This window comes from Bicyclus anynana, chromosome 6 (assembly GCF_947172395.1).
Source record: "Bicyclus anynana chromosome 6, ilBicAnyn1.1, whole genome shotgun sequence".
Taxonomy (NCBI): domain Eukaryota; kingdom Metazoa; phylum Arthropoda; class Insecta; order Lepidoptera; family Nymphalidae; genus Bicyclus; species Bicyclus anynana.
Genome location: NC_069088.1, coordinates 17,761,267 through 17,833,355, shown reverse-complemented (window position 1 = coordinate 17,833,355; position 72,089 = coordinate 17,761,267). Strand labels below are relative to the sequence as shown.

At 37.8% G+C, this 72,089-nt stretch overlaps 5 protein-coding genes across 7 annotated transcripts; 2 read left to right on the top strand and 3 right to left on the bottom strand.

Annotated features, from left to right (window-relative positions):
• Positions 1–655: 655 nt before the first annotated feature.
• Positions 656–9,186, bottom strand: LOC112050239 (agrin-like). Its single transcript, XM_052882207.1, has 3 exons — positions 9,162–9,186; positions 8,268–8,415; positions 656–4,555 (listed from the first exon to the last, which is right to left on the bottom strand). Exons 1-3 carry the CDS (start codon positions 9,184–9,186, stop codon positions 934–936), a joined length of 3,795 nt encoding a protein of 1,264 aa, XP_052738167.1. The 3' UTR covers positions 656–933.
• Positions 9,187–14,812: 5,626 nt separating this feature from the next.
• Positions 14,813–21,573, top strand: LOC112050222 (glycine N-methyltransferase). Its single transcript, XM_024088437.2, has 6 exons — positions 14,813–14,958; positions 15,693–15,907; positions 17,347–17,474; positions 18,018–18,277; positions 19,703–19,818; positions 20,631–21,573. The coding sequence occupies exons 2-6, from the start codon at positions 15,699–15,701 to the stop codon at positions 20,797–20,799; spliced, it is 882 nt and encodes a 293-aa protein (XP_023944205.1). The 5' UTR covers positions 14,813–14,958; positions 15,693–15,698; the 3' UTR covers positions 20,800–21,573.
• Positions 21,574–21,725: 152 nt separating this feature from the next.
• LOC112050223 (protein transport protein Sec61 subunit gamma) lies at positions 21,726–24,323 on the bottom strand. The gene is made up of 3 exons (XM_024088438.2): positions 24,160–24,323; positions 23,966–24,063; positions 21,726–22,409 (listed from the first exon to the last, which is right to left on the bottom strand). The coding sequence occupies exons 2-3, from the start codon at positions 24,057–24,059 to the stop codon at positions 22,297–22,299; spliced, it is 207 nt and encodes a 68-aa protein (XP_023944206.1). The 5' UTR covers positions 24,060–24,063; positions 24,160–24,323; the 3' UTR covers positions 21,726–22,296.
• Positions 24,324–24,627: 304 nt separating this feature from the next.
• On the top strand, positions 24,628–40,947 carry LOC112050232 (exocyst complex component 7). Of its 2 annotated transcripts, XM_024088450.2 has the most exons (17): positions 24,628–24,858; positions 25,247–25,412; positions 26,292–26,419; positions 26,593–26,667; positions 27,158–27,275; positions 27,585–27,793; positions 28,533–28,597; positions 28,744–28,844; positions 29,563–29,739; positions 30,306–30,487; positions 34,730–34,868; positions 35,433–35,528; positions 36,050–36,156; positions 36,731–36,837; positions 37,207–37,300; positions 39,127–39,321; positions 40,743–40,947. In XM_024088450.2, exons 1-17 carry the CDS (start codon positions 24,811–24,813, stop codon positions 40,782–40,784), a joined length of 2,049 nt encoding a protein of 682 aa, XP_023944218.2. In that variant the 5' UTR covers positions 24,628–24,810; the 3' UTR covers positions 40,785–40,947. The 2 variants fall into 2 exon arrangements, with proteins under 2 accessions (XP_023944218.2, XP_052738141.1); XM_052882181.1 differs by lacking the exon at positions 25,247–25,412.
• LOC112050231 (uncharacterized) lies at positions 40,938–58,852 on the bottom strand. 2 transcript variants are annotated; one of them, XM_052882179.1, is made up of 17 exons: positions 58,812–58,836; positions 58,635–58,744; positions 58,301–58,466; positions 56,762–56,953; positions 55,877–56,125; positions 54,812–54,932; positions 54,334–54,504; positions 53,480–53,594; positions 52,926–53,071; positions 51,990–52,169; positions 51,257–51,366; positions 50,463–50,598; positions 49,935–50,101; positions 49,036–49,187; positions 48,338–48,443; positions 45,564–45,608; positions 40,938–41,027 (listed from the first exon to the last, which is right to left on the bottom strand). In XM_052882179.1, exons 2-17 carry the CDS (start codon positions 58,658–58,660, stop codon positions 40,980–40,982), a joined length of 2,130 nt encoding a protein of 709 aa, XP_052738139.1. In that variant the 5' UTR covers positions 58,661–58,744; positions 58,812–58,836; the 3' UTR covers positions 40,938–40,979. The 2 variants fall into 2 exon arrangements, with proteins under 2 accessions (XP_052738139.1, XP_023944217.2); XM_024088449.2 differs by lacking the exon at positions 45,564–45,608 and having other exon boundaries at positions 58,635–58,852.
• Between the last annotated feature and the right edge of the window lie 13,237 nt (positions 58,853–72,089).

The following is a 72,089-nucleotide window of genomic DNA, read 5'->3' as shown; positions in this document are numbered from 1 at the left end:
TATATTTTTTGCACTATCCCGTATTTAATTACATTTTCCTTTATCCAAAGGTTGTCTGGCAGATATTGCTATAAGTGTTGGATGTAGGGGTTGCTTGGTAATCCACAATAACGATAAGCGTATTCGGTTGACCTTGCGGAGTGAGAAATAAGAGTCCTTATTATTCACCGCCTTTGCACATACTTTTTTTTAATGTTTTCTTTTGTTATTCTTTGATCCGTCATTTGACTATTTGTAAAGATTTCACCACCGGTTCGAAAGGCAGGTTCTGCTGAGAAGAAGCGGCAAGAAACTCGACAGTTGCTCTTTTTTTTAAAAAACATACAATATTATAATTTACAATAATTGATGACAAAAAGTGTGAAAGTACCTACGCAAAAAAAACAAGCCTAGCTGTGTCAACATCGGTAAACTGTCTTATTTTTCTGACTGCAAATGCAGCTGAGCTGAGTTTATCCGACAATTTTTCTATATGAGCACCCCACTGAAGCTTACAATCCAAGGTCACTCCCAGGAAAACTGTGGAATTCTCCATTTCCAGTGTTTCAACATCGATAGACTTATCTAATTTTATAACATTTGGTAATGAAAACTCAACACATTTAGTTTTCTTTCCATTTAAAAGTAAATTGTCAACAGTATGCGATATGGCACGGTTTTCATCGTCCGTCTTCGTGATGCGATGCCTCACAGGCTAACAACTGAATCAACGTGTAGGTTATGCGTGATTTATATTACTATCCTACTGACTTCTTATTTTAATCTGCTTTCATTAACTATTTGTTGCCCATAAAAGTAAAAAGCGAGAAATAATATAGCTGTATTGATTAAATAATTTATTGAAACTCCATAAATAACAAACTTTATTGAAAATCCAAAACAAAACCAATTACATTCTTGACATCGAGAAAAATAAAATGTCTAGCTTTCCTGTTACTGGTCACATTCTCCTTTTCTAACTAATTTGACTTTTTTTTCACCAGTTCTGTTTTTGCACTCTAATGTACATTTGTTGGGATAAGTTACACCGTCGCTGCCGCATACTGGTTCATAAACATCCTCGCAAATGCAAAGATTACATTCACCTTCATAATCAACGCATATTTCTGGTCCTCTGTTATTTATACTTTCTTCATTAGCGCAGTCTAGAACACACTCATTGGGATACGTCTCTCCGTCTGAACCACAAACTGGCAAGTAAATGAAAGAACAATCACAAAATACTTCACATTTCCCTTTTTTAGTTATGTTCAAAGGAGGTAATCCATTTCCGGATCTTCTGTCATTTTCGCATTTCAATAGACATTTGTTGGAATAGGTATTCCCATCACTAGCGCATATTGGTTTGTATTCTTCAGTACACGTGCAAGGGGCGCCACATTCTCCAAGACGGTCAACTACGATAGGTTCGCGACCATCCTGCGCCCGCTGTCTATTAACACATCCCAACGTACAGTCATTACTATACGTATTACCATCTTTGCCACAGACAGGCTGATAAATTGCAGGGCATATACAGAGATCCTCAAAGCATTCGCCTTGGCTCTTGACACCAATTGCCTTGCCAGTATTTCTAAGGCTTTCTCTACTTGCAATGTTGAGGAAACAGTCATTCGAATAAGTGACGTTATCAGTCCCGCATACAGGGGCATAAATAAGTGGACAAACATCAATTGTGCGACACTCGCCATCATATGACACCGTTAGAAGCGGTTGGCAAGTTAACTCACGTTCTGAGTTTTCGCAATTTACCTCACAGGCGCTATCGTATGTGTTACCATCACTACCGCATACAGGTTGGTAGTCAAAATATAATGGGCATATGCAAGCTGGTAAGCACTCTCCTGCATATTTTACGGTTATGGGATCTATGATATCATTTTCTTTATTGGCATTGTTGAGGAAACATTCATTTGTGTAGGTGTTGTCATCTGATCCACATACTGGACGGTAATTTCTAGAACAAATAACATTTGCCGGACACTCACCTCGACTTACTATATTAATAGGCGCTAGTTTTTTACGGTTAGGTTCTTTGTTTTTGCAGTTCAGTTGGCACGTGTTTCCGTATGTTACACCATCATCTCCACACACTGGTGCATAGAGAAGTATGCATAAGCAGGGATCAGCACATTGACTTTCATACGCTATTGTTAAAGGTAGTTGGCCATTATTTGTTCTCCCTGCATTTTTAATATCAAACAGGCATTGATTTGGATATGTAATGTTATCACTGCCACATACAGGTTCATATACTCCTGGATAAGTACAGGAAGGTGGGCATGCTACATTACCTATGGAAGTAACTGGGGGTTCGTCTTTCTGTTCGCGCTTTTTACTCTCGCAAATTAACTGACATTCGTTAGGGTACGTGTTGCCATCGTTTCCACATACTGGACTTATCACTGCAGGACAAATACAACCGTCGAGACATTCACCTTTACTTGATACTGTGATTGGTGTTTCATTTTTTTTGAGATTTTTATTTTTGCATTCTAATTCGCATTTATTTGCGTATGTAATGCCATCACTGCCACATACGGGATCATAAATGCGGGTACACGCGCATGAAGGTGGTAGACATTCGCCTTGATATTTGATTGTAATTGGGTCACTTTGTTTTCTGACGTTTTCTTTGCTAGCTGCTTCTAGTAAACACTCATTTGAATAGGTTTTTCCGTCTGAACCACACACGGGGCTATAAATAAGAGGACAAAATACAGGTTCTGCGCATTTACCTACACTATCTACTTCAATAACTGATTGTCCATTGCGTTTGCGTTCAGCATTTGTGCACCCCAGTTCGCATTTATTGCCATAAGTTTTACCATCTTTACCGCACACTGGTGCATATATTTGTAAGCATATACAAGGTTTCGGACATTCACCTTTAGTCGATGTATACGGTAGAAGTCCATTTCTTTCACGTTCTTTATTTACACAGTCTAATTCACATTGGCTAGTGTAGGTTTTATTGTCGCTACCACATACTGGTTGGTATACAAAATATTGTGGACATGTGCAAGGAGCTGGACATTCGCCTTGGCTTTTAATTATGATTGGGTCACCGTTTCTTTTAACATTTTCTGCGCTAGCAGCTTTAAGAAAACATTCATTTGAATATGTAACATTATTTGTACCACATACAGGGGCATATATTAAAGTGCATACCACAGGTGCAGGGGGGCATTCTCCTTGACTAACGACTTTGACTTTGTCTTTACTTACTTTGTTTTTGCAATCAAGTTCGCACTGGTTGCCATATGTTTTTCCGTCATCGCCGCAAACCGGCTTATAAATCGCAGTGCATACACAACCACAGTTACCTTCAGTGAACGTCAGTTTTTCTTGGCTTGGCCTGTTTTTATTTTCACATTCAAATCGACATTTGTTAGAATACGTTTTTCCATCACTACCACATACTGGTTTGTAAATATGTGAGCAAATACAAGGCTTAGGGCATTCTCCTTGTCTAGAAAGTTTGACATTACCGTTATTTTCTTTATTCTTGCACTCTAGTTGGCACTTGCTGCTGTAGGTCTGACCGTCATCACCACACACTGGTGCATATATCAAAGGGCAAATGCAAGGTTCAGGGCATTTTCCCACTTTACTGGTTAGTGCATCATTTTTCTTTTTTGCGCACTTAAACTGACATTCATTTGAATATGTTTTTCCATCACTACCACAGACTGGTTTGTAAATATCCAGGCATATACAAGGCTGAGGGCATTCTCCTTGACTAACAACTTGTACATTACCGTTACTTTCTTTATTCTTGCACTCCAGTTGACACTGGCTGCTATATGTCTTACCATCGTTGCCGCATACTGGTGCATATATCAAAGTGCAAATGCACGGTTCAAGGCATTTTCCCTCTTTGCTGGTTAGTATATCATCTGTTATCCTATTTTTTTTTGCGCACTCAAACTCACATTCATTCGGATATGTTTTTCCGTCACTACCACAAACTGGTTTGTAAATTTCTCGACAGTTACAACATTCTCCATTATATTTTATTGAAATATTCGGTTCGCCAGTTCCATTTCTTCTTGTATTTTCACAATTAAACATGCACGTGTTTCCATAAGTTTGATTGTCAGTGCCGCATACTGGTCTATATTCCTTTGTACAGATACAAACTCCTTTTGTGGGACATTTTCCTCTTCTTGCTATAGTTATTGGGTCTAGACCATCGATAGCGCGTTCCTTGTTCTTACACTTTAAATTACATTCGTTAGAGTAAGTTTGGCCATCATTGCCGCATACTGGTGCGTACTCCTCCGTACACATACATGGTTCTCTGCATTGCCCAGGATAGTCTATGATTATCGGTTTTCTTCCAATTTTCTTGTAATAATCTCTGGTACAGTTGAATAAGCAATCGTTGGCATATGTCACGTTATCGGAGCCGCAGACTGGGCTCAGTATCCTGGGACACGGACATGACGGCGCAGGCGCTACTGAATTCGCTATTATGTTATGCGTACACCACACGATGAACACTAAACTTCCTGTAAATGCATGAAAATATTGTACATGATTAAGTATTACTCTACTGATATATACTGCCTTGTTGGACAAGTTAGCCTATGTGATTTCTGAACACGAGATCCTGGGTCGAGATATAAGTATGAGTCCGAGTTTTTCTTTCTTCTAAGTATTTTCAAAAGAATTGGAAATTTTGTGTTGTTATACCCCCGTGCCTCGGAGGGCTCGTTATACTATCGGTTCCAGTTATTATCATTAACATCTTACAGTGGTTCTTGATGAAAAACAGTTACAAATATAATATAACAGTTTCATTATAAGCCCGCCATCCCGTATGGGAGCAGCGTGGTGGGTCTAAGCTTCATATCCCCTTTTCTATAAATAGGTAGGTCTAGCCCTGTAGAGGGCCATTGAAACTGGTTAATAATGTTTATTATTATTACTGATATAAACTTTTGTTCATTGTATTGGAAAAAATCTCTAGAACCATTTCAAATGAGGACATCAAACGCCTGTACGTATAAGTTTATACAGTAAAAAAATAATATTAAAGTAAATAAAACTAAAATACAAACATACTGTAAAAATAAAACTAAAAGGAGAATATTAATTATGTGAAATATTCTTTTCTAAATTAAAGGTAACAATAAAATTACCAAATAACATTTCATGTTTTATAAATGAAATATTTATTATTTAATTGAATTCATTACCTACTAGTTTCTGCATTGTACAGCCATATGTCACAAAGGTGGATGAATGATGTACTGCATTCAAATAAAGTAATAAATTCAATATATACCGAGTTTTGTTTGTAAATGTGAAATTAAGCGAAGACGCAGACAAAAGAAAATAATGGCGATAGTGACAAAAGGTGCGCGGCAATTAATTTAAAAACATTTGCTTGATAATACATACGATGAATACTTGTATTTATTCCGACTCTGTTTGTTTTATACCGATACACATTTATAGTTCATTTTTTAATTAATAAATTTTCGAGAAATTAAACAAATATACCTACCACAGTAATCTTCTAAATAGTTCCAAAATTCAGATATACATATTATGAAATGTTTTAGAGTTTAATACTCCCAGATAAATAGCAGAAACTGATACGTCTACACTCTACATTTAATTCTTCTGCGAAATAATACAAACATTGTGTATATGCTGGTGATTACCATTTATTTAATTTCACAGACAATTCTTTTTATCTTTCTAACTGTGTAGTTTTGTTAACGTCTATTTGCCTTATCGTCCAGCAATTCAATGTGTTTGACACGTTTTTTTGTTTTTTCCTTTTTGTTATACCATTGTCGTGATACTTTTGGAAGAGGAGCCCATGATGCTAAATGGAGATTTACTTGAGCGTCGCGGAAAGATAGTAGATTTCGTAGAGGAATAATGAAATATATTAATAATATCCTACTAATATTATAAACGCGAAAGTTTGTATGGATATTTGGAAGTATGTTTGGATGTTTGTTACTCTTTAACGCCGCTACTTCTGAAGCGACTTGGCTGAAATTTGGAATGTAAATAGATTTTACTCTGGATTAACATAAAAGCTACTTTTTATCCCGAAAAAATCCGTGGTTTCCCTAGATTTGCGAAAACTGATAATTTTGATGATATGAATGTTTGTTACTCTTTCACGCTTCGACTACTGAACCGAATATTGAAATAAAATTTGGTATTAAAATATATTATAGCCTGGATTAACTCATAGGCTACTTTTTATCCCGGAAATATCCATGGTTCCCGAGGGATTTGTGAAAAACTGAATTCCACGCGGACGAAGTCGCGGGCGTCCGTTAGTAATAAATGTTTTATTGTGTCTACGAATTATTAATCAATTTTTATTAGGTACATGATACATCGACTTTCGGATCTGCTGAAACCAACCACGCTCTTGATTCTAGAATAGAAAGATAACGGATATTTTTGCAACACTGTAAACGTCTCTTTGGATAACCTAATTTCATCTGGTTTAGTTAATCTGAAGTTTTTTAGGTGTGGTAAGTAGGTACACACTAAAATTATGGGGAACATATTATATTTTCTTGAGGTGCTTAACATGCAAACTTACCCTCTTTTATACGTATTTATTTTTCTGTGTTCGAGTAAATCATAAAATCCCTACTACGGCTCTCTTACTATATGCGGTGTAGAATAACCATAATATTCTACTAAGTATGTAATAGTATGGTTTGCATGTCTTTGTTCAGGTGGTCGAAACTTTGGACGATCGTCATTTATTGATACAGCTACTGTTCACTATAATTTTTGCTCTATTGTTAAAACACGTGTTGTCTGTATAAAAATATATGAATTGTCTTTGAAAATTGAATATATATGTTTATGCGATTACCAACTAAAGATTAATAAAGAGTACGAAAGAAACAATAAGATTTGCAAACAAATAATTATACAAAGTTTGAGGACCTTATAATAGAAAACCTTTTATCCTTGCCGTGTCCGACAGTGATGTAAATTATCATCCTACTCCTAACAATTTAGCCCGCTTATATCTTTATATCGCATCATCACTTACCAAAAGGTAAGATTGTAGTCAGTAAAGAATAAAAACAATTTAAATGCATATATTTATAACTAGCGGACACCCGCGACTTCGTCCGCTTGAAACCCTACTACAACCCTACCCTACTCCTAGCTACCCTACCATACAGGGGATGAGTAGGGACTCAACCCTACCCCTACCACGCGACGGATGCTTAAAAAATGAAGTAACTTCTCCCGTTTTCCCAACATTTTCCTTCACTGCTCTGCTCCTATTGATCGTAGCGTGATGAAAAGTATACTATAACCTGCCCAGGAATATGAAGCATAATTGTACCAAGTTTCGTTAAAATCCGTCGAGTAGTTTTTGTTTCTTTATCAAACATACAGACAGACAAAAATTTTACTGATTACATTTTTGACATCATACTGATGTCAAAAATGTAATCAGTAAAATGATCACTAATCACCCGCTTATAGTTATTTTGAATATATATTTTATGTACAGAATTGACCTCTCTACACCTGCTTTCGGGGTGAAAATTTATTTTCAGAACATGGTTTGGCTTGTAACAAACTGAAAGAGTTTAAACGGACTTTGATGTCACAAGCCTCTCCCTATGGCTCAAATTAACGAAATACAAAACGTTTCTTCTGTTGTGCTGACGTTCCTTTAAACACAAGGTGGCTGCACAAACGCTGCCACCGTTACTCTAAAAAATACTAAGCAAGAAGGCATAAACCCTTTGCTGTTGCTGTTTTGCTATTTACTAGTAAATTTAAAAAAAATCCAATAATTGTTTTGCAAACAAGGCTCGCTATTTCAACTCTTCGTTAGTAGTGATAGCTTGGCAAATTCGTTCGTAGCACTCCCGATGGACCGCGCGGGCCGGGAGGGGGGTACCGATGACTTCATACCCGCGCAGTTCTTCCATCTGCCCCCCGCGCGCTCGACTTCACACCTGGGCAGTCCGTCCGTCCCGTCGCCCGCATATCATGGGAGTGTCACCAACGCTCACCAAGCTATAGTAACAAGACCAGACATCATTGTCTTTCATAAGTTTTATATTCGTGTATTTAGGTACGTTTGTTCAAATGGCATTGGCAGTGGCATTCATTTGATGACGTCGTCAGACTGATGCGCCAACACATGGTGCACTCATGGTACCTCTCTCTCTCAATAGTCGTTCCTTCATTGCTGAAGATCGTGGTCCTGGTAAGATCCCAGCCTCCTGCGGGTCCACGCCTTCCACCGGCTTCTGTTGGTGGCTATCGCTGCTATCGTGTAGAACTTCGTCCATTTATCCTCCTTCAGCTGGTCAGCCCATCGTGTTGGTGAGCGGCCCCTCGTTCTTTTCCCGTCAGTGATGCCTTTTATTAGTGATTTCTCCAAGCTGCAGTCTGCACGCCGTATAATGTGTCCGAAATACCCCAGTATGCGTTGATAACATAAGGAGGAAAGGCTAACCCTGATTCCGAGCTGTGATAGGCGTTTGTGCGCTTGGCAGTCCAAGGTATTCTTAACATGCGTCTCCAGCACCACATCTCGAAAGCGTCTATTCTCTGCCTTTTCGCGCTTTTATGGTCCAAGTTTCTACTCACAACTACAAGGCACTACAACTTGGTGTTGTTTGATATGCCTCTATTCTTCCAGATTTTGTTCAGTCGGGTCATGGCACTTTTCGCCATCGCAATGCGTCTCTTTCTTTCTGGCATACTGCTGCCATCACTGCAAATTTGAGATCCAAGATATACATAATCCTTCACGATATCTACTGATGGTATGATGTTAGTAGTAAGTAATTTCCCCGCTCTGTCAACTATTATAAGTTTTGTCTTGTTTTTGTTTATATATTTATTAATATATAAAAATATTTATATATATAAATATTTATAATATTTATATAAATAAATATTTAAGCTATATTATTGTGCCATATAAAAGAAGTAAGACTCTAAGTACTTCCACCGTTCTTCATTTGCTACTGAATGCATCGCTGTAAGTTTCTGCTAAATAACTGTCATATGAGACGTAGTTCTTATTTGAAGAACGAATAGGCAAACCTATAGGTATCATCATTTCTTTGTCTTTTCACTACAGATTATTTGTCATCTTCTTCCTTTCATTCTTTCATTCGTCAACTAACCATCTATTCCTCTTTTATTAGACATTCCTACAGTTATTCTTGGCAATCATGAAAATATCCTTAGGTATATAGTAAGTCTGAGAAAGCTACTACAACTGAAAAGTCGCTTTTCCTCCAATTCTAATGAATTTGTCGGCGAGTGAGTTATTTGATCGGTTAGCAAAATGTACGTTTATTATTATTGCTATAATATTAGAAACAGGTTTTCGTGTAATTGGGTTTTAATTATTTACTGTTTAAATAAGTAAGACTGTGAAAGATTTCCACCATGTCGGACGTGGCGGCGCTCGATAAGGATTTGAAGCTTATCATTATTTGACAGAGTGGTTGGCTAAGCATTACGGTTTTTTGAAAACATGTTTCGATGTCGCACAACACTAAATAATTTAACAATGCGTTTCTGTTTTGCTGACGTTATTTTCATCATCATCATCATTATCAGCCGATAGACGTCTACTGCTGGACATAGGCCTCTTGCATGGACTCCCAAACAAAACGGTCTCGAGTCGAGCATCTAGCGGCTCCCTGCAACCCGCTTGATGTCTTCGGTCCACCTAGTCGATCAACACTGCGCTTTCCGGTACGGGGTCGCCATTCCAGCACCTTGGGACCCCAACGTCCATCGGCTCTTCGAACTATGTGGCCTGCCCATTGCCACTTCAGCTTTGAGACTCGCTGAGCTATGTCAGTGACTTTGCTTCGTCTGCGGATCTCCTCATTTATGATTCGATCACGCAGAGAAACCCCAAGCATTGCTCGCTCCATCGCCCACTGAGTGACTTTGAGCCTTCTAATAAGGCCCATAGTTAGCGACCAAGTCTCGGATCGACGTTATTTTAGTTTACACTTAATATAAAGGTTACCTATCTACAGCATCGCAAGCCAAACTACCTTTCGAAAGAAGAACAACTAGGTATATGTTACATATGTATTATATATGTCTATGATAGGTATACACAAAATAAGTAAAATATTTGTGCATACTGCCAACAGATTTGATTATTGGAAACGGCATAAGGGTCATAACTCACTAGAGCAGCCCGTCAGCCGTTCAGCTCGTCTCGCACAGACGACGCTGTTCGTGTTATAACAATCGTCACCGCAGATCTTGCGTGCTTTGCTCTGATGAGCTTTTCAATATGCATAAACATGATTCATGTTTCCATGGAGCACAGTTTAACTTGCGATCTGCGATGGCCTTATAAGGAAGATTGCTTATTTTAGTTTTGACTTTTGTGGTTTAAACAAATACCCAATTATTATTTACTATTGCTTTGTTTCACTGTAGTCCTTGTTCATGAATGAATGAATCATTTAATCAATGACAACCCATGACTATGACATTAAATAACGATGCAGTCTTTTTTTTATGCAATATAGGCCAGCGCTTGACTACAATGAAGCCTGATGGAAAGCATTAATGCGGTCTAAGTTGGAGCGCGCTTACCTCTAAGTAAGCTAGATGATGACGACGGTAGAGACCTATTCACTCTTGCTTTGAAGGTGTTCAAATTATAAGTGTCAGGAAACACAGACGCCGGAAGGGCATTCCAAATTTTTGCTGTACGAATTAGAAATCGTTTCGTACGATTTGACTGGACGTCCACAATTTAAGGATGTCACCGTTTACGACGTCTTTTAGTCAAGACTAGCGGACGCCCGCGACTTCGTCCGCGTGAAAGTCGTTGTAAACTTTCAACTACCCCTATCCTACCCTACCCTACCTCTACCCTACCCTATCCCAACCCTACCCCTACCCTACCACTACCCTACCCATTAAGCCTGCACTTCTTTATTTATTCCCCCCCCCCCCGCGAGTCGCATCGAGCGCGGCAACCGTTACACAAAAATAATCCATATAGCATGAATTAGTATTCACGCTGGCACGCATGGCTTAGCGTATTTCTTGTATAACTTTGGTGTTTCTTTACCGATTTTTATGATTTTTTTTTTTTATTGAATAGGTAATAATGTTAACTTTTTTAGTTAGGGATGAGTGATGAGTGTTATAAACATAAGAGTAGACAAATATAATTAGAAAGCTCCGAACTGCTAAGCTATCGGGAGTTACAGGTGTTATTGTGAGTCAACCATAAAAGATACACATATATATGCTGTTGTGTTTTTATAGATAATTTTAAGGAGGACATTTCCGTCATACATGATTTCCATGTAGCTTTAACCATTAAGGCTGTACACGCGACGGAAGCTTAAAAAATTGAGTAACTTCTCCCGTTTTCTCAACATTTCTCTTCACTGCTCTGCTCCTATTGATCGTAGCGTTATGAAAAGTATACTATAAGCTGCCCAGGAGTATGAAGAATAATTGTACCAAGTTTCGTTAAAATCCGTCCAGTAGTTTTTGTTTCTATAAAGAACATACAGACAGACAGACAGACAGACAAAAATTTTATTGATTGCATTTTTGGCATCAGTATCGATCACTAATCACCCCCTGATAGTTATTTTGGAAATATATTTCATGTACAGAATTGACCTCTCTACAGATTTATTATAAGTATAGATATAGATATAGATTGAAGCAGGTTTATGACTACCATAGATTTAAAAGTAGGTATAGAATGAGTAGGTTACCTACTTGGTTGAGTAGGTGCCTACTTAGATTAGTTTATTGTAGGTACCTAAGAACTCAATCTTTATAGCAAAGTATTCATATCTTTACCTTTTGAGGCACACTTTATAAATCACAAAAATCGTACAGCTAGGTATTTCGGTATGTTGTAATTACAAGTATTTTTATTCAGATAATTTATCTCTTTAGATAAATCTTTCGATCGCGGGTCACGTTCGTGTCAGCGAATGATACCGTCCATTGAACGACAATCGTTAGAGAAAAACAAACCGATTGAAACCGGACCGATGATAACGCACGGCACTGATTCGTAGGTTCCTATCACATAATACATACATAATTAAATACCATGTTTATGCAAATAAATATTATTATTAAGAAGTAAACACATTACGCGTCGAGCGACGAACTGCGGGAGGCTGAGATCGATTGGATATAAAAAGCCAAATACACAGTTATTTCTTTATTGTGCCAAAGATAAAGCGGACAGGCGCTGCTTTAAAGAGGTCCAGTAGTGGAGGCATAATGGGTGGTGATAATGATGATGTTGATGAAATATTTATACATCATAAGATAACGCCTCGGTCCCGTAGAGGTAGGACCTGTACTTTTAATCGCGTGTAGTACATAATGTTTTCTGTGATAGCGCAGCAGTTGATTTCCGAGATGTCATAAAAATTGCATCCGAAGGTACTACCTAAGTAAGTAGGTTTATCAACGTATGTACCTATGGTGTTCACCAGACACCGTCTACCTAATGTAAATAAATTCAGTTATTATCAAAGTAATAGTCAGAGCTAACTGTTCTGTAACTTGATATGCCTACTAACATGATAGTGCATATTTTTATCGCATGACAAAGCTATGTGTGACAATTAGTAAGTAAACAAGTTTGTTAGGAAATAATCTGAAGATTCTGAAGCTAAAGTAACAAGAAATAGAAAGATTTGGAAAAAAGAAATTTTGCAAGCTCGTACTCAAAGATTTTATAAAAGTGACTAATTATCTTAATCATTAGTGTTGCTACCGACGATCGACTTCAGCCGTCGGTAGCAGCTGCCTCTCGTGTAAATGAACCCTAACCATCAGGTAAGATTGTAGTCAAGGGCTAACTTATAAAGAATAAAAGAAAAAAAAAGTAAATAGAAAATTATGCATGTATGCGCTCAGTGGAGTAGCTAAGTTTGGATCACTTTTTACGGTGATTTTGTAGGCACGTATCATATCTAGGTAATACCTAGTAGAAAATCTTTGCTCGTAGTTCCATGAAATGCTTGTAGCATGGGCGGAGCGAGGTACGGGCAGTAACTCTAAAATGAAGGACTTTCTACAAAAACTTTCAACCCCTATTTCACCCCTTCTTATTTTATTTTCGCAATAATAAGTATTCTATAACCTTCTGCGTATTATGGTCTTAAACCAAGCCAAGTTTCATTTTAATTCATTCTGTAGTTTGAGCGTGACGGTCAGACAGACAGACAAAATATAGAAAAAAAATAATTTTGGCTTCATTATAGATTATTTAATGCCCACCAACAAACATTTTCAAAATATCTTCATATGTACAGAATTTGACCTATTACAGTTTTATACCCATGACAGATACCCATGTTGGGAACCAACCGCAGGACCTCTCACATAATATAAAACCGCACCGCACAAGCCTCAACCACATACTGATTACTGTGCCTCAACTGTTTCAGATGACGTACAACAGAGAAATTATTGCTCATCAAGCAATCAAACTGAATTAATATTGAAAACCTGTGGTGCGATTCTGCTAATTTACACTCTTCAATCAAATAATCGCCTTTAACATGTCTTACTCGAATTTGTATGGGATCCCAAAATTTAAATATGACAACGAAGTTTCCTTGGAAACGAAGGATTGACACGCTGTAACTTTACAGAATGCGGGGGGAGGATAATATTATGATTGCCATTTTCTTGAAGTCATTAGCTTTCTTGAACTTGACTGTGACTGGAGCCAGTCAGACGATCGACCCGTCACTCGTCACCCGTAAACTCGACGCAATGTTACATCACTCCAGTAAAAACAAGATATCAACACTCAAGCATCCGGAATGATGAATTGGCACTCACATACAAAATAATCGTTGCACAAGTTTGTTTGTATTTTGTTTTTCAGTGTTAAGTAGATAATATATATATGTATACCTAGCGCTAAAATAGTTGTACTAAGTAAGTAGGTACCTACCTAGGTAACAGGCATTAATTGGCCTGAAAATTCAGTGTTTGTTTTTATGTGATGATTTTTTCAACTTGATGATGATGTATCAATGGTATGGGCCCCCGGGACTACAGGACCCCTTACTTGTAAAAGAAAAAAACACTAAAATGCAAACCACAATTTTACGTAATCTGTTGTTTCCCGAAAAAAAAAATGTAAGTAAATAACTGCCTAAAGGTTTCACTTCAAAAATGGCAAAAGTAAAAATGAGCAATCTCATTTTTCTCCGGTTTAGCATGCGTACAAAAACTGAAAACATCCTACACAGGTTAAGTCTCTCATTTTTACTTTAAGTAAGCATTTTTGTTTTTTTTTGTGAGAAATCCTTACTCTATATTTGAGCCCCCAACTTCGATACAGGGCCCCTCCAAGGCACGCTACGCTACTGTACTGTATTTGCATTAAACATTCCACCTCGTGTTTTGCTTTAGCGATATATCTGAATAGAACAGACCTACAGCAACTATGAATGTGGGAAATCTCTTTCAAGAGCGAAGGAAATTTAACAGTTGATCTTTTCAAATATATTACTGAAATGTCCCAAAGCTGCTCTAACAGGATCTTACCAAATTTGGCTAGGCAGGGAGAACAACACGAGCAGAGGAGGAGAGTGTTGATCGATCGTCAAGGAATTCCTTAACCCTACATCCTGTAGTCACAAGTCCGGGACTCTGCTCGGTGTTTTTCTCTCTACCACGCGATGGACCCGACACCTGCTTGGTAAATTCATGGAATGCTAAGATACTCGTATCTCATTATAAGTCAGCCTATAGAAGAAAGCAGAGTCATCGTTCATGAAGAGTTCTTCACGTTTGTAATAAAGATCAAACAAAGTCACGCTAAAACACTTGTCGCCTGTACAGTTTCAATGCACGGAGGCACGGCGCGAGCTGTCACTCATTGTATTCAGAGACCGGCAGCCTTTCACGAGAGACGCCTGCATAGTACCTATTGTAAGTGCTTTCCTAAATACGAAAGGATTATTGATTACTTAATAAATATTGTGATATAAAAAAAATTAAATGTCTACGAATAATAGGGAACCTAGAAAATAACGATTTAAACTATGTAGGTACTTACTTATAGTAAAATCTTTAATCTAGATTAGATGAATGTTGTAAATTTTAAACGTTTTCCTGTTTGAACAATTATCTAAGGTTGATTTATTATTTTGCCTTTCATTTAATTACTAAGTAGGTAGGTAATTTTATTGATTTAGTAGATTTTTAAAAAATAACGGTTGTTTTTTTTTAAAAAAAAATTTAACTCTACATGTACCTTGATACCTAGTCATTTACTCGATAAAGTAGTTAGATATTTGGAAATAGGTGGCAAGTAGCAAGATATTTTCCTTCTCCTGGGAATTTTCTTGGTAGGAAACTAAATTTATATTTACTTATTGTCACTTACCTACTCTTAAAAACACTCAACAAGACCATTTCTTGGACAGTAGATATAGGTATGAAAAAGGCTTTTACTGGTACTACTTCCCAGATTATTGACTAGTCTTCCGAATTAGAACAATGGGGCAAACAATAATCCGAGGCACTCTGCTCAAGATAGACTCCGTATTAACGAAACCCAAACAAAACAGGATAGGTTTACACATTACTTTAGGCATACGAACATACCTACCTACTCCTGCTTTGTAGTCTGTGTAAAAATTAGTTTCCTCATTACATTTCAGTAAACAATGTCAGCGGACAAAGTGTTCCACTCCCGCTCGCAAGGCATCCCGTCCGAGGGTGTGAAGGACCAGTACGCGGACGGCAAGGCGGCGAGGGTGTGGAAGAAGTACATAGGGGATAGCAACCAGAGGACGAAGAACTACAGAGACTTCCTCTCCGGCCTGCTGAGGAAACATGGCTGCGAGCGCGTACTGGACGTGGCCTGTGGAACTGGGTATGTTGCTGGGTATGGTAGGTACTTTATAGAATTCTCTATCACACGGTAAAGGGAACAGTGTTGGTAGCGACAGGGGCCAAAAGCGGCTAGATTTCAGAGGCGGCCAATTCATGATAAAAATATTTAGGTTGAAAATGTTCCCCTTAAAAAGTTCTAAACAAGGTATCTATCAAGGTTAACTTACTGTAATCTGGTAAAATGCATTATTTGCGAAGATTTTTTCATCGCGGTCGTCGGCTAGTCTATAGTATGACGTCTGCTGATATAGGGGCGGCTAGTACCTACTTAGGGGCCTAGAGCGGCCAAGACTACATATCCGTCACTACATGCAAGATTAGGTCGGAAACGCGCTCATGTCTAAGTCAAAAGCTCACGAAATAAAATTCTAAAAAAGGTTTTGGATATCCACAGAAAGCGCAGCAGTATTTGTTGTCAGCTTTCGCAGTTTTAGTTGTATTAGAGCCAAAGCTCGCGGAAGTTCTATCGCTTTGTAACTAACAGACCTATTCTCACCTAAGCTCACCTATTTGTGTTCTAGGGACTTTAAAAGTGCCCAGTAAATCGCAGTGGTCATTCGAAAAGGGTAGTTGATCATTATAAACACATAGAGACGTTATTTCACAATTTTTGCGTCGGCTGCAATTTCAATGTGTGACATCAATAAGACCCTGACTGGTATTACGCGTCATCGTACTGATATGAAAAATTACTTGGATGTCTTTGTCGTTGGGTAACAGACCGGACGTAAACCAATGTAGAAAGTATTAAATCGTTTATCGATTCTGTTCTGATGAACCCCAGCCCATACCTAATTTGTATGTAACTATTTTCGTGGGCTTTTAACGATCCTGGCGCAGTTAAGGAACTGCGCCAGGATCGTTAAAAGCCCACGAAAATAATTACATACTCGTACAGGGATAGTAGAAAGCTGCAACATTGCTGCATGATTGACTTCATAGTTTCGGGATAGGTACATTTGATTTTATTATAGATCACAACTATGCGATAATCACTTTTCATCAAAGGTTAAAGGCTAGGTTTATGACGGCGTTTGCTATTTATTATTTTAAATCAAATCTCATATCATTAGCAAATAGCAACACTATGATAAGGAGATGAGTTGATGACCTCACATCTTGTTTATATGACACAATATGCTCTAAGTATCTGAAAATCTGGTGGTTACGCAGCAAAGACAAATACTTAATAGGTGAATAGTATTGTTGTAAATAACATTGAAAAGATTTGCATTTGCTGTGGATGCTTGCCTTGTTAGGTATTTATCGAAAAGGCCACCTAGAGAATGAACATTACTGCCAAATCTTAGCTACTTACTGATAGTTGAAAGAGAAAAGATTTAGGTACCTTTGATTTATTCTTTAACGGTTTTCAAATATTGGATTAGGAACTTACATTAAAGAGAAATGTTGTTACAGAATAGACTCCATGATGCTCCTGGACGAGGGATTCAAGGTGGTATCAGTGGATGCGTCCGACAAGATGCTGAAACACGCGCTGAAGGCGCGCTGGGAAAAGAGGAAAGATCCGCGTTATGACGAGTGGGGTAAGCGTAAGCCAGCGTTTTTCGGATTTGCTTATAACTAACTACGCCATAAAAACAATGCATTAAAAAAGGACTTTCACTTTTTTTACCTACTTAACTACTAATTTTTCAATTTAGGACCTCAATCATCATTAAAATCGTTTGCGTAATTAGAAAAATAAGAAAACCCCTCTATAATGGGGAAAATAATTTAGCTATAGCTAATAATTATAAGCCCTTGTGACGCCTATAATCCAGGATTGTTATCTTTCTGATCAGATCTTGGTCTTATGATGTGTAGAGAGCTTGGCAATTACCGAATCCAACGCAAATATTTGCTTTCTTACGGAAGCTAAATGGAAGTAAAACTTACATTAGTGCTACAATAGCGTCTTATTATTTTAAGAGATATATTATAGAGTCATATTGCAGATTTACGATAGAAATACATGGTTCATTTCTATGGGCTCTACCAGGAATAAAGTTACTGGTACTTACCTAAAATATTTTACTATTTCTTTCTTTTGATACCTAACATTCTAAATATTTGTATGCGACTTTCAGTGATCGAAGAAGCGAGTTGGGAAACCCTACCACAGGACGTGCAAGCGTTCCTCCCCGGCGAGTCGTTCGACGCCGTCATATGCCTCGGGAACTCGTTCGCCCATTTACTGGACGAGTACGAAGACCAGCGGACACAGAAGATGTGCTTGCGGAACTTTGCCAAAGTTCTGAAGCCAGGAGGACTGCTGCTGATAGACCACAGGAACTACGACGCCATGATCGACAGTGGCGCCACTCCTGGACACTCCATTTATTATAATGTAAGTTTCAAATTATCATCAAGTTATCTTAGGGTTCATTTACACGAGCAGCATTTGCCGTCGACTGCAGTTGCTGCTCGTGTAAATAAATCCTTTTTTTTATATTATTATTTACAAATTAGCCCTTGAATACAATCTCACCTGATGGTAAATGATGATGCAGTCTAAGATGGAAGCGGGCTAATTTGTTAGGAGAAGGATGAAAATCCACACCCCTTTTAGTTTCTACACGATGTCGTACCGGAAATCTTTGGGAAATCGCTAAATCGCTTGGCGGTACGTCTTTGTCGGTGCTAACCGGTAACTAACCGCAGCCGAAGCCAGACCAATTTAAGAAAATAATAACCCTTTATACAAGGGGTGTGTAGATACTTCATTCAACTAAGGATAGGTATCTAATTATACTTAAATTAGTAAATTGTTACCTAGGATATTGTTACTAACAACACTAAGAAAATATTCATTCCTCATGTGCTTACATTATTTAATGTTATCGTGTTGTTGACACAAGTCGAAATTACGAGCGATGTAATAGCTCAATCAGTGCTATCACAATATTTATTATATCCGCGGCTCGTATCACTAATATCAAACTATTTAATAAACTTTAGAGTGACCCCGCTAAAGGTCTTGTTTAATGACGTGGAATGATGATTGCTTAAATCGACAGTTTTGTTTTTGCGACATACGTACGAATTGACGACATCTGCTGATAGACGGTTTCAGTTTCAAAAATTCTCTAACAAAAAACAATCTAAATAACTACTAGGTCGATACCTACTGCTAAAATTAGGAAGTACCCCCTTGCAACGGATAGAAACCCCCCCACCCCCAAATTTATGAGAACCTCAACCCACCCTCCATACCCTCCATACCCGATGAAACCCGTGAAAGAAAATTAAAGGTGTTTTCCATTTAGTAAAATGGAAAGTGCATTATCTTGAAGGACCAAAGTGTATGGAGCGTTTCCAAGGGATATTAACGAACACATTTCACGTGCCTACCTCAACTATTGCCTACCCACCAAAACCTTGCAGGCAAACTATAAGACTTCTCGGAAAGTATAGCTGTGTTGTTGCCACGCGCACGTAGTTTATAAAGTAAGTAGGTATGCTACAATCAAGACGCGTGAGGCGACAAGGGAGAGAGGCACGCGCGGGGCAATGCCTTGCCGCTGATACCAAAAATTTTGCATTGCGCATCTTCATGCAGGATGTTCAGAAACGTCTTAGCGTGCGGGCCACAAGAAGCGAGCAGCGACGATTGTAGCGTGTGGCGGCCACCGGCGTCAACCGTGTGTGGCGAGTCTATGTAAAATGTATGAAAATTACAGGAAATATGCCGGTAACGGCGTTTTGTGGTTGTGGCCGGTGGCCCGTATGCGGGAGCCCTAAAGTGTTTATGATTATTATTTCATGATTCTAGTGCCGGTACCCAGTCGACATCAAGACGTCGGTGCTGGTGGTGCGCGGCAAGCCCGAGCTCGTGGCGCTGGACTACTGCATCGACGCCGCCGAAGACGAACTCAACACTGAGAAGAGGTATGCTCTAAAATGCTACCAAATATGTTTAATAGCATAGGATAAGTAGGACTTAACTAGGTTTCTGGCATTTAATCAAATTCAGCATCTTATCTATCTATCATCCTGGGACAAGGACTGCGCGGGGATAATGTCATGCGCGCGGGGCGTCGCTACCCCTCTCTCAGACCGCGCGGACTATCTGGAGTGTTACGAATGTCTTCAAACGTGGTCATTCACGCATGCTAGGCCTACCATACCTACAGATGTTGACTCAAACCTACCTACCCTACGGTTCACGAGGGTGGGTACCAGGTACCTATGAGTCTTGTGTCGGACTATAAAGTACTATACTTTTCTTTTTTCTAAGTTTAAGCTAAAATTCTCAGTGCGGAGTTAGAAACTTGGTCAGTGTTACTTGCATGCTCACAGTACACCCCATGCATCGGAGAGCACGTTAAGCCGTCGGTCTCGTCAAGGTCATTATCGCTAAAATCTGAGTACCTATTCGTTAAATGATTTAACATTTTCACCCTAAGATATCCCGCATTGGATCAGCGTGGTAAGTGTAACCTCCATAGCCCCTTATCTGTAACTAGCTTTCATCCGCGTTGTTCCCGTTCCCGTAGGAGTACCGGGATAATATATATAAGCCTTCCTCGATAAATGGGCTATCTAACACTGAAAGAATTTTTCAAATCGGACCAGTAGTTCCTGAGATTAGCGCGTTCAATCAAACGAACAAACAAAAGGTTTATATATTAGTATAGAAGTATAGATATAAGGGTCCTGGCTCGGTAGTAGGCCGTAAAAAATATATGGTTTGTTTGCAGCGAGTTTCGGTTGTGCTATTACCCGCACAAGCTCGACAGCTTCACGCGCATGCTCGAAGAGGCGTTCGACGGGCGCGCGACGCACCGCATCTTCGCCGACTTCCAGCCGCTGGCGCAGGTCCGCGAGCCTGCCTACTACATACACGTCATGCAGAAGGCCATGGATTGACCCCGACCTTCTCATACCAAAATATTCTAGCCTAAACATCATCATCTCAGCCAATGAAGGTACACTGATAGACGGACTATTTACCCGCTTACATTATTATCCTGAACATAATTTTATCTTATGAAGCTTTAGGTCTAGACAGACCTAAACTTCTATTACCAAAATATTGTAGCCTATATGGCTAATATAGCAAGCGCGCCCCGACTTACGACTGCATTAATGCTTTCCATCGGGCTTAATTGTAGTCAAGCTACATTACCTACATAAAAAAAATACATCAACATCATCTCAGCCGATTGAAGTCCACTGCCAGACCAACCGTTCTCCCTCTATCTTCCTTATTAGTCTAACCGCCAGTCCCATTAATCAATCGCCAATGCACTTTCCTATGCGAGGTCTCCATTCAGGGGCGTAGCTATTGCCGTATCCAATATCCATGATAAGACTACAGGAGCCCCAAAATTAGATAAATGTAATCCACATCACATCTGGTGCTTCCCGGAAAAAATCATATAAAAAATTGCATGTAGTTTCACTTTATAGATGACAAAAGTCAATAAAAGCAGTCCTTTTTTTCCTGGGTTCCTTGTTTGAGACATGGCTGTGTCAATAACTTTTATAGAATCTCATGTCTGATTAAATCAGATTACTTCAGAAAAAATATTAGAAAATATTGTGCATGTACAACCAGGTGTATATTGTGAATAAGCAATGTTATGTTATTACTTGTTATAAATTGTTAGAAATATAAAATAAATATATTTTATCAAGTTATTATGTATTTTTATTGCACCTCAGTAACACCTCAATTAGGATAGATAAAAATATACCCATGGTACGAAAGTACAGCTAATCATTATTAATAAATGTAATAAATATGCATTACGGCATAATATTTTAAAGGGCACAATAAACTAAAACAACTGTTAGAAAATGAAATAATTTATTCTAATAAAATGTATGTAATGATAATAATCTGATAGTATGAGAATTAACTTAACACCAGTCAACACCTGAGAGCTTAACATACACAGACCACAGCTTAGTTATCATACAGTTTGAAAAGTATCATGTTCAATAACTGGTTTAGACAGAAACTCTACACAGTTGACTTTGGCCTTGCTGAGCAATCAATCATAATTTGTAATAATTCAATCTAAATACATTACATCCTTAACACATAAATTGGAGCTGCATTTATGCACAACATAAGCAATATTATAGCAACTGTGTTTTAAAATATGTACATGACGACATTATTATAGAGGCATGCCAGGCTGCTTACTGCAACATCTGATACATAAAAATTAAACATGTTTAGTTACTCTTTTAAACTAACTTTAAGCACAAAGTTTATGCTACAAATGGATACAACAAAAACACTATAAATGGAATATTTGTCAAATGAACCATGAATGAATTAATTTATAGGAATGGGTAAATACTGTATGGTTGCTAAGCTGTGGCAAAAGTTCCTATGCACTAAACTAGCCTAATCTACGAGCCCACAATGATGTTGTTGATGGGAATATGGATGAGCTTCACAAAGAATCCAATGAAGCCCATGATGCAGAAGCCTATTGCTGTAGCTATGGCAATTTTCTGGAATTCTGAAAATAAAAGAAAAACACCATTTTTAATCCTATTTAACAAGACCTTGGGCACCCTTAACTAGGTGGATTGATAACCTCTGGAAAGTGACTGCCTAGCTGCAATTGAATCCAGAATGTCAAGAATTATGTGTGCTGGTGCTGCTTGAAAAAGGTCCATGTTCAACATTGGACACATAGTGAGTAGTGGCTTTTGTAAATAAAGAAGTAAAAAATAATGTGTTTCCTTTGTCATTGATGGACCAAGCAGATGGCTCACTTCATGGTAAGTGAAAAAACAACACATTTGCGTGTGGACACTCTGTAGAATTTATTAGTCTTACAAAATTCAGAAGTTGGGAATTACACTGCTAGTTATCAACCCATATTCAGCTTACTGCTGAGGTCGAGTCTCCTCTCAGAATTTGAGGGGACAGGCCAATAGTCCACCACGCTGGCCCAATGAGGATTGGCAGCCTTCACACATACACACAGATTTAAAAAATTAAATATCATGTGTCTCAAATGGTGAAGGAAATCATGAGGAAACCCACATACATAATACCTGCATATATAATTTGCTTGTGTGAAGTCTGCCAATTACACTGTGCTTTGAGTATATTAATACAGTAGTTAGTCAATATCACTAAATTCAAGCAATAATGGTTAATCAACAAATTAATTTAGTAAGACTCAATAGTTCCACAATTAAGACCAGACCAGACCATAATCAAATCCAAAAGATTAGATTTGATTGGGTTTGATTTGCACATTGGGAATGTTTAATATGGCTTATTTGCTTTTTCTTCAAAAAATGACAAAAAAGAACTAAATATGAATAGTTGCTAAGCTAAAAAACCATCTAAAAAGTTGTTACCTTGAATAGCTATAAGGCAAGTGTGACCACCAAAGACTGCCATCACTTTACCAAAATTATGACCATAAAAGAAACATTATATTCTCCTCTCATAAAAGAGTGGGACTAACTGATTACTTTAACTAACTAACTAGATAGTCTGTGTCATCTATATCTCAATTTATAAATGTGAAAGGTCATTCATCATGAAATCTCAAAACCTCTTGACATACAAAGATGAAATTTGGCAGAGGTAGTTTACAGTTTACAGTTAGTAGTGTTTTTAAATAGCATGGGTACGGTGACAGCTGCCTTATGTCGTTCATAATACGTGCTATTGTCGTGAATCGCGGCAAACTTTTAATAGTGAAATGAACTGTCACCATACCCATCATTTCTGAAAAACACTATAGACATCCACTAAGGGCGGATTTTGCAAGAGGGACGGATTAAGGAGGTCTAAGGGAAGACAAAGTCGGCGTCCACTCGTTAATCAATAATAGTGAAACATTCCTGGATTATCAAATCTTTTAAACTTGTACTAATTTTAATACAAGTTTAAATGGTTTAATATTCAAAGCATGTGTCATTTTGAAAAAGTATGTATTAATGTAATCTTAGTCAATAGCTTTCAATTCAATAACTATTAATACGCTGTACAAAATGTGAAAACACAGTTCTGATATGGTAGGTAGATCATAATTTCTCACGAATTTCTTACCTTTTCTATCGGGTTTTGTACATCTTCTTACTAATCTGATGGAATCTTTTGCGAATTGTTTGCCTGGCTCTACAAATTTTGCGATTTGATCCATTTTTCTACAACAAACGTACACAAGTTAGATTTCAATAAGTTTTGCTATAATTAACAAATGTAACTTTTACACAATTTAACAGACATCTGAATATGCTTACAATAACTTATTTGTTCCCTTAAATTAGCACTAAAATATGTAGATCAAGTAGTTTCTTGCGAATTAATTTTTACAATTTTTACAAGTGAGAGTCAGTAAACGATCGTGGAAGTTGGAACACAAATTGACAAGTCAAAGCCGTAGACGTCAGCCACGTTTCGACGTCGAACGTCACGTCACCAATTTCATTTCGGATACACATACAACTATTTTTCACCGATTGTCTTTCAATGTGTACCATAGCGTACATTATATACAACAGCGCATCATACAAATAATTTAATAGTTAAAATAATATTAAATTCATAATAAATAAAAAACTTTTTGATATATTTTAAACGTATTTTCTACTATTCTTTGATTTTCATCTATATATTTAATCTATGATGTCAGTGTGACAGTGTCAGGTGTCACAGTGACAACTGACAGCTATATTTGACGTTTGAATTTTGAAATTACGAATTGTTGTGTTGTTTAATGTTTTAAATTTTCATTTCTAGCGTAAACGATTTTTAGTTTTTACTTTCTAGATTTTGTCTTTTTACATATAATTATTGTTTAAATTATGTACGATAATTGCTAATCAATAAATAAACCAAACTAATGTTTTACATATTTTTATAAAAATATTCATATTATCTTACTCGCAAAGATGTACGCAGTGGAGAAGAAATTCGAAATTGAAATGAAGTTGAAAAGGGTACTTTCTTATCAATAATACAAATATAATATTCTTTTATTTTAATATAATTTAACGAGTATAATTAATATAATTTAAAGAACATTTCTTTTGGATAAAATAAGGTAATACGCTAAGGGGCGTTGCTCAATGTATTTACGGTATGAGTTAATTATTATAGGTACTCATAGAACGTGAAATTTGGAGTCAAATTTACTATTAACCTATATATATATAAAAATTAATCCATATATCAGAAAATAGGTCATGCCATCACACATACCTATTTTCACTTTATAGTGACTGTCACTAATTGTTATTTGTCTCCTATGATAGTAGGATTGCCTCTGTCCAGATTTCTCTGATCTTAACTGAACTTAGTTATGGATTTATCTATTGATGTAAGCAGGAGATGACTAACATACAAGAGCTGAAAGCAGCAGCCAATCGCAGCTCCACCTTGGCCAGTGATGTGTGCAATGTGCTGGGGGCCTGTGAGCAAAGGCTGCAGCAGTTGGAGACGGCTGTGCTGCCTCTGTACGGAGACACTGCCCGTCTACAGCAGATACATCACAGTAAGATACACTAGGGCAGTGTTCTGCAAACTTTTCGTTAACATACTTCAATGATTGAATAAAATAAAATCAAGAAATGAAGGTACTTTATGAAAAACTACAGTTTATTTAAGAACTTAAGTGTTTTTCATAAATCATGGGTATGTAGACAGGTGCCGGTATGATGATTATAATACATACTATTATTGTTAATCTAGGCAAACTTTCAAGAGTGAAATGAACTGTCACCTGCACCATCCTACATGAAACTGAGGTATTGATTGCTTAACCTGTCCTCCTCCACTGGCAGACTCAAATGTATTGTTACACCAAGGTCCAAGGCCTCAAGGGCTGAGTGGTTAATGGATTACTGACTTGAATATTAGTTAGGTATTGAATTAAATTTTATATTTATTTTATATAAATTTAGAGAAAGCATTAAAATGTTAGCTCATAATATCATTGTGGACTGACCAAATAGGTATTATTTTTTTCTGCAGCACACCAATTATCATATATACACTAATATAGCAACATCATAAGTCACTTTTCTGTATCTGATACCCACAAACAGAGTGGGAAGTGAAGGGGGTAAAGAAAACAAATGCCTGTTTTTGAGCAAATAGAGTATGCATTATAATGATCATAAGCTCCATTTTTATTCACACTTATGGCCAGTTTCACCACCTTTTGATAAGTGTATGATTGTTTTTTGTCTTTGTCAATACTTATGGTTAGATTATCCAACACTTAGGAGGTGATGAAACTGTCCTATACTTTATTTCATTCATGATAAAGCTATGACAATTATGCCCATCAAACATAATCAGATATATTTTTGATATCCCTAAACTTTGGAATACTATTTATTCACATTTGAATTGTGATGTTTGTCAACAGATATGGAGCGTACAGTGACAGCTCTAGACCATGTAATAAACTACTACATGGTGTCCAGAGAGTTGTCAGACCTCATACAGGCCGGCCCACACACGGGGTCCACTGAGTCACTCAACATGTACTTAGAGGTGAACCATATTATATACTAACAATATTCAATAATGGTTATCTTTGACTTTACTGATCAAGTTACACTAAGCTGCTAATTATTGAGTATTAATGTCATTATGTGTGAACATTATGTACTGTAAAATTAGAGTGTTCAAAACAATGTTTAAATGTTTTTTGTTCTATTTCTCAGGCACTGGACAAGTTGGCGGAAGCACAAAATTATTTTAACAAAAATAACCCTCAAAGTGTGGAGTTAGAAAATATTGTAAGTGTTAAAGATTAAAAAGATATTGAATATTATATTTATTTATATTTTGGTTAATTCAGATCAATTTAGAAATCATATCAAAGTAGATAAATTATCAGTTTATCAAGTTAGATACATTTTGACTCTGGCTAGTTTCCACCCTGTGTGAGATATTGATACCAAGATAGTGTATTGTTAAACTGAATGTTAACATTTTATTATTAGTAATACTAGCTGACGCCCATGACTTCTTCCGCGAGAAAATCTGTGTAGGCTTTCAACCCTTTTTTAATTATTTATATAAACCATACAGATAATCATAGCTAACTTACCAAATTCCAAGAGTATAAATGAGATTTTTAATTGTTAATCATAGATATAGCATCTATTTTTAATAATAAACAATTAAAAATCTGGCAATGTAAAAATCAATTTAGTTTACTAATCACAAGTTAGGTACCTGCTTGTGTAATAATTGGAATGAATGAATGAATGAAACGTGTCACAGAACCAGTTGTACAATGCGGGAGTGCTGAAGCTGGAGAGTGCGTTTGAAGAGCTCCTCAGTCGCAACACCCGTCCGCTGTCTCCCACCGCACTCATGGATATGATCGCTTTGGAGGAAGGTATATATACTTTCGAATTATAATTGCATCACTAAAAGACCACATGAAATAAATGAATTTGTTTTTACCCGACTGCGTCAGAAGGAGGGTAATGTTTTGCGTGCGTATAGGTGTATGTATGTCCATTTCTTTGGCACGCCCTACAGCCGAAACGGCTTGACGGTTTTTGACATAGAGGTGTCATTTGTCAGAACTTTATGTAGATATTGTGATACTTGTTTTGCTCTTTTTAGTTCATCCCGCTTAAGCAGTCGGGTTTTTTGTTTTTATAATAATGTGTTGACACAACGCTTGCACCGCCGTGCGCAGACTCGAGCGCGGACAGCGTGAGCGTGAGCGGCAGCAGCTCGTCCAGCGGCGGCGCGGAGGCCATGCGCGCGGCGGCGGCCTGGCTCAGCGCCGCCGGCCGCGCGCCCGCCGCGCCGCTCGTGGCCGTGCGCGCGCCCGCCGCGCTCGCCTCGCTGCAGGCCTTCCGGGACTACCTGCGCTCGCGCTCCATGGCCGCCTCGCCGCTCATGGTACGTCACGGCACTCACATTAAAATAAATAAATAAATATACTTAAACAATACACATCACTATCTAGCCCCAAAGTAAGCATACAGAGTAGCTTGTGTAATGGGTACTAAGATAGTTGATATTATAATATTCATATACATTTATATACTACATATAAATACTTATATAATGTATAAATACACACAGACACTGGAAAACACCCATGCTCATCACACAAATCTTTTCCAGTTGTGGGAATCGAACCCACGACCGTGGATGCAGAAAGCAGGGTCACTACCCACTGCGCCACGCGGCCACATTGACACTGACACTGATACGACACTGGCGCATTGACAATCCGAAGCAAATGAATGTCCCTGGCAGAACTCTAACATGCGACCAACGACTATCTCGTAAAGTGAAAAAGACAATATGGCTGTTAGCCAAAAGATGAGAGCGATAGAGCGGTACTTCTGGTTGCACCGCTATTAGGCTGACAGAGAGACAAATGTCGCCGGTGACGACTTTGATATGGCTCACGTGGTGTTTAGTGGAAGAGTTGTTGTCTCTAACAGAGCAATATTTCACAGAAAAATTCAAGGAACACATCCTATAAGGGTATTGTCCGTGAAGTTCTAGCAAAGTTATAAAATTTACATTCACCAGCAACCGTTTATTATATTCCGTACAATATTTTGTTTGATTGATTTAATGCCCACATTTATTTAGATTTGTTACTACGGTCTTCCTTGTATTACAGAGAACTAAGAACATGCTGAACCGCGCAGACAGCACACAACGGAGAACTAGCAAAATACAAAAAGTGTGAGTGCTATTTTTTTTTTAATATTTCATTGAACATTACAAAATTACTGAATTCATTTTTGATGCAGTTACCTTAACCTTCTCTTAGCTACATAGTGTTTACTACTACTACTCGCTTTTACTGATAACATTGTAATTGTAATCAGGTTGGAGAAGCGCGCCATAAACATAATGATGAAGGCGTCCCAGACCCTGGAGCAGTCCACGGGGCTGGCCATCGGGCCGCGCCGCTCCATCAGCGACGCGTGTGAGTACTACACCGCTGACATACTCGTGGCCCCCTCTCTTACAGTAAACATATTATGATGAAGGCGTCACAGACCCTGACTTGGAGTTGTGAATGTGTTACGAAAATTATAATCGGACTTTTAAGATGCATGCTATCATCTACAGGTATAATAAAACAGTGTTTGTTGTTTTCAACTACTAGTAGGTGGCGTTCGCAGAGAACTTTGAAAATCCCTTTTTGCAATTTCAAGAACCTGTTGTGATGCAGTTATTGCTGAGGCTAGCGCTTTATTTTTCATTTTTGATAGAAGTTTAACTTTAGTCGAGTGGTCCAAAGCACACTCATCTTTGTGTTGAAAATTATTATTTAATTAGTGGACCCGATCAAGATTCGCTTCAACTCATTCCCCATTCTCATCCCTATCCTATTCTACTCCCACCCCACACCTACCGTATTCTACCCCTAACTAACCAAGCTACCTCTACTCTATACTTAGCCTACTCCTACCTTCAAATTGCCTTTTAAGTATTACTATGAATCGTATGTAAGGGAGTATAGAAAATATGTTAGGGTGGACAACTCTTATCACTTAGGGCTTTGAAAAATAGATAGTAACCTTCAGACTTGCTGAATATGCAAAAAAAATTTCATGACCATTGGTCAAGTCGTTTCAATCAATTCTAATATATGACATGAGAATTTCATATATTAGATATTCGGAATCCATATTGAACAGATTCCGAAGAGTGCACGGAGGCGGTGGACGAGCGCGAGGCGGAGGCGTGCGGCAGCCTGGCGGCGGCGCTGTGTCGGCTGGCGCGCCGCGAGCAGCGCCACGCGCTCGGCCTGGTGCCGCTGCCGCGCCTGCCCGCGCTGCTGGCCGCCATCATGAAGGACTGCCTCGCGCTGCTGGGTGACTTGCTTTTCAATAAAACTTCTCTTGGCATGCTTAGGCTGGTGAATGCGTTACAAAAAGTGTAACGTTCTGTAAATTCTTGAAACAGTTTTACTTCAGTCGTGTTTATAGCACACTCCTTTGTTTTCATATACAGAAGGAAAAATCTTTATGGACACTTAGCTGAGTTAGGTAACGCTGGACTTTTACTGGCTAAAACCGCTGCAGTCGCCCTGTTATCCTGGGTCTTTTAGCCTAATATGACAACCATTCTTGTCTATTTCTGTCTTTCTCTTTTTATATTTCTTTCTTCCTACTGGGTGCTGGCGCAAGTTACAAGTAGCGACAAAATCTAGCGCTGACCGGTATTGAGTCTAAAACCAAAGTATTATGTGAGGATGAAGGGTGAGCTTGCGCCGTACCACGTATTGATAAGACACCTGCGATCTTCCAGTTCGTGCGCGTAACAGTATTGATGCGCAGCGATCACCTCCACGTGTCGTTCAGCGCTAGACTTACTCGCCGCTGCTCGTAACTCGGACCAGTCGGTCAGTCCACTGCGCTGTAACAGTGTGCCCCCGCAGCGTCGGAGGTGGAGCGCGTGTGCACGCGCTGCAGGAAGGCGGCGGCGCGCTGCGGCGCGGGCGCGGCGGCGGTGTGGTCGCTGCACGCGCGCCTGCAGCGCCTGCAGCCCGACATGCAGCGCGCGCTGCACCCTGCCTCCCCTGCGCCTTACGCCGCGCTGCTCAACACGTGCCAGCACCACGTGCGTACACACTTCCCATCCGCACATACACAAACACTTCAAGCAACACTGTTGTGCCCCTTTATAATTTTCTTTTTTTATATGCTATATCGGAAATATCGGAAAGAATCGTTGCAGGAGTAAGAAATTTCAAAATGGTGGCCTTTTTTTTTAAATTTTGAGTTCAGAATCTGTTTTCGCCATTCATGCAATGCCTAGATATCGATTTCGAAATAAATCGGTGCAGGAATAAGAATTTTGAAAATGGCGGCCTAGTTTAAATTTATACTTTAAAATCAGTTTTCGCCATTCATGCAATGCTCAAATATCAATTTTGAACGAAATCGGTGCAAGTTCTTCATTAGTGCTGCGCTCTTATTGATCTTAGCGCGATAAATAAAGCACTGAAAGAATTTTTCAAATCGGACAAGTAGTTCCTTAGATTAGCGCGTTCAAGCAAACTAACAAACTATTCAGCTTTATAATATTAGTGTAGATAGTGTATACATTTGTTTATTTATAATGGTTCTTAATAATGAAAAACTCATCTACTTCATTCGACTTTTTTATTTCTATATTACACCAGTAAAAGTAATTTTATATTGTAGGTAATCAAAAACGATTTCAACTCGTATTTTAACTCGTAAACACAAGGGAGGATTCCCTTAAAAGTTATTTTGTCACACACTAAAGATGTCAGTTTTGAAATAACCACATCATGGATTAATCGTTTTACACACAACCAACGACTTAGTCCTTTAAAAAAATCTTGAAATTTAATATCAAACAGCATTCAACTGCCAAGTTCTACAGTTTAAAATCAAGTACATATGGTTTAAAATAAAGTATATTCTAACATCAAGTATAGTTTAACATCAAGTATGGTACAACATCTCGAATGGGAAAACATCAAGTATGCATTACAACACTCGTAACATCAAGTATTGTGTAATATCTAGTCTATCTATACTAATATTATAAAGAGGTAAAGTTTGTAAGTTTGTAAGTTTGTAACAATTTTTTGAAATGGGGTAATCTTCGGAACTACTGGACCGATTTTAAAAATTCTTTCACCAGTAGAATGCTACGTTATCGGGGAGTGCTATAGGCTATATTTTATATTTCTATCATATATAACTACTGAGATATCGCGGGTTTTCTCTTACAGGTCAGACCGAAAAACTTACTTATTCGCATGCGCTGCCTCAACCATTGCGCATAACTGAAATAAATGTATGGAGGCTTTTTGAACCTTTAAAAGTTCTACAAAAAAGTCCGCGACACCATATATCTATCTTTTATATTTTAGCAGATATAGTACCTTTAGTACTTTAATAAATTATTTAAATTTTAAACTAAGGTTTACGTCATTATTTACACAACTAAACTTAAATCCTTATCAAAATAAATGATTTAATAATCACAAGGATATTATAGAGATAAGATTTGCCCTTTATAGTATGTTAATTAGTTATATAGTTTCGGAGATAATACAAAAATTCTGAAAGTCGCAGAAATGCCGCTATATGACGCCCCGCGGTTTCAATTACGTGGTTCCCGTTCCCATATGAATATGAGGACCAAACATAGCCTATGACACTCGCAAATAATGTAGCTTTCTATTGGTAAAAGAATTTTCCAAATCGGTCCAGTAGATCCAGAGATTACCCCCGACAACCACACAAACTTTACCTCTTTATAGTATTAGCATAGAAGTCGCTTGGGAAATTATAGTCTTTTGGTCATTGCACCACGCACAAAAGGCTGGACCAATTTTGCTGAGGGTAGGGATAGGATAGAGGTAGGAAAGGGGTAGGATAGAGGTAGGGTAGGGGTAATTTAGGGAAAGTGTAGGGTGGGGTAGGGTAGGGTACGGATAAGGTAGGGGTAGTGTAGGGTAGGGGCAAGGTAGAGGTAGGGGAAGGATATGGAACGTATAGGGTAGGGGAGGAGTAGGATAGGGGTAGGGTAGGGGTAGGGTAGGGTTAGGGTAGGGATAAGGTAGGGGTAGGGAAGGGTTAGGGTTAGCGGTAGGGTCGGAGTAAGGTAGGGGTAGGGTAGGGGTAGATTAGGGGTAGGGTAGGATAGGGTATGGATAGGTTACGGGTAGGGTTAGGGTAGGGTAAGGTGGGGGGAAGGAAGGGTAAGCATTAGCGGTAGGGTAGGAGTAAGGTAGGGGTAGGGTAGGGTAGGGTAGGGTAGGGTAGGGTAGGGTAGGGTAGGGTTGGGTAGGTTTACGAGCAGGGTAAGGTAGAGGTAGAGAAGTTTACATCAATTTTTACGCGGACGAAGTCGCGGGCGTCCGCTAGTATAGTATAAAATCAAGTATTGTGTATGTAGAAAGTATATTGAACACAGTTACAGGATTGAAAGTAAAAGAAATCAATAACAAATACGAGTATATATTATATCATGAGAGTTAGTGTAGTGTGTTAGGTGGCAGAGACTCTGAATGAATTTAATACCATGCTCAACAAACTCAGAAGTTTCTTCGCAGTGCCTGAAGAGGAAAGTCTTCGAACAGTGCGTGTTGCCAGTGATGACCTATGGACACCTTACCATTTACAAAAGTACGCTTAAGACCTAGTAATTGTACAGTTTCCTCACTTACTAACTAGACCTTGGTCTAGCAATGCTCTAATAATATAAGAATCGTTCTTAGAACTAGCTTTAACAGCAGCAGTACACATTATAAATTGCTGTAGGTGTACGGTAATTATAGTTTGATACCACGCTTGAACAATTTTGATATTTGTATTATTTTATTTTATCATAAAGGTGCATTTTTAAACCAAAAGGCATCCTCAAGAATTGGAAATGACCTTCAGAAACCGTAAAAGCTGTCTTGGCTTTATCAGCTTCATTCAGCAAGATTTGATGAAACCCAGATGCTAAGTCTAGAGTAGAAAAGTATTTACTGTTACCGAGTTGGTCTAGGATTGCTGTGATTTGAGGTATGGGATAAGTGCCGCCTATCGTGACATCATTTAGTTTGTAGTCTATTACAACTCGCCACTTTCGTGTATTATCGGCATCTAGTTTTTTGGGACTACTCATATTGGTGACGACCATGGGGAGTTTGATGGTTCTATGATGTCTTTATGGATCTCTGGGAAACGATAGGTATTTGTATGGATTGGTGTTCCTGACATTGTCTTTATCTCATGTTTCAGAGCGTCAGTGTGTGTTAGATTTTCACCTGGAAGATGAAATAGTTTCAAAAGAGCTTCCTCTTTTTCGTTGTTTAAGTGAGAAATACGCAAGTGTTCGAGCACCTTTTTGCTTCGGGTAAAAGAGTCACGTGAGGTGTTAACGTGGTTTATAGGAATATGAGGATATTTATTGAGTTCAGATGGGTCGATAGGAATCAGCGTTAAGTTAAGGTCTGATTTTAAAATTACAGGTTCTTTCGAAGTATTTATTACTGATATGTTTATCCTATTATTTATTTTCACACGGATTACACTATTTGCTATTAAGAGACTTTCCGAAATTTTCTGATCTAGTATTATTCCTTCTCTTACTTCAGGGTTACGAACTGAGCATTCGATTATAAATTATGACCTTGGAGGGATGAGATATGATGGTTCATGAAAATGTAATTTTAGAAACCATTTGCCGATGTGAAGAGAGTTATCAGAGTAGTCAATGTTTCTATAAAATAACACATTACATACAACTTTGAGAAGCGCAATGACCAAGAGTTACTCACATGAATGCAGACAAAACGAGAATTATCATTTATTAGTACACGGTGTGCGGGTCGTTTCACGGAGGTCACTGTTTGTTGCTAACCGGCGGTATACCGGTCGGCTGCACCTGAGAGGGCCGGCTACTGCACGAGCAGTGCGCAGCAAAGGGCATTTGGAAAGGCACAGGATCTCGCAGGAATTTCACTCACAAACACATGTACGCAATTTGTTTCACAGGTTTTCACTTACAGGATTTTTTTCTCTACAACACGATATACGGATACGAAGACGATACCGGGGACATTACAAGAAATTATTTTACGCTGCCACCAAATGTTAAGTCTTTTTTTTTAAAGAAATAATACACGAATTAATTTAAAGCCACCGTCTGGTATGGAAACAGGAATGAGACTTATTCTGTTCAGGGCGATAGGCTAGTTCGGTGATGAAAAGCTTAATTGGTGAAAGGTGAGCAGGAAGGGGTGCAAAGAATACTTATGACAGGAATCATGAATAAAAATTTGGTTATTAGAAAAATTCATTTAGGTTAAGAGAACGTTGTTGTCGGCAGTGCGTGCGGTCGCTGGAGGAGTGGGTGGAGGGGGTGCGCAGCGACGGCGCGGCGGGCGCGGTGGACGGCACCGTGCACCAACTGGCGGCCGCCGCGCTCGCCTACTGCCACGCGCTCTCCGCGCACATGCAGAACATCGGTACGTGTGCGCATAACTATATCAGTAGGTGTACGTACACCACACTAAAACTTACGCGCCACAACTCGTGCAGAAGAGTTATGTTATAGCACCGAACAGGAAATATCACTTATTTATTGCGATGGGATGAAAGAAAACGATATTTCCGGTTCAGCTGCTATGCCTGTTTCTCTTCACGAGGTATGTCGTAGCGCGTTTTCAATATTGAAGTAGGTGTTACTTTGCGGAAGTCCAATAAGCTTTATTAATATCTTAAAACTAACACATAATCTTAAATGACACGAGTAAAAAAATATTTTAGTTTGCTATTATCCGCAAAAAATAGACCAATCTCGGCAATTGGGAGACCCAGATGCAAAGAACATAACTTAACGTAGAGGAAACATCTTAATATACATAGAATACCTACTCTAGTGTCGAAATAAAATAGATATGCGTTGATTTTTTTTCTGTGTGATCATCTGGGTTATTGCTTTGATTCTGTTCGCGGATAGTATCAAAAATTTCCAGTCACCATATTATGTAGTCAGCTCGCTGTTAAGACCATTCCATGTGTCGGCGCAGGCCCCGCGCTGGCCACGGAGGCGTCGTATGCGCGCGCTGCGTCGCAGCTGACGGGCGGGCAGGACCGGAACGCTCTCATGCTGGCTCTGTACATGCGTGAGTATATGTCATTACAACGAACACGAAATGATGGATATTTATGCTTTTTTTGTAGTTTTTTTCTCTTCTATTTGAATTTATTTTGAGATATAAGCAAAAAACCAAACCCCTTATTTATTTTTAGTTAAATGTATATAGCTTGCAATTTTTGCGAGCGGCCCTATAATTTTTTCCAAAACTATCTACATGCGATTTCGAATTAAATGACACCTCAAGCACAGTTTTAGGAGGAGAAAAATAATGATCTAAAATGCACTCGTTAATTAGAGTAATATACTCATAAATCAGTACGCTTAGGACGCACGCTAACAGATATTTCGTGACGATCTATATTTTCGAGCAATACCAATGACGAAAAAAAAATATCAAGATGTATTTGACTGGACCCATTAAAAAAATATTTCTATAATTTTTAATGTAACAACTTTTTGATGTTTTTGTAATACTTATCTATTTACTTGCATCTAAAGCTAACAGATGTATTAAATAATTAACTTTGAATATTCTCAACATTGCAGGCAAAGTGTTGGCGCAGTTAAACCTTTCGTTGAGGACCAAAAGCGAGCAGTATCCAGACGCGCTGAAAGCGATTTTCCTGCTCAACAATACTCTGTACTTGCTTCAGGTATGTTTAATTAATCAATCAATATATTTATTTGCAGATACAAGGTAGTAGCTTGTTGGTGCTTTAAACGGCTACCTATTTATTAGGATTTATTTGTTTTTCTTTAAGGATTGTTTTATCATACTGAAGTATGATAAAACAATCCTTGAACAACTGTTCTCAGGGCATGCAAGTAACATCCTACAAAGTGCAATTGTGTGTCCATAAGCAGTAATAGCAAATCCATATACTGATTATTTCATACTATCATAACATACACACTCTATGAATGTTTAGACTGAGAAACATGTTCGACTACAGATTATTATTTCCTAGGTTCAAGTTTTGGCCAGCTAGCATCCATCATTAAAAAAATATTGTTCGTATTGCGACACATTTCAGCAACACATGAATAATTAAAATGTTAAAATAAACGTAAATTCTAATAATAAATACATTTTCGTTGTGTATATTTCGCCCTTTTTTTAGTGCATATTTTAGCTAAATGCAATCTCTAGTGATCATTTAGTTTTACACTTTTATTCGATACAACAACTAATACCCCCAGTATACAAGCTATGCTTGTTGTGCGTAGGGTCTGCAGCGCAGCGGTCTGCTCGACGTGCTGATGTTGGCGGAGCCGGAGTGCGAGGCGAGCTACCGGGACATGATCCAGGACTATAAAAACGCTTATGTGCAAAGGTAACTTGTACTTTAAGAAAGCTGCTACTCACCCCAACTAACCAATGGACTGGGAGCTCTTAACCCACAACACATAAACCAGATATAAGTCCTGAAAACGACTTTTACGATCCGATTAATTTCTTGTCCCTCAGCCCGTGTTCCTAACCTTAAATTAAAATGCCGTAACAACAGATAACTCTTCCTTGCAACAAATTTTATGATGACCTTTTTTGTTCAAATGCCTTGATTTTGATTGATTAGGAAAACATGTGAAAAAAAAGTGCGGCCAAGCCAAGCCAGGGAATAATTTCGAACATTGTCAGTGGATACCGTTTATTAAGATCTCTTTGATTGGAGACTTCTATATTGTGTTTGCTTTATTTTCAGCTGGAACAAGTTGCTATCTCATTTACAGCTGGACGAGCCGCTGCCAGCGAAGCTGCGTGACAAGGATCGTCAGATGTTGAAGGATAAGTTTTCGGTAAGTTTTCAAATGAAATCACTTAATAAAAAAAATAAATACGCTGTGAAAGTACGCAAAATAAACAAGCCTAGCTGTATCAACTTCAGTAAACTGTCTTATTTTTGCAAATGCAGCTGAAAAACGAATATCTCCTGTAAAACGAATAACCTATAGCCCTTTGAAAAGCATTGTTACAGCCGACTTTGATAAAGAGAGGATATGTAAATTGGAAGGCAATTACCAACTAGGATAAGGTGGACCATTTGGTTGATATATTTAATAAAATAATTTCAAGTATGTTTGATAAGTATGCTCTACAAAAAAAATTCATTTTCAAAAGCCAATATAGTCCATTAAGAACTAGTAACGTACGACTTATTATGAAACTACGTGATGAGGCACATGCAGAATAAAAAGCTCTTAAGACTCGTAGATAGCAAAAAAAATACAATTTAAAAGCTCTATCCTATTTCATTATGGTTAGCGAAAAAAAAAGCATACTACGACTTTCATATTAATGCTCATGTATGTAATTCATCTTACCTCTGTGAAAATATCAAGATGTTCTTAAAATTGTGTAAAACATGTTTCTGGAACACTTGCGGTCTTCCTGATTAATTTGATGACCCAGATAAAATTAATGATCATTTCTTAAACATCCCTGGAGATAATACGATTGATCCGGCCTTTTTAGGTGATTTTGAGACATAAAAGTTTTCAACCACTAGTAGCTTTCAGATCGAGAGCGTATATGAAATGTAGCTAAAATTATTCTAGAGATTAAATCTAATGCATTGGGCGTCGACTAAGTTAACATGGCTATGATCATACTTACACTACCCGCTACTCTTAAATTTATCACAGCTATAGTTAAGAGTAATACATTACCAAGTCATAAAGTATTGCGAAACAAACAACATTTTACCACTCTTTCAATCTGGTTTTAGAAAAAAATATTCTGCTTTATCAAATGTCATTGATAATATACTTACCTACTTATCAAGATGCCAGTAAGCGAAGTATGCTAGCTTTACAGGACTTTTCTCGCGCGTTTGATTCAATTATTATAACTCTTTTGCTTGATAAACTTTCACATTACGGTTTCTCGTTTACCACAGTCTTATGGTTTGCTAGTTACCTTCAAAACGCAAGAAGGTAGCGAATTACTGTCGACAGTAGTTGAACCGAGGAGACTGAGTAAAAGTAAGTAAAAGTAAACAGAGGAGTACTCCAAGGGTCTCTACTGGGACCTTTATTATTTATTTTATATTCGGCTGATATAATTGCTTAACTGTTTAGAAAATTGTCAATATCGCTTATACGCAGATGACCTACAAATATATGTTCCTGTGGATCGAAAAGACGTCAATTCCGATGTTGGCAAATTAAACGTAATCTTTGCTAATGTTTCATAATGGTGCAAATATAACGCGTTCATTCATAACCCCTTTTAAATCGAAATTCATGGTCTTAGGGCCAAAAAGATATACCTACTAGATCAACAACCTACACCAATGTGTAAGCCTAGGCTGTTGATTTAAATCGAACATGATCGAGGGAGTATATATCGAACATGTCAATGATACTGGGAAACTAGGATTACGTATCGATGAGAACTTGCGCTTTGAGAACCACTTAATTGATTTTGCCCTGAATTGAAATCTTATTTTTTAGTTCGTTATTTGTCGACTATTGGTGCGGTGGGACCAGACCTGCCGTTGTTTTGTTGTTTGGCCTTGACGTGCTCGTTCTGCGGTCGGACGCGTTTGGCTAGAGACAACACCGATTCCTACCTTGACACCTTGGGCTGATACATCGGTGACCCACACATCGTCTTTGTTCAGAGTTTCAACCGCGAGTGGGAGGAGACGACGCGCGCGCAGCGCAGCTACAGCGTGCCCGACGCGGAGCTGCGCGAGGCGCTCAAGCGCGACAACAAGCAGGCCATCCTGCCGCCCTACAGCAGCCTGCACGAGCGCGCGCTCGCCACGCCCTTCGCCAAGCACCCCGAAAAATACGTCAAGTACACGCCGCTGCAGGTACGTCGTCGTTACATCGTCACATCAACCCATTGACTATTTAGACTATGGACCTGTTTCGCACCCAAAATCACCAACAAAAGAGTCTGTCGTTTTTTGAGGGGGACGAAGTTAACTCACAAATCGAAAATATTTAACACCATTAAATATATTGTGTCCATACACTTAACACAACTATTTTGACTCGCAATACACACACGCGTAATTCTAACAAACACATCGCTTAGACTATCTACGGAATATATACATAGAATATTCGATTATTGATCGATTTTTTGCTGTTCCGTCAAATGAATCGATTGTTTTTAGAAATTATTTTTAACTTACAAAAACGTTACTCCATTTTTTACAAAACTACAACTTTTTGGCCGTTTTTTATGCCATTCAGCTACACAAACCGGCATTATAGGGAACTCATTACACGACGAAAACGATTACAACAATCAAACATCGATTCCATAGCTACAGTTTTTATAAACGCGTTAGATCATTGATTTTTGATATTCCACAGGGGTAACAGTTAGCGAAACAGGTCCTCTTATCGTCGAAGCATCAACCGTTACCCTCGAATGTCTCGTAAACAAAACGGCTGTAAGATCTGTCGTGCTGTATGGATCAGAATGTTGAGCGGTAAAAGGGACGGATAGTATATTGAGATGGATGTGTGGTGCGACAAGAATGGATAAAAAGGAATGTGTCTATAAGAGGAAGTCCTAAAGTGACGTCAGTGACTGAAAAAATGAGGAATAAAAGGTTAGCTTAGTATGGACATGCGGAGGGATGAAAGTCATATTACCAGAAGATTGTTGAAATGTTAAGTGAAAGGACAAGAGAGGAAGGCCAAAGAAGAGATAGTTAAGAGTGCGTAAAAGAGGACATTTATGCAAAGGGAGTGTGTGATGATGAGTTGATTAGTAATAGGCGCGAATGGAGGAGATTGTTTTCACCATTTAGCCCGCATTCGTACGAGAGTTTTTTTAACGGATGTTAAGAAAGCATTCAAATACAACAATTAATGTATATTTCCCAAGTATATGTTTACACGACAGAGTTTTTAAAACACGAAGCTTTTTTTCGAGCAGTGTTGCATTTTCAATTTTGGGCGTTGGTAATAGACCTTCATTTAACTTCATACTATATTCGAACGCTTTTTAACGTTAAACAATCTCTCGTGCGAATGAGGGCTTAGCAGTGGAAATTATTCGCGTCTTAAATTGTAACAGACATTAAAAATTAAGGGCTTTCCTACAAACTTTCTATTGCACCCCTGGTTCTATTTATATTATCATGACAAAGTCAAATTGATATCTTTACAAAATTAGCGAAAATCGGTTCAGCTGTTAAAAGGTAATAGACAAATATATTTAAATGTTTTTAGCTGTTAAAAGGTAACAGACAAATATATTTATGTTTTTTTTTAGATTGCTGCTCAGTTGGACGGGTACTTCGACGAGGCTGCGTAAAACAACACAGTCAGTGTTGACATACATTTAACTTTATTACTGTCTAAATATAGTGAAAAATATATTTATTGTAATATTATTTAACTCAATTATTTAGTTAAGTATACTACTATAATAAGGTGCTTAAATATGTTATGAACAAATAAAAGACAATTTTGTTATTTTTGATGAGTATTTATTGTCATGAAACACCAGTCATTCAAAGACTTGCACTTTATTATTCTTCTTCTTTCTCTTTGGCCACTGAAACAAAAACTAAAGGTAATAGACAAGATGAACTAAGCTTCTACACAACATTGAAACATCGATAACATTCGCTGATGCAAAAATAATATTTTCAAAACAAAACCATAACATTCGCTAATGCACAAATAATATTTAAAAATAAAAAACATTATCCCCATAGACAAGGCGCTGGGAGGTATTGAGTGTGCATAATTTGAGGACCGCATTCTGTTTAGATTTAAACACAGCAAAACATGCAGATTACGATTTTGCAAGTTGCCAGGTTTGTTGGACCATTCTTGTGTTATATAACTATCCCCTTTGGTCTCGAGTGTATGGACTGAACAATTGCTTTGTATCAGTTTTATTGCTTTTTTATTTAAAAATATCCAATTATTTATCATGACATTATCACACTAATAGCTAGTCTATTAAAAAACACAAGAAAGTTAGAAACCAGCATGTTTTTAATGTATCACTCCGAAACTACTAGATGATTTCTAATAAAACTTGGCACGATTGCGATTCTCGAGTTATGCACACTTAATACCTTACAGCGACTGGTCTGCCACACACGTATTATAATTTTGTCAATAAAGTAGGGTAAGGTAAGTATTACTGCCCTATTCGTTAATACTTATTTGTTGTCTGCGATAAGTTTCGTAATCTGGGTAAACTATCATCAGAACTGATAGAAATATGGAAACTGTCACATCGAATGACCGCATTCGCCGGTGACATTGTTTAATGACTATATTCAAAACTATTCGGTTTGGAGTATTGTATTGGTATGAATGTCCATATTCATTACATCTCCCATCTTGAATGAAACTTCGATTCTAGTTTATCACCTGTGCATTAATATTCTTGCAGTACAACTAACGTCAATACGATTAGGCCTTCTTATTGGACAAATTATTGCGTGTGCGGGGGACATAAGATAAAAAGCTGGTTAAAAATTTTAATTCGAAATGCAACAATCGTGCTTTTTTTTAAAGAATATTTACCATATTTTTAAATATGACTAATACCCGTCCAACTAGTCGAGAAAGACTGTATTAGGAGTGGGTACGACAATAGACCAACGGGGCGGGGATCGAACCACCTGCCCTCGGTGATGAGTCCGACCACCATTACCGTTGAGCTATTGAGGCTATGATGTATAGTGCTGTCTCATTCTTAACATTTTTTGCCACTATTGACGGAACAAAAACGCCCATGAATAAATTAAATTGGTGTATTTGGTTTAGATTCAGTAACCACGGATTTTGTAAGTTTTCCCTATATATGAGTGCGATGCGCCTATCCGCGTTCCTGCTTTAGATTGCATAGTTTTTGATTTGATGCTATATCTAATCTTATAATAGTGGCAATTAAATGCAAAATTATATTAGTTTACTTAGGGTTTAGTTTACAAGTACATTTGAAATGTCAAGTTCGTGAAGACTTTTAAGAAAACTATGTTGTACAGTGATGAGTAGTTGTCACGTTGAATCTCATCTGATGTAAAGTGGTGATGCAATCTACGGTGGTAACATAATCAGAGCAGAGCAGATACAAGGCAGAAGGGGCATGGGAAAAACAAAACACTTAAGAGGCTGAAAAACCTGCGCCAGTATTTTTAAAAGCACCATTCAGGGGCTCCAGTATCCAAGATTTAACAAAATGATCGCCCACCCTCGAGTGGTGGCACTTTAAGAAGTAGACAAGTTCTTTCTGTAAGGTATGTACCGAAATGCTTGGTTACACGTCTCTTCTGGTATGGTGATAACTAACCACGTCCAACAACATCATTAGACCAGAGTCAATTAAAAATATAAAATCCTTAAATAACCTGTTGGGAGTTGAACCCAGAACCTGTTATAAATCAAGACTAATCTTTACGCAGAAATACCTCAAGGTTTGAGTATAAGAGTTCTTAAATTGAAAGAAATTTATACAAGGGATCCGTCAAGATCTTCGCAGACTTGTCTTGATGCTATAGAATTTATTATAGACGATCTTGCCATAGAAGTAATCTACAGTTTTTTTGAAGAAAGAAAATAAATTAATTAAAATTTGCTGAAAATTTGTTTTTAAATGCGTAATTTGACCGTTTGATAATATGTTCATTGAATTTCCAACATCATCCTTAAGGGGAGTTCCCTCGAGATAGTAAAAATTAACAAATCGCGGACGAAGTCGCGGGCATCAGTCGAATATAATTTTAATTTATTAGCAAATACAGTTTGTGTAACATATTGACAATAATTGTGACATGTATTATTATATTGAATTCATATTGTAAATACGACTTATTCAGAATATGCAATATGCATCCAATATTTTATTCAAGGAATAGCTATAATCTCTCTACATCATAGTATTAGAGATATTTTAATGTCATCCATAAGCGGGATTCGAACCCTCTCGAAATAAACATAGACAAAAATTGTGACATGTATTATTTTGGATTCATATTGTAAACATGACTTATTCAGACTATGTATCCAATATTGTATTCAAAGAATAGATATAATCTCTACATCATAGGATAAGAGATAAATATTATTGAGGTCTGTTAAGCGGGATTCGAACCCTCTCTTCCGGTGATTTTCATATTTTTTATAAAACAAACATAATATCCATACAACAATTGTCATTGAGATGTTATTACCTCTAAATCTCATTAATAAACGATTATTATTTAACATCTATGGTCATTGGCAGACTTCAGGGCATTAGCCGCCACTCTCCTATAAGAGGATGATTTGGTATGTGGTTGTGCACCAAAGTGGTTCGGCGGGTTTATATATTTAACTTTAACCACTGGACGAACGAGTCACCAGTCAAAATATGATTTTTTTATATTTATAAATATTTAGATTATGAATTAACAACAACTTTGTGTAAAAGCTAAAAAATATTGCAAAAGACCAGAAGAATTTTCTACACATGACCGTCAAACTTCAGTTGGAAGAAGGCACCTAATGTTGATGATGAGATTATAAACATTTTTATTCAAATTATGTAAATCTTTAGATCACATTTTTGTCGGCAGTAAAGGTAATAACATCTCAATGCAAACAAGAACAATTATCAAAAAGAAGTCTAAAATTCAGTAGGAGAGCGGTTACGCACTGCACCAGAGAAAATACGGATATAAAAGGGATCGAATTTTGATATTGATCCAGGCTGTACCAAATCCAAGCTATTCAGAAGATATATTTGCCTGCTGTCAGGGTGCACGGATGTGACCGATTTGATGGAAGTTTGGATCTAGAATGTACGCAAATACAAATACTTCTATGACTGCTTTGGAACGTATTATCACGGATACGTATCTTTTCCCATTCCCCTTCAACTAGTCGACAAAGACTGTGCTAAGAGTGGGTACGACAATAGACCAACGGGGCGGGAACCGAACCACCACCCCTGGGTGATGAGTCCGACCGCTCTCACCGTTGAGCTATTAAGGCTATATATCCGATGCAATGCATGTAACCAGAGTTAGAGTGAACAATAAATATGTACCTACTAACACAATTAGTGTTAATAACATATAAAAATAATGTAAATAGTAGCAAAAATTCCAACATGTTTCTGAACTGTTTTTTTAGACTTCTTTCAGATTTTTCCGTTTTATGCAAACCGCCAATCGGTTCAGTTATGTTTTGAACATCATGACAAATAATATTTATAAAATAAATACTTAATTTTATTAAGACTCCAACTTTAGTTACTTCATAGTCGATAATCAATGATGACAGTAATATTAATAAAACGAAACAACTACGGTGTTCATTAAGTAGTCAGAATGACTAAGATGCAGTTTTTTTTTAGGAGTACACTTCGCATAACTTTTCTCTAAACTCCTTTTCGAAAAAAGTCTTCGTTACCTTGAAAAATCGTGTACAGCAGCGATCACTGCGTCATTGTCGTCAAATTTCTGATCTTTGAGGTGCTTTACCCGCGGAAACAAATAAAACTTACTAGAAGCGAGGTCCGGTGAATACGGTGGGTGCTCCATCAATCATTAATAGCCAAAAGCCAGCATCATTAATGGCAGCTTTAGGCCTTATTTTGGTGAAACAAAACAATTTTTGCTAATTTTCCACGCCGTTTCTTGGTTATTTCACACAGTTTTTTCATTTGTTCTGCATATAAAGGCTCTGTAATAGTGTTAGGCAAACAAATGACTACATTCAGAAAATAAATAAAAGATAATCGAAAACTTTTTGCTTTATTATTAATTACAGATACCTGAATGCCTGCCAGTATTTTTATTTATTCTTACCAAGAAGTGTAGATATATCACTTTCACTACTCAATGAACACCTCGTAAGTTCGGAGAAGGGCCGAAAATCAAAACCAAACACTTCCTACCAAATAACCTACTGTTTGACTCACCGGGATTATTGTATTTTTACTGTTGTGTATAGACTAAATGTTTTTATAAAAATTGTTTGAGGTACGAAACAAAAAAGCTTTCACTAAGTTGGAGCCCTAATTGGTGTACTTTACGGTGTTTTGTAACTTCATAAAGACACAAGCACGCTTTCGATGCTTCCCAACCTTGCTTCGTGCGCCCGCGCCGCCACACTGTTTGTCCGCATCTTTCTAATAAACACAGCACGCACGATTCTCTCGTTAATTATATGTTCACACAAAACAAAACTTGGACTGCGATTCTCTGGGATTTCAGCATGAAAATTTAACAATGAAACAAGCGAATGGAACACCATAAAGTTATAATGTATGTTCTTGATTCACCGCTACTAGCACGACGAGCTAGAAAAGGTTCCTACGACATATAGAGGGTATAGTACCCATTAAGCTGAACTTCAGTTGTTAAAGCTTTAGTGACTGTTGACTGTCAGTTTTTTGGCAAATGCAACCGTATACGCGAAACACAACAATGATGCTGACATAAGCGTGCAAAATAATAGAAATAACAAGGTAATATTGATATTATTATTATTTTAGTTTAACATCATGTCATTGCGCTACAGAGAATCGAAGTCCAGGTTTCGCACTGAAATCTTACAAACAGACAAAATAATTCCAAAATTTGGACATACCCTGTTGCTGGTTGTACACTTCGATGGGACGCATTATTATTTGTATTTTTTTTGTGATCAAATTCTCTGTGAATCTGATCACAAAAAATGTGTTATAGATGTACAAACAGCCAGACAAATTTCTACTTTGCCAGTTTTGACAAAGATTCAAAATCAAACTTGATTCTTTTAACTTCTTTGGACTTTAGACACAGAATGTCTTGTTTTAATTACGTTTTTTTCGTAAGTTTCCCAAAACAAAATTAGTTCACTATAAACCAATAATAACTATAAAATATACCTTCTACTATTGAAAACGTGGAAAATATTATTTCTACATTATTTAAAATTTTGCGATACATAATTGTGTTCTGGGGAACTTATTCAAAATGTCGAATAAACAAACATACATACATATTATGTATATTATGGCTACCTCTCCATCAAATTATGCGATTAGCGAAAATAATTATTATCACCATCACCTCAAAACTATTGTGTACTTGTCGACGACCCGCGGTTTAACCCGCGTGATTCCCGTTCACGCGAGAATATGGGGATAGTATAGCCCATGACACCCACAATTATCATGGTTTTCTAGTATTAAAAGAATTTTCAAAATCGTTTCAGTAGATCCAGAGATTACCCCCTACAATACCACAAACTTTACCTCTTTAGAATGTTAGTATAAAGTTAGGTTTTCCAGTGTCAATTCAATGTTTAAAGTGTTTTTGATGGACAGGCAACCCCACCCCTCATTGCAAGTATAGCCTGAACAGAAAAATAAAAAGCCTGGCCATTTTGCGAAAAACTCTTCTGCTGGAATGTTTGTAATTCCTCAGGTTTTTTTTTTATTTTTCTGGTCAGGTTATTATGGCAAACATACAGACAATTTTCAAGGGAATCATAGGATTAGTAAACCATAAACCGCAAAATATCCAGTAATTCACATCACTTGATGCCATAAACGAAATCAATTTCCTGAAATAAATCTTCGTCTTGTTGTAATGAATTCAGGTAAAGTTGTTTTAGTGAACAAGTCAACAGTCGTTTGTATTAGAGTCAGTTCTTTGCCACAAAAGTAAGTAAGATAAGATGCTACAATTAAAATACAAAGTTGACAAACAAAGTCAGGCATTAAATACTTGAAAATGCCTTTTATGTCAGTCAAGTGCCACCAAAATCTAAGGTTGTGGAAAATGTGCCTTGCTTTTAAGATTATTTAATCATTTCAGTCAGTCGGACTTCCGAATTGTAATACTTGTGCTTTATCTTATAGCAAACAATGTCAACGTCAGTGTAAGTAAGGTTGCGGGAGTCAAGTTTTGAGGAATTGTCAATACCAACAAAATCACAGGTCATCCATCCAAAATTACGAAGTAATTTAATATTTCAACGATATGTCTCTAAAAAGTCACTCCATGGTCAGAGATGTCAATAATGGTGAGTAAAGTATTTGTTTTCTCAGAAATATCTTTTTAGAAGCCAGAAATGATAGTTTGATCGTCAAAGCACATTGCCAAGGTTCCAAAAGTTGTTAACGAGTATTACTAGTTGAGTTCTTTACCAATAATCTCACTTCTGTATTTCAAAAAGTTGTGATGCACTGCAATTGTCAGATAAATTCAAACATAGTTTGTTAATATAATGTTAACGTTGTTTTCACTGCTCAAAGATGCTGCAGCAATGCTGCAAAATATTTATTATCAAGCCCAGAAGACAGTTAAGAATAGTTTTTTAATCCATAACATTGAACAAAAATATCTTCAGTAGTCAATTAAGAAATCTATCGTATAGGATGTCATTTATTAAGAATTTTCAATTTTGTACTCATTTTTCAGTTTTTATTTTCATTAGAGATACAATTTCTACCCACGGTGATTAAATATTTGGGCAAATTATTTTAAATTTGGGCAATTCTTATTTTGTACATTTGGGCAATTTGTATTTTGAAGTCATCAAAACTGAACTAGAGGAAAACAGTGGACAGGAAACCATCTCCTATTCAACAAGGTAAAACTTGCCACTAATCAATACTGTAGATTTCCAGGAAGATGCAAATTGCGCTATCTTATACCCAAATGTCCAAAAATGTTTATCATTACTCAATTCCGCCCATCGTATTGCCTGTATCAAAGACTCTATGGGAGAGAATAAGTCAGTATTTAGCCGTGATATACATTAATGATAATGGTCAAGTGTTTAGTCGCTTAGCGCCTATTATCTTTTATGTTTATTATAAATATTGTATGTATGTGTGAACTGAAGGTGTAGGTGTGTGAGGTGTACCTGCAGCGCTCGCGGCGGAGTCTTCTGTCGGTGCGGCGGCTTGCGCGGCTCGCGCGGCAGCAGGTGTTGGTGCGGCGTGAAGGCCAGGGGGAGGATCTTCCTATATCTGCCACAGGATTTAAATCAAATCAAGGTCATTTATTTCAATTAAGCTTCCATGCAAGCACTTTTGGCGACGAAGATGGGCGAATGGCGCTTTTGAGAAGTCAAGTCTGTGAGTAATGTCTCTACCATAGCAGATAGCTTCTTGACGAGAAGAGAAGAATTTCTTCAAGAAAGCAATTTAAAGACAAAGTGTTATAATTTACATAATTATTATTTTTTTGTGCAGAACAAATCAGAGCAATTTTCTTCCTCTACTACTCTACGGTACCTATCATCAATAGATTTGTTTACTTTATTCTTTACCCCAGCAATATTCCAGTTCATACTCGAAAACAGTTTGACGTACAACATTGGAATTTGGCAGCGAGGTAGTTACTGCCAAATTCCAATGTCGTCTATTAACTAATAGACGTCCGCTAAGAGCGGATTTTGCGAGAAGGTCAGATTAAGGAGGTTGTTAATAATATTGAAAAACTGCGTATCTACGGCTTCCCAAACCCTTCCTATTCCTAAATACCCATTTCTGAGAGGTAACTCAAGTTCAGACATTTGCTGAATGGGTTGATGAGGATTAGGTCCCGAAGTGCACTAACTTGTGAAACGGCAGCAGCGCCGGCGTCAGCGTGGGCGGCGTCTTCAGACTCTTGGCCTCGTCCAGCTCCGCCAGCCGCGCGCAGTCGAAGTCCAGCGTGAGGGCGCCGCCCGCCTTCACCGCGTACAGCAACGCGTTGGCGCCGTGGCTCGGCTGGAGACATCGAACTTCGTTAAGGCTAAAGCACTACACATCGACAGACGCGTTCGCGGATATCGTCTTATACATCAGTATCCTAATTACATAAGAACTACAGCCTTTCTTGATGAGTACTGTACCAACAAAGAAATTGGAAATGAAGGTAGAAAACGCATGTTGATTTATACCCTCATATTAAATTTGTTTGTTGGTAAACAGTACTCATCAAGAAAGGCTGTAGTATAGTATCCCTACCAAATCCACAAACAAAATTGTCCATCATTTTGTGTCAAAACGAGCTTAGTTTAGGTATATATCTATACTAAACTCTGTTTATACGGGTTATTAATTACGTCTTAGTGATTTTGTGCAAAAATCTTTTGTGTTTTAATTATTGATAATGCATTGTGTTGTAATTATGCATCTTAAATTGTTTAGTGTGGGCAAGGAGAACATGTCGAGCAGGAGAGTGGTCACAAGTAGTGGGACCAGCTCGAGGTGTTTCCTCTACCGCAAAATGTTGGTACAATCACTGTCGCTGCTATACGTCCCGTCATAAATATATTACTTTCCTTTTTGCCCCATCGCAAGGAATGAGAACGACATTAGCGCAATTTTTTCGGACGAAAGAGAGCGAAAAGTTCATGTATGGGTGAAATTTGAAAAGCTACTTTCTATACTTGAAAATTCAGCAAATACTCAATGATAGGTACTTTTCTCATACTTATAATTACTGGTCCCGCACGTGGGCGGTGCACATACCTCATGGCGCAACACGTATTTGCCGGGCAGCAGCCCCTGCAACTGGCTGAGCGCGGTGTGCAACGTGTTGGCCACGTCACTCGTGACGTCACCGTGTACAGCCATCAGCTGATCTCTGCTCACGCTCTCGAATGTGGCCACCTCGCCTGAATCGCCGTCCACTCGCACTGAAATATATACATTTGACAATTTTATCATGCGTGAATGTTAGACTCGCTGAGCTATGTCAGTGACTTTGGTTCGTCTGCGGATCTCCTCGATGATACGACTTCTTATAAGGCTCATAGTTACCGACCAAATCTCAGATCCGGAAGATCTTTCAACACGCATTGTTTGTCGAAAAATCTAAGAATAGTGCGAATTGGACATTTTAGTAATAATAATCTATCAACTGCCGAGAGCCCTCGGATAGGTCGCTAAAAATTCTCATTTTGTAGAATCCCACCAGCCTAACTGAGGTTTGCGAAGAATAAAGGAGACATGCACAGACACGACCTTGAAAGGTTGAAAAGGTATAATTTGACTCACCATTCAGCAAGGAGGCGTTTTCCCTCAAGCTCAAGGAGAGCGCCAGACTGCGTATCTTGTCGCGCGACTGCGCACTGGCGCCCAGCTCCAGCTGGTACTCCGGGATGGGCTCCAGTACCACTTCGCCATGTTGATCCTACCACAATTAAGGCACGTTCAAGTTACTGTTTCGGTCCGAAATATATTTTATAGAGCCGTGATAGCCCAGTGGATATTACCTCTGCCTCCGGAGAGTGTGGTTTCGAATCCGGTCCGGGGCGTGCACCTCCAACTTTTTAGTTGTGTGCATTTTAAGAAAATTAAATATTACGTGTCTACCAGAGATTTTATTCACTTCTCTGCGCACAACGACTCAATGTAAACGTATGTTTGGACCATAGAAGTAGTAGTTGTCAAGGAATTTACTCTTTTTTACTAATAATTTATAGTTAAAAATCTTATGCACCAAACCATAGTTATTCTTACTTGCTTTTTTTGTCATTCTTTACTTAGCCCTTGACTAGAATCTCACCAGATGGTAATGATGCAATCTAAGAATGCAAGCAGGATAACTTGGTCTCCCACCAGCCAGACCTGGACCAATTAAGAAACCCTCAATCGACCCAGGACCTTCGAATTGTAAATCCACTGTGCATACCACTGCCGTTAAAATCCCATCTCCCTACCTTATCCTTGCCACCATTAGCCTATTTTAATAGCTCTGCAGTAAAATAGGCTGATGCTGGCAAGGAACCCCTTTGAACAGGATCAGCTGCTGATGATGGATCAGCTCGAACAGTAAAGCTTGCACTCACCCGCACTTTGTGAGCACAATGCACTATCAGTTGATGCTCTTCGCCTGTGGTTGTACTCCTCAAGCGCCAGCGTCTGTACGACCGCGGCGGCGGTCTCTCGAATATTGTATCTGAAACCATCTCAATTATGTTACATATATTTTATTTATATCAATAACTTGGCGTGAACCTTACAGTTCGAACCGGTAAGCAGTGGCGTGCACTCCATAGATGCACTAACGCAACTAAATACCCTGAGGATTCAGTACAAACTTGTATTTGAGGAGAAATATTCCATTTTGTACAATTTTTATGTAAAAAACCTAAAGTACCCTAGTTAAAAACCTCGTGCACGCCACTGCCGGTAAGCTTTAATATTCCCACGGTACAGAGGTTTCTTACATATGTATGAACCACGGAGTGCCTAATGGCAGTTTTCATACTGTGACGGTCGCGTAACGTAAACGCGAAATTTTAAGGAACTATAAACAGCGCCATCTAGTGGCACTACTGCATAACTGTTTCAATTTCATATAAATTTGCGTTTACGTTTATGCGATCGTTACAGTATGAAAACATTGAAAACTCCCAATAGGCGCTCTGTAAGTTAAAAGTTGTGCTGTGTGTAGTTAACATTGACCTTACCCAAATAAACCATAAAAATCAATATTTTCAAACCTAGTCATCATCTCTTTGTATATTTCTGTACACGATATCGCATGTTAGCATTACTGTTGCAAGTGACCTTGCTCACCTTTACAAGTACAGTTGTAGAAGTCATTGTTGTCTTTGATTGGTTCAGTGTTATTGCTGCCCTGAGTTTTCTCATTTTCTTTGCTTGCAATAGGTTTGTTGGTTTCTTGTTTCTCACTGTTGCTCTTCTGACCCTTCTCACTCATGTCCTCGTCGGAAGCGAACCAGTCGGGCAGACCCTCTGGAATATTGATAGCTTAATAGCATCTTCACATATAACTAGCAGACCCGGACAAGCTTCGCTTTGACTTATATGCACTTCTTCACTATCCCTACACCACAAAATTTCATCCTCTTATACAAGGGGTTGGGGGTGGATTTTAAAAAAATTATGCACCATTTTTTTAGTCACAAATAGTCTGCATACCAGTTTTTAGCTTTCTACCTACCATACAAATATTTTTTACAAGTAGCCTATGTCACTCTCCATTATTTCAACTATCACCACTTAAAAGATCACGTCAATTCGTAGCTTCATTTTGCCGTGAAAGACGAACAGACACACACACTTTAACATTTATAATATTATAAATATGGATAATATGAAAACAACAACCTCATCCTCAGATAGACATAAACCATGTTCTTCCAATTACTACGATCCTTACATATTATCACCCTTGTTCGTCAGTTCATTAAATACCACTTGTCCCAAATGGTGAAGAAAAAACATCATGAGGCAACCAGCAAACCTGACAATTTTCTCAATTCATATATGGATTAGCATACTTCAGTGTGTGAAGTATGCTAATCCATATATGGTCAGCGTGGTGGACCAATGCCTAACCCCTCTCATTCTGAAAGGTCAAGAACTTTGGTTCTTGACCTTTCAAAAGTGCTTGTAAACTAAGCCTAATTGAAATAAATGAATTTTGAATTTTTAAGGTTTCCCACACAGTCGAAGGCGGGTACTTTTATGTAAAAAAGCGAAAATTACCGTCTATACATAAGTTTTCCTCGTCGTCTGAATCCACAGCCATGTCGATGCTTTCAGGTACAGTGTTTGTGTTGTCCTCCACAGTTGTCTCTTCTGCTGTGTTGTCATCTTGATCTTTGTAATTTAATTTTGGCTTTTCTGATGGTCTGAAAGGATAGAAGTAATTAAGTCATTCATTCAGTTCTATTTAGATTCAAATCTTAGATTTTCTTGATGTTCTGAGGATGCTAAAATAACATTGTTTATAACTTAAAGTCTTTATAATGTTGAGCACCAGTCTCCTTTCAAAATGAGAGGGGTTAGGCGAATAGTCCACCACGCTGACCCAATGCGGATTGGCAGACTTCACACATGTAGAGAATTAGGAAAATCTTCAGATATACAGGTTTCTTCACAATGTTTTTCTTTACCATTTGAGACTTGTAATATATAATAATTTATTAAAACGCACATAACTAAAAACCTAGAGCTCTCCAAATCGAAGGCAGAGGTTATATCTACTAGGCTATCACGGGCAATAAATATAATAGTTTATATTTTAATGAACTACTTACGGCAAGAGACTGTGCTGCAGTAGATGTTTGAACGCCCGATACGTCCTTACAAGGACAGCTTCTTTGTAAACCGAGAACTCACTACCCAGTACCACCACGTTTGTCGTTTCGCCGTCTGTCAACCATAAATTAACAAATGAACCTAACTAAAATCATTCTTTTATGTGGTTAGTAAAAGTGGGTGTGAAGGAATACCAGTAAAATCTCCCTAAAACCTGTTTAAAGACCTTGGTCACACTAGAACTGCAGCTAATTTTATATTAGAACAGGTATCCTAAACTGCTGCAGTTGGATCTTACCAAATTAAGTTATGAAAACAACAAAAAAAATAAGGGATGTGTTAACATCATCATCATCAACAACCCATATAACCCATATTCAGCTCTCTGTTGAGCAAGAGTCTCCTCTCAGATCGTGCGGGGTTAACGCTTCGAAAACTAACTAACTTCGAAGGAATGACAGATCCAACCGACAACTTGACCACGTGAACTATCGATAGTGAATGTCATTCCCATACATTTTTTTATTTTTCGAAGGGTTAGAGTTTGTTGAAAGAGTATCGACGTGCCACATGGCTACAGGCCCTGGTTACAGAGTATATTTTTTAAATCATCAAATTTCATGTAATGTAGAAGTAATGGAATCCTGGAAAATATGTAAATTTTCCCACTTTATTTTATATCATTGAATTTCAAATAATCAAAAAGTAATGGAATCCTGATACCGATATTTGCGAAGTTTCCCCATATTAATTTTTACCTGGTACTTTCTTCCCAAAGTCGCAAACACCCACAAGGGGACATTATTGTATACTTTGAGAACCTATGTTCTGCAAGTACAGTAAGACAACTCACCAGGTCCAATCACATCAGATACATTTACACTAATGTCCCATGTTTGGTCAGTTTCTATGAGACATTTCAATGAATTTTCACTTGCTATGTAGTGTGCATTATTGTCTAATGCAAATTGTGCTAGCTCCCTTTGAACTTCAGTTAATGGCAGGATCGATACTGATTTTTCATCTATAAATTAATAATGAAATATTAAAAATCACAGAAAGTATTATTTAAAACAAAAATTATAAGTTGTGTTTGTATGCTGGCACTACAATCACACTAATTGTGTGTTAGCTAAAGTTAAAGGCTTAGTTTTATACTACGAGTATAGTACATTGTAGTGATTTTTACCTATGAGTAGTAATTTTTATTTTTTACCAAGTTATTTTTAGTTTGATTATTTTGAAGTATAATCCATAATGAAATATGTATTCAATCTGGTCAGGTTTTATTTTTTTTTTATTTTTTTATTATATTTATTTTGTATACTTACGTGGCAGTATAAACTTGCACGGATGCTTGGTGCATGGTTCAGGCGTGTTGCAAGGCCTTATAATGGAAAACTTGTGTGTCATTGGTCTACACTCTATTTGAGGGAGTAGACTTATGTTCACCTGAAAACAGTATAAATCTATACTAACAAAAGAGGAAATAATTGATTGTTTGTTAGTTTGCATTGAATACACTCCAAAACACTATCCCTGAGTGCTACAGGCTATATTTTATCCCCATATTCTTACAGGAAAGAGAATTAAGCGAGTGAAACCGTGTGGCGTCTGCTAGTTATAAGTTCTGACAACTTGGTTGGAGTTTGGTGTTTTTACTATAGGTAGGGAAATAAAAGCCAAATTTGACCTTGGGGGATATTGTCATGTTTAACAACTCCACAAGAAGATTTGAAGGGGAAAGGAACTATACTAAAGCAATACTCAATGTGCACTGCTTACTTCTTAGCATCAAAGAAATTAAAAATGAGGGTATTAATCAATATTAGTCATTTCACAATAATTAAACACACTAATTATAATAAACTTGTTCTTAAATTTAATGAAAAATAAATTTGATCAATAAGCTTGGAAAAATTAGATATCACACTAATATTATATTTATTATGGAGTTGTTCCACAAGAAGATTTGAAGGGGAAACACAAGTATATACAAGTATACCAAGTGTATTTATGGAATTGGTAGAAAACCATATCCAAATTGCACCAGCAGTAAAAATATTTAGAGTACTACATACATACATCCATAGTTTCTATTCCCGTAGGAATACAAGGATAAAATATAGCCCCAGTTAATCACTAATAATGTCTTATTGCTTTCCATTAGTGATAGGATTTTTTAAATCAATCCTTTCTTTGTCATAGCAAACAAATAAAAAATAAGAGAATTTAGATAATAAATATTTTATTTTGATAATACAGAATATTGAATTGAATGAATAGAAACATACTCTGCTATGAAAAATTCAGTTTATAGTCGAGCGATTGATCACTGATAGATGTATTTTATTATGTAGAGATTTTGACAACAAAAAAAAAATGATAATACATACACTTTTGATATCCTTGTCGAAAACCATTTCACAAGTGCTACTGCTGGCCTCCAGTGGTATCTGTGCGGCCATGTCAAAGGACTTTGGGTATGAGTTCATCTCATTGGCTCTCATCTTGAACCTCGATTCGTAAACATTCTCCACATGAGGCTTGGGGTGCAAGGCTCTCACACAATGGCTGTTTGTCCAGAGAGTTTTGGCCCATGCTATGAATTCTTTTTTTTCATCTTCATATTTTGATTTTAATTCCTGTGAATATCACATTTTTATATTTATAATTCACAGGCCATGCAGATTTTTAGCCTGATGACAAGTGACCATTGTCTATAAACAGAGTAGCACTTCTTAGGGTATGCAAAGAACTATACTTAAGCAATACTCAATGTGGACTGTTTAGCATCAAAGAAATTAAAAATGAGGGTATTAATCAATATTAGTTTTTTCACATCTAACAATGATTATAATAAACTTGTTATTAAATTGGAGTTAATATATTTTGAATAACATATATGAAAACAATACAAAATTTAAAATAAATAACCTATGAAATGACATGCGTTTTGGTGGCAGAACTAAGCAAGGTAGTATGTTCTGACTCAAAAACATCTAATGTGACTAAAATATATACTTCATTTGATATGAGGTATCCAAATGGCTGTGGTGGCGGAGCAGCCCGAGTCTAGCAAGATTTAGGTATTTTCGGTTGCACCACTATTGAGGTTGAAATTTGTAATGTAATGCGTTACAGAGCCTCACTATCTGGTTTAACTTTCTCTCACACATACATCAGCAGGTTTAAGTTATCACTTCTGTCAAGGATGCATCTTGGGATACTCAAATTTTTTTTACTTCTGTAGCATGATACCAAGTAAGTAAGAATCAAACCTCGAAAAGTCGATGATCACTATTTCTGGGTCTCGGCACAAACTCCTCAGGCAGTATATGAGGGTTCTCTGCACAAATAATTTTTAAGCAGACGTAGTGTTGGCGGCCATCTATTGCAGACAACTTTGGGTACGGTGGCGGGTGTTGTGGGAGGCACGGCACAAACAGTCTTTGGGCCTTCTGAAACTGGATCTGTGAATAATACATGTTTTTTTATTCAGACAGTTCACTATAAGGTATATAGAGTAAAGTCAAAGATTCTTGTTCAATGTATAAAATTTTTATTTATTTATACTTGATTTTTACACCACAGTAACAAAAAACTAAATAAGTATAATAGTAATATAAACTTATAAAGGAAGAAGAATACAATTAAGTCTTATCAACTATGCAAGATACTTTTACTATAACAGTGAATTATTTTAAGCGACCTTTGCGAGTAACCTCGCCAAGCTTTTGCACTATTTCTGCATAATGGATAGTATTTAACACAAAGGTAGCTTTATTGCTTTGTAGACATTTCTTTCAGGCAACCTTTAGGTACTTGCCTAACTAAGCTTTTTACCATTTGTGGGTGATATAAATACAACTAACTTCCTGTATTTCTTGCAAAGCAATTACAGAGTTGGGTGTAGCGGGGAGGCTAGTAGGAGTTAGCCTCCTCTACTGCCAGCCTCACCTGCTTGTGGTGCACCCTGTAGACGGACTGATGAGGCTTTGGCGACTAACTAATGGTGGTATAATTATTTGGAATTGGCTGGATTTGTTTTTTAAAATGACATAGGCCGGTGCCATACAGACACCAGTGCCGAAAAAATCAAGCCCTGTGAATGACCAACTTGCATGCAGTGTGTGGTCATACTACAGGTACAAACCTCATGGATATGGGCCTTATAAGACGGCTCAAAGTCACTCAACAGGCAATGGAGCAAGTTATACTTGGAGTTTATCTGGATAGTTAAATCAGAAATGAGGAGTTCCACAGATGAAGCAGTCACCGACATAGCTCATGAGCTATGAAGCTGAGTGGCAATAGGCAGGCCACATAGTTCAAAGAGGCGATGGATGTTGGGGTCCCAAGGTGCTGGAATGACGTCATCACACTGAAATACACAGTTTTGGTCCACCCTCTCCCACTAGGTGGACTGGTGACATCAAGCTGGTTGCAGAAAGCCACTGGATGCTGACAGCTCGAGACTCTCGTGTCTGGAAGTCTATGCAAGATGCCTGCGTCCAGCAGTGGGTGTCTATCAGCTGTTAATGATGATGGATGTATTACAGAGTAACACTTGGGAGGATATATTGTTCAATGCCCTACCCTGTAGCCTGTATTCTGTAAACTTGAGGCATGCCTATAATTATACTGGCAACCATATTAATCATACTGTAACAAGACAGTCTGTATTTATTTATTTTATTTAACAATACAGTCTGCTTGGTTGTACAAGTATGGCAGAAGTACTTCCAAGAAGTAGACAAGCTTTATCACAAAGAGTTCTACTACTACTAACAACTGTATGACAGTACAATTAAACTCACATTCTGTTTTTTACTAAATATCTCATCCCAATTAATTACTGCTCCCTCTTCCTCAGAGTCGCTGGATATAGCGGGGTTGTGAAATTTGTTGCGTAGAATTTTCTCTGTGACACTGTGACTTATGTCCTCTTCTTTCAGAAAATATATGTCTGGTTGAGACGTACACCTGGAAAAAGATTTTTATAAAACCGATTGCCGATTGATTTGATCGATATTAAGATCATAGGATGTCGACCTAGTTTTATTATTATAGCAATGCACATTGTTTGTTACTGTTAGCAATGTTATTTTGTTAACACTGATAAATAAAACTTAAAGATATGTGAGATCTTACCAATCAAATTGTCTAATGTGCTCCATTGTTGCTTTTTACTTTATTTGAATCTTTACTTCATTTCATTGACAACTTTTTTTTGTACTTAATACATAAACTTCATTAAGTACCTAAAAGGGAACCATGAATTTTATTTTATTATTTACAACAAAGGGCTAAAAGATATTATTCACTCACTAATTCACATTCACACGGTACGGTACCAAACCAATTATCAATACCAAAACGAAACGCCGAAAAAAACAACCTTAAACGTCAAATGTGACAGAGGAAAACGAAAACGTCAAAACGAAAACTAGACAGATAAATATCACAGACTATTAAACATAAAAACTTCAAATTCGACTTAAGTCGTGGGAGTTGTGAGAATTGCTTTATCACAGACTAATAAGTTAGTGAGATGTCAAAGCTTGGAGGAATCTAAATAAAAATAAGCGATCTTAACAAAATCTGAACGGTCACGCTCACGACCGCAGTTTATCCCGTTCCACTTGCTTTCGAGCGATAATGCCTAGTTCGGACTACTTTAGTATTTTTGCTGAGTACGAACGACTTTTGGATTTACGCCCAAAAATCGTTCGTGCTCGACTAACTAGGCCATACACTCATAAACTAATGTCCTTTACGATGCTGACAATAACAATATAACGAACGACAATCCCAGGCAAGACAAACACAAACTACACAGCGTCTTCGCTGGCGAAGACGTGATCCCCGATATCTGACGTCAGCCAGACGTGGTCTCGGGGACTAACTCGGGGATCTCGGGGGCGCCCGGTCTGATACACTCAGGCCAAAATACCCTTCCCGAACGGCCCTCTAAGTTGAGGTCCGAGTTCCAGTATGCGTAAATAATATAGTACCTACATAGTGGGTAGGATCATTCACTTTTAAGTTGTCGATTTTATTTTTACCTGCTTACTTTGTTAAAAACCGTATAATTTCATTCCAATTACATACCCATATACCCATTACAGATCTACCTATTTACCAAACGCAATTTACCGCTTGCTCGCTGTCCATCTCATCCCATGTCCAATCCGACAATAGGCCGGAAAATTAAAGGCCAATGGAGTGGCCCTTAATTATTAATTAATTATTGGGTTATGTCGGTAGCAGTCCCGGAGCACCGGACAATGGCCGGCCCTATCGTTTATAACTAGGAGTGCTCTTTGTTTGAGTGAAAGACAATAATTAATCTTGGAAAAGTGTGTTGCTGTTATGTTATTAGAGTTCCGAAGTTTTGTGTGTAGAAAGTTATTTACAGCGATAAGAAATAGATGAGTAGGTAAAGGATAAATACCTAAGTAGCCATTATTTGTGTCTCGTTGGTCTAGTAGAGTAGCAGCTTACCTATGCGGTTTCAATTTGTAAGATATTGGAATCACTTTGGTTCTGGGTCGTGCTATAAAATAGTGAAATGAGAGTTTTTTCTCTCCGTCATCCTGTGTCCAGGAGAGCACATTAAGCCGTAAGTCTCTATAACTAGTACCTATCTGTGAGTAGGTATTTTGTTACAGAGTCAAAAATAATCAACTTATGCAGCGCATGAAGAATCTACCTCTAAATACCAAGTATTGTCCGTAGTTGGTCACAGGTCAATAAAATGGATGGACGATATAATGAATCTAGTACCTAATGAATGATCAGAATATAATGAATAAGTTTATCAGTAGTAAACTTTACTACGCTACGATACGCTACACCGCGCCTCGTCAAATATACGCCAGGCTTTAAAATAAGCGATAGAATTCACAAAGGTATTCCCTTGATCGTCAATAAGCGAAGATGATGGATTTAGATAAGCGCCCGCAGATACCTGTCCCGAACCCGACTGCCGCGCGTTGGTTTTGACATGTTTTTATTGAATCCCAATCCTATCCAATAAGTTCGGGCACGCATTACGTAGTTAACTGAGCTGTGAAATGATTCACGCGTATGATTATGGCCCAGTCTATTATGACTGGTGTTATATGATACTTTAGAATTTCGGAACTAATCATCATAGTAACACGAGTAGTTACATAATATGTATTCTGTAGACTGTAACACGTTTTTTTGGATCCCTCGTAACGATAATTTTAAGCTTTCGACTATTTATTAATACCATTGTCCAATATTTCCTACCTGACATTTCGAAAGTGCTTATAAACTAAGCTTAAGGGTTAATAAATGAATTTTGACTTTGTTGAATGGTTCCGTGGTTAGTCTATGTGGTTTCGCTTCGCATCACAAGGTCCTGGTGTCGACTCTAGGGACTTGCTATGAAATATGGAGAATTTTTTTCTGTCATAAAATTGTCCGTAAAATACTTATTCTGTAGTTAAGTAAGCTGTGCAGAGCGTCGATTCTGCTTGTTATCCGCATCAGTGATCTTTATGAAAATCTAGCATTATCATCCTAAGCCTAATAACTGTATTGGATACACAGAACACGCTAAAGCTAACGCAATGGATCAGATTGGTCAGGTCCATTATCCCATGTCCTGTAAGAAAAATGTGACTTGACGGGTAGCAGCGAAAGTAATTGTACCACTAATTTGTAGTAGATGAAACACCTCGAGTAGATCCCAGGACTTGTGACCTTGAAAATGGGTTTAAAAGATCCTTTCAGAATGCATTAACATCAGCGACATTATATTGTACCTTGATTATCATTCTCCTTTACTGCCCGACATGTTCTCCATGCCCACACTAAACAATTTATAATATACAATAATTACAACTCTAAAAATTATCAATAATTACAACACAAAACATTATAGCATAAATCACTAACGTGACTGGCAGCTTGATGGTGTCTACGCTGCCTTACAAACAACCCGTATTAGTGTTGATTTGAATAAGAAGGTATTTTATGACTTGAGCTCAGTTGTACAATAATATAAATAATGTATCTTAATACCACCTGTAAACGAGGAACTTGTAACATAAAAAATAATAAAAAAATAACACAATAGGTATCTATAGCGAATGAGATTAGTGGGTACCTACCTATTGACTCAGCAGAGCCTGTGTGATCGAGGGCTTATTAAACCGGGACATTTTATTAGCCCTGGATTTAAATCGCTATGAATTTTATATACTCAGCGACCGGGGACTGGGCTTTAGTGATAATCTCTTATTGAACCCAGTGGCAATCTATCCAATTTATTAACAATATTTTATTAAGTACCTAGGTATTTATTAGGTTTTGCGCCACTACCTGGCTGTCCACAGTCCAACGCAGAAATGCAGTCCGCGATCTTGCCGCAGCTCCTCGTGGGCATGTTCTGCAGACAGCATTCTTGCCGTGACTCCATGGGCATGATTCGTATACTTAGTTATTAGTATAAGTTTCCTGTTGCATTCTTTCTCTAAGTAAAGAAAAGCGTATTTTTCTCAGCACAATATGAGAAATCCTCGCCAGTCACTTGTAGCTTCTAGACTTGTAACCTGAAGCCTTCGAAAAACACCGTTAAAGACTTTTAAAAAGAACTTTATTGGTCTCTAGCCAAGTAACTAATGGTCTGGCGATTGGAGACATGAATCTTAATGATGTCCCATAGAAAATATAAAAAAAATTACGTTTTATACTTGGGAAATTGAGGATCCGGGCCCTCAAAACCTACCCTCCATCACGGCCAACACTTTATAAATGGCTACCTAGTACCTGTGGTAGGAGTATAGGGTATAGGCTGAAAAACCTTCAGCCTTCATAAAATGAGCTGTGTCGGGTTATTGGAGGCTCTGTTTCTATTAAGTAGTTGGAATGGTAAGGGAAATGTTACTCGAATATGGCATAAATCTCTTACAAAATTGTATTTAGAAAAGAATATCAGCATTTTAGGTCGCATCTATTCCATGTTTGCCCTGCAATACAATTCAGTCGAGGGGACCGTAACAGCAAAATGTCGGCCTACGCAACGTGGGACGTTTCGACAGATCCCTGATTGGGTTTCCGTATTCTGACGTATCAAAAGTGGCAAGGAAAGAGGGCCTGCCAGTTAATGCGGTGCCGTTGCCGTGCGCTGGATAGACATGTGGACACCTAGCTGGTCTATATCCACTATTTTCAAAAGGTAAACATGGTAGAACAAAGCGGTAGTTAGTTATTTACTATTTTGTTCGCTGGTTGTGCCACTTAGCTCTCCTTTATTACTCTGCTCTGCCTCAATGATCCCGTGGTTAGCTGGTTCATCTATAGACAATGAGGTCCAGGGTTATTGGGGCTTAAGTCGGACTATGAAATTCTGAGCTTTCCTTATTCTAAGTAATTTTCAGTAGAATGTTAGCTCGGCGTGGGAAGCTGATGTTAGAATTTAGGTAGAAAGAAGAGTTAATTTCATAGCTCGACTCAGGTCCGAAATCGAATGGGCTAACCACTGGACTTTGGTTCAAAGTTCGATATCAACCTATATTTGGCTCAATGCAGAGCTCGAGTTTTCTCTCAGAGTGAGAACGGTTAGGCCAAATAGTCCACCACGCTGGCCCAATGCGGATTGGCAGACTTCACATACGCAGAGAATTAAGAAAATTCTCTGGTATGTAGGTTTTCTAAAGATGTTTTCCTTCACCGTTTGAGACACGTGATATTTTAATTTCTTAAAATGCACACAACTGAAAAGTTGGAGGTGCATGCCCGGACCGGATTCGAATCCACACGCTCTGGAGTCGGAGGCGGAGGTCATATTCACGGAGCTATCACGGCTAACGAGGCATTTACATATAAAATATACATGAAATATTGTTACAGTTAGAAAAATAAGAAGCGGCATCTAGCTAGCCACAAGTCCTTGGTTTCTACGTTTAGCCAAGCAGTCTTCGTGTTATAAAGATGTGCTTAGATATCATTTATCATGCGATGCATTTTTCCCCCGAGAGCTCGGAGGCGTGTACAAAATGTCACACGGCGAGTGGCTGAGGAACCTATGGAGGTACATTTACAGCGCGCTAAACTTTCCGTCTTCGGGGACGAAAACTGAGCTTATCGTTTATGTAGACTGACGGGAAAATGTTGCATTTATACCTTTTTGAAGTATTATTACTATGCTTACGTTTTAAATCTGTCAATCAATGTCCAAAAAAACAATTGGTTTAGCACAGGCGAACCGTGGACTTATACTTATATTACGAGTTTATTATAGTAGCAGTAGAGCTTTTGTGAGAGAACTTTTTAAAGTAAATTTAGAACTTTTAAGATCATAATCGATTTCCAATCCAACCTTTTCAGTTGAGAATCACATCCAACACCAAACTTATTAACTGCTGCGGGTCTTTTAACGGCGCCAAAAAGGTCGTTAGTTTTTTAGAGCCATATAATATATCTACGTGTCGTATTGATTAGTTTATTAAATTACGATAGATTAAAAATATTTTAGAGACAGAGTTGTACTTATTAGCTTTTAAAATACATAAAACAATTTATAATCATGTTTAAAAAAGTTGGTTTCGTTTCTGCGTATAAAAAAAAGAGAGCTGCAAAATGTCGGATCGTATCAAAATATATTTTGTGTAGAACAAAATGGCACGCGTCGTCTGATAGGCTTATCTCGTATTTCGAATGTCGAATGCTTTGAACGACATTTGCCGATAATATTTCGCTATACCCGCAAAGGTATTAATTTCAGTATAGGTACCTACATTTTGTATACAAAAGCTTCGTAACTCCGTATGTAACACTTTTTTGTCAGTTTACTTTATCATAAACCAGTGCAATAGGTTTGACTGGCAGTTTAGTTTACGAATAGTTTTGACGGCCTCCGTGGTGTAGTGGTTTGCGCGGTGGATTTACTTGACGGAAGTCCTGGGTTCGATCTCCGGCTGAGCCGATTGAACTTTTCTTAATTGGTCCAGGTCTGGCTAGTGGGAGACTTCGGCCGTTGGTAGTTACCACCCTACCAACAAAGACGTACCGCCAAGCGATTTAGCGTTCCGGTATGATGTCGTGTAGAAACCGAAAGCGGTGTGTTTCATCCTCCTCTTAACATGTTAGCCCGCTTCCATCTTAGATTGCATCATCACTTACCATCAGGTGAGATTGTAGTAAAGGGCTAATTGTAAAGTTCATCAATCTATTTTTCCATCACGGCGGCCAATCTTATGTTGAGATTAATCACGTACGCGTTAGATTATTATACTCATAGTGCACAAGAGTGTGTGCGCAAGCTCAGGTGCACTCTCTATTCCCTTACTCTCATAGTCCTATAGGACGGCAGACCGACACGACCGGAGAGAGATCAAGCTTTACGTGTTGTCCGAGGCACTGGGGTGTACTAACACCGCCAACTTCCCAACTCCAGGCTGTTATTAAGATTTTTCTTGTAAGAAAAATCCCAAGAACATATTTTATTTTGTTGGGCTGATCCAGGATTCGAACCCTAGGCCTCATTGTTCGTAGCCGAACCAGCATACCACGGGACCAATGAGGCAATACCATTTTTAATTTATAAGGAACTCGTATTCAACATGGTGACGGTTAAAAGCGTAATAGTGTCTGCCTCCTTAGCCAAGTGGCATTTTGATTCTCTTTCTACGATCGCTAATGCTTCGAAAACTAGAAAACTATATGGGAATGACAGATCTTGATCAAATGACCTGTCGATAGCAAAGCGACGTGCCACTTGACTAGGGGAGCTGGTTTACCTAGTTTAAGTATGGCGCACGAGTTTTTTTATCAGTGTGTTGCTTTATATAAATCTTAACCGCTGGGCGCCCTCAAGTGGCCGAGTGTGGGCGCGACCGTGTTTAATCTCGGCTTTAATTTGCAAAGGTCTGCCGGCGGGCAACGCTGTATAATATAAAATGCATACGTTTAATTAGAGAGGGATATGTTTTATATCGCTTAGCTTATTTTTTACCCTTAATGAGCTTATTTTCAATCTTAATAAACAGCTTAAGTGTATTAGTTTAAAACAGAAGTTACAAAATATGTACTACCTAATCTATACTAATATTATAAAGCTGAAGAGTTTGTTTGTTTGTTTGATTGAAAGCGCTAATCTCAGGAACTACTGGTTCGATTTGAAATATTGTTTCAGTGTTAGATAGCCTATATCGAGGAAGGCTATATTTTATCCCCGTATTATATATATACGGGAACGGGAACCACGCGGGTGAAACTGCGTGGGGTCTACTAGTTTAAAAATATAACCCTTCTTGGAGTTCGGAGAGTCGGATAAAAACTGCAACATTTGATTTGTTGAGGTTAAAGCGAATTTGTCCATAAAATTATTTCTGTTTGGTATGATTTGACTGTTAGGTTGGTGGTATTAGCAAAAAGAACTTCAAATGTTCACAGATTTCCTAATTTCATGTTGTGATCGTAGTCAGGTAGACCGCGAACACAAAAAGGACCAGCCGCAGCATATTTACCGCAGACAGGCGCTATAAATACGCCTAGTGGTCCAATTCATTAATAGCTCCCCTGGGAGCCCTCCTTCCACAATGGTCTGTAGTTTTTCCACACCTCTTCACTTCGACACGTATTTACGAGCGGCGGGTGAGATTCTATTCTATGGCATATATACTTAGTTGTTTTGACAGTTGGTGCGTTATACTTATTATTATGACACAATTTACTTCATCATTGATAGGGCTAGGTCTCCCTTTTAATATGGAGCTTAAACCCACCACGCTTATATGCGGGTTCATCATCATCAACATCAGCAACCCATTTTTGGCTTATTGTTGAGCACGAGTCTCCTCTCAGAATGAGAGGTTAGCAAGTTGTAAATTTTTTTTAAAATATAACGAAATGGCCATTTTTTTCTGCAGAATAGATAAAAAAGCATTTTCATTTGAAGTTTCAAGTCTATTCAGCTATGTCAAATTTCTATTTTGATCCTACTTATTGACCGCCGTCCATTTTAACATAACACTTCAACAAGTTCTTAAGTGCTCTAGCCGGTCGCAACTCACAATAACTAAAGAGTTATTCCTTCACTATGCGATGTGAAAAAACTTGGCCAAACTTGGGACCCCTTCCGCTTTAGAACAGAGGAGTTGCATTAAAATTCACTTTGTGAGTTACTAATGAAACGGCTCTCGGCATATTAATGGATTTGCTGTTTTTGCGAAAATGTTACTGAAAAGCGGAAACAATGCTTGGCGCGGCGTCTCGGAGCTGACTAATACATTATTTGCGTATTTCTCACTAGCTTCCATCCTCGGCATTGCTCTTGGGAGTTATGGGAACTTTCTTGTTCTGTTTAGCATATGTAGCATCGAATACGATGTCCTGGATACATCTTCTAGGGGGTCTTGGGTCGGAATTTGGAATACTGAGATATTATTTTCTTTTAAGTCAGCTTTAGAGAACATTCTTACCCCTTACACTCAAGGCTTACAAATAAGGCTATGAGTCACACAACAAGCGATGGAACGAGCTATGCTCAGCGTCATTGAATCAGAAATGAGGAGATCCGCAAATCTATTACTTACTAATATTATAAAGCTGAAGAGTTTGTTTGTTTGTTTGTTTGGTTGAACGCGCTAATTTCAGAAACCACTGGTCCGATTTGAAAAATTCTTTCAGTGTTAAATTGCCCATTTATCGAGGAAGACTATAGGCTATATATTATCCCTGTATTCCTATGGGAACGGGAACCACACGGGTTAAATCACGCGGCGTCAGCTAGTTCAGAGATATAGTTCAACTAGTCACGAAGCTGAAGTGACAATGAGCGGGGCAAATAGTTCGAAGAGCCGATGGGTCAAAAGGTGCTGATCAAAATCACAAAAAACAACACTACTACTACCTACCTACCTACTCGACGGTGGAGGGAGTAAGGAGCTTCATAAAATGAGGTAAGTCTGGGTATTGCAGTCAGTCTGGCCCTCGTTCTAAAATGGATATGAGTAGATGTCTGGGGCATTAATTTGAGCGTCCATCGCTTGGGGGTAGTTTGTACCAGCCGTGACAGCGCATCGATACGCGTCCCGCTAACAAGCAACCGGAGCAAGACGAAGCGTTACAGACACACTTATTTTTTACCAGATGCAGAAGGAGGGTTATGTTTTGAGCATATATTTTAGACTAGTATTGTTGGAAGTCCATGCAAGAGGACTATGTCCAGCTGTGGACGTCCATCGATCGGCTTTTAATTATGTTGATAATAATGATTTTAGGCTATAGTATATTGCGTGTAACCATCAAAATAATCCAATAAAAACCTGATCACAAACTCATGCGTTTATTTCTGACTCCAATCTTTAAATATTCTAAATTAATATTATATAGAGGTAACGTTTGTGGTATGTTAGGGGGTAATCTATGGACTTACTGAACTGATTTTGAAAATCCTTTCAGCACCAGAAAGCAACGTTATTTCTGAGTGTTTATTGAGTGGTTATTTTTATCCCAATATTCTCACGGGAATAGCTAAATAATAATTCAAGACATACACAAATTAATATATACTGAACTGCCTTGTTTTTCCAATCGTTCGTTTATCTAATTTCGGATCATGATGTCCTAGCTTCGAATCCTGGATCGGGCACTAAGGTATGTTTTTCGCGAAAATAAAATCAGAAGGGGGTGAAATTTACATATGTTAAAATTGTTATGTGTTCTATCAGAACAGTACTTACTAAAAATAATGTAAATCAAGATTTATCAAAATTCTTCCCTCAACCATTTTTTAACCCTTCAAGGGTTAAAAAATGGTTGAGGGTTTTTTCAATAAAAATTGTACCAACATAAAATTGATTATACTATAAAATATGCGAAAATATAATAGAAGGGGGTGAAATAGGGGTTGAAAATTTACATTGAGTTTTACGCGGACGCAGTCTCAGGCGCCCGCTAGTGACTAAAATAAAATGATCTCTCTCGCGAGTACTTGAGATTGGTTTTACGAAGAACACGTGTTATTGACAGCGGAGTTACAAAAGTAGTTTTCTGTAAACTATAAAACGGGATCGCAGATAAAATGAAATACGTGACACGCCGGAAATCAGAGCCTTCTCCTCGAGGGCTGCAACCTTACTTTTTACGGCCGCTGACCCTCTGCCCTTTGATACTGCGGCCGAGAAGATTGCTTCTAACATAGTCGAAGAGACAGCGAAATTTCAATTTACAAAAGCTACCAAATCTTTTTAGGTCTGTGGCAAACCCCCTCGTTGGGGGTCCCTTCGTTCTGTGACCCATGGCATTTTTCAGCCCTACTACAGCATTTTTTTTGGATTGAAGTTTTTTTGTTTGTCTTAAAATTATTTGTATAACATAGATAATTTATGCCGCGTATCTTCAGACATTTTGGCTTGCTCGATTAGGCACAATTTTTCGTTTTTTCTTGAATTAAGTTCAACATATTTTTTTTCGTGTATTATCAACAAAGTATTTATACGAAACAGAAGTCAAAATATTGAATTAAAGTAAGTTGATGAAGTTTGCTAATATGCACCAGAAAAAAACGTAATAATCCTCAGCGTAAAATTTCAAGTAATTTTATAAGGTTGTCGCTAGAACTGTTCAGCTTTATGGGGTAATATAAAAAAAATGCAGAGTCAATCAATATAAAATACTAGTCCATTGAAAGAAGACAATGTACCTAAAACTTTTCTTAACATAAAAGAGTGCTGGCTCTTAACCTATCTATATCAGGTCTATATTTACATATTTTGCGTCTCACTTGTAGTCCCTAAAGTTCGGCCGCAAATTCGATTATTCCGAAGATACTCGTATCAACCTCCCACCAATAACAATTTTACTTATATTTTCTTTCTTCCCTGTTGCTTATTTCGTTTACTTTTTTCAATTTGTTTTTTTTTTGTTTATTTCTATAAAATTGACTATCCTTTATATTTCACATTGATTCCTTAAAAAAATCACGTAAATGTTATTTATTGTTTATGGTCTGCATAAGCGTACAGTTTTCACTCTTTTCAAAGAAGGTAGGTACAGTGTACAAAAACCTACCCACTTTGAAAAGTACACTGATTTCCATCCGTACAAACTGGCAGACTTAAAGGCTATTGACAACCATAAAAGCTTTAGTTACTTTGCCTGTGTTCATCTATATTCTAAATATTATTTACAGAATAAATATAAAATTTTAAACTTATTTGAAATGCTTTGGTGAATTATGGAGATCAGTCGGAACTTACGATTCCTCCCATAGGCAAATCAAATCCAACGTTGGCAGACTCTCAAACAAAACAGTGTGAAGCGAAGGGCTAGATTTGTGCGTAGTATAAGAGCTAGTGAATCGTAAAAATAAAGATCGTAAAATCGTGAAATAAAGTTTTATAAAATGGGGTACGTTTTTTTAATAGATGAGTGTTAGCATATACTCAAACTCTGTCATAGCAGCAAATTAAATTAATAAATTTTAATGGAATGAAAATTTATTGCCTAACAAAGTTTACATTTCTGATAGGGCTGAAACCGTATACTCGTAGTAAGTACTTCACTGTATCAAAACATCCTTCTATTCCCATTATTATAAAAAATAGTATTAGTCCAATAAATAATTTAAATTCATAAAAAAAAATTGAATATAATAAGCAAAAGAAGAGTTGTTTTTAGCCCCTAATGTCATTCTTTGCCATGATCCTATGCCAAAGATTCCTTTTAAGAATTTCATTTCAATGTGAGGTGCAATTAGGTTCGTTTCAATACTGATAGCGACATAGGACATATTTCCTGGATTTCTCACTACATTTAGCGCAGTTGATTTTTGATTTCTGAAGATTGTAATGGAAATTCTAAAAATTAAAAAGGTTTTCCATCAAAAACATTGTTCGAACAGTTCACTAGCTCCTAGTCTATAAGTCTAACACTAGTATAGTAGAGGAGCCTGGGGACAGTTGTTGGCACTCAACATCACGTCGCGACGCCTCCGCGTCACGAGGCGCATTGCTAACACATCCGGCGTAACGTTATTTTGCTTTGAAGTAGGTCTTTGAATTTGAATTTTTCAACTACCCTCAGTAGTAGTGCCTAATAAATAATGCTCAATAGAGAATCATTGAGTAAGGAAACTCTTTGTGATAGAGCTTTGCGAATTGCTAAAGTCAGCTTATCGCTGCCGACAAGTACCTAGTAGGTACCTTTATTTTGTTTCGGTCTAAAACTCTGAAGTTTTGAAGAGAAGTCATATTATGAAGAATGTGACTAAAATGTTCAAGATAGGCTTTATTTTTATTCGTGTGTGTCTAGAAAACGGGTCACTAAGCACTATGGATGTGTGTAGTTGAAGTTAAAAATCCTTTCATAGTCAAAATAGTGAATAAATGTTAAGTTATACAACGCTCTATTGGATGACAATCTTTTAGAAGGAGAAACTAATTAAAAAAAACATTACCTAACTATTATTTTAATTTAAAAAGTAAATAAGACATGATTGTTTTATACATCGTCAATATTATATACCTTTTTTCTTTCACTTAAATTATAAAGAATGCTAGAAATAGGTATGAAATTAGTTCCGAACCCAAACCCTTCCGGGTAAGATTACTGTGTACTTATTGAAGCACCTTTGTTTTCTAAAGTGGACCTTAAATATCACGTCAAGGCACGTGTAATAGTTTCGTAAACATGTCCGCCCATATTGCGTCGCTGCAGCTAATCGGGCGGCAGGCCAAATCTCTCATCCGGCGGGAAGGCTCGACGGCTGAAATACAGCCTCCGACAATACCAGTAACGAGTACGTTCATTACCTCCCTACACGCGCTGTGCTGAATTTCAACCTAACAGTTTCTGTTGCGCTGATTTGCGACCGATGCCTTTATCACCCCGCTGCGGAGATATATCTTGTCTATGGTGCAAGTGTGGTAGAATGTGCAACCAGCTTAATAGAATGCGGTATACTGATTTGTGACTTATTTTATAGTATCCTTAATACGAAGCTTCTTGTGTATAATTTATTTAAATGTGGTTTTGTACCGACTTATAATATCAGTTTCTTATTCTACAGTACCTACATCAGTGGATGGAATATAGATTATGGTAAGTCGTGCCAAAGAAAAGGAAATTCATATAGCGTAATACAATAACATATTTTTAAAGGTAACCCGGTGGGAATCGTCTTGCATGAACTTTCGCCGCTGCCGATAATTATCTTGCCTATGGTGCAAGTGTGGTATAATTTTCAACCAAATTGTTAATAGTAAAAAAATAGTTTTTGGTGTGCTGATAATCTATAATACCTATGCTTTTATAACTTGTGATAGCGTTAGCTTTTAGCGATGTCTGTTCTGTGGGTATAAGCTATTTGACTTCAATGCTAGTTGAGGGGCAAGAGTGATAATGTTTGTCTCAGACTTTTTTTTAAATTAAATTAATGACTGGGACAGACAGACAGACCAAATCTTTGAATCAGGGGTAACCTTTAATCAACCAAGCTTCCACTGAAAATTACTCGGAACAAAACCAAACTTAATATTTCATAGTCGCATGATACCAAGGATCTCATCATCTGAAGTCAAACAGGCTAACTAATGAACCAATAATGCAGTTATTATATACGAGTAT

Coding starts and splice junctions, on each gene's coding strand:
- LOC112050239 (XM_052882207.1), bottom strand. CDS start 9,186: ATGTCTAATAAAAGAGGAATAGATG. Junction 8,416..9,161: donor TAATAAAAGAGGAATAGATG/GTTAGTTGACGA, acceptor TACGGCGTGCAG/ACTGCAGCTTGGAGAAATCA. Junction 4,556..8,267: donor ATAGCCACCAACAGAAGCCG/GTGGAAGGCGTG, acceptor ATATATCAGTAG/AGTAATACTTAATCATGTAC.
- LOC112050222 (XM_024088437.2), top strand. CDS start 15,699: ATGTCAGCGGACAAAGTGTTCCACTCCCGCTCGCAAGGCATCCCGTCC. Junction 17,475..18,017: donor TCCGCGTTATGACGAGTGGG/GTAAGCGTAAGC, acceptor TGCGACTTTCAG/TGATCGAAGAAGCGAGTTGG. Junction 19,819..20,630: donor GAACTCAACACTGAGAAGAG/GTATGCTCTAAA, acceptor GTTTGTTTGCAG/CGAGTTTCGGTTGTGCTATT.
- LOC112050223 (XM_024088438.2), bottom strand. CDS start 24,059: ATGGATCAAATCGCAAAATTTGTAGAGCCAGGCAAACAATTCGCAAAA. Junction 22,410..23,965: donor TACAAAACCCGATAGAAAAG/GTAAGAAATTCG, acceptor TTTTATTTTCAG/AATTCCAGAAAATTGCCATA.
- LOC112050232 (XM_024088450.2), top strand. CDS start 24,811: ATGTACGCAGTGGAGAAGAAATTCGAAATTGAAATGAAGTTGAAAAGG. Junction 27,794..28,532: donor TGGCCGCCTCGCCGCTCATG/GTACGTCACGGC, acceptor CTTGTATTACAG/AGAACTAAGAACATGCTGAA. Junction 36,838..37,206: donor AAAAACGCTTATGTGCAAAG/GTAACTTGTACT, acceptor CTTTATTTTCAG/CTGGAACAAGTTGCTATCTC.
- LOC112050231 (XM_052882179.1), bottom strand. CDS start 58,660: ATGGAGCACATTAGACAATTTGATTG. Junction 56,954..58,300: donor TATTTAGTAAAAAACAGAAT/GTGAGTTTAATT, acceptor TATTATTCACAG/ATCCAGTTTCAGAAGGCCCA. Junction 51,367..51,989: donor CTACAACTGTACTTGTAAAG/GTGAGCAAGGTC, acceptor AGATGGTTTCAG/ATACAATATTCGAGAGACCG.